The sequence below is a fragment of the Calidris pugnax genome, unplaced genomic scaffold, assembly GCF_001431845.1.
Source record: "Calidris pugnax isolate Ruff unplaced genomic scaffold, ASM143184v1 scaffold39, whole genome shotgun sequence".
NCBI lineage: Eukaryota > Metazoa > Chordata > Aves > Charadriiformes > Scolopacidae > Calidris > Calidris pugnax.
Window position 1 is genome coordinate 681,428 of NW_015090828.1, and position 61,478 is coordinate 742,905.

At 39.9% G+C, this 61,478-nt stretch overlaps 4 protein-coding genes across 5 annotated transcripts; 3 read left to right on the forward strand and 1 right to left on the reverse strand.

The window, feature by feature from the left end:
* The first annotated feature begins 11,771 nt into the window (after nucleotides 1–11,771).
* Nucleotides 11,772–16,639, forward strand: LOC106887006 (mannose-binding protein C-like). Its single transcript, XM_014940345.1, is given in 5 exon segments — nucleotides 11,772–12,051; nucleotides 14,310–14,426; nucleotides 15,387–15,402; nucleotides 16,108–16,172; nucleotides 16,174–16,639. Coding segments are annotated over 5 exon segments (750 nt in total). The 5' UTR covers nucleotides 11,772–11,797; the 3' UTR covers nucleotides 16,472–16,639.
* A 138-nt stretch (nucleotides 16,640–16,777) lies between these two features.
* Nucleotides 16,778–31,905, forward strand: SFTPD (surfactant protein D). The gene is made up of 7 exons (XM_014940526.1): nucleotides 16,778–18,517; nucleotides 22,258–22,383; nucleotides 26,238–26,327; nucleotides 28,784–28,949; nucleotides 29,497–29,562; nucleotides 30,408–30,485; nucleotides 31,232–31,905. Exons 4-7 carry the CDS (start codon nucleotides 28,799–28,801, stop codon nucleotides 31,606–31,608), a joined length of 672 nt encoding a protein of 223 aa, XP_014796012.1. The 5' UTR covers nucleotides 16,778–18,517; nucleotides 22,258–22,383; nucleotides 26,238–26,327; nucleotides 28,784–28,798; the 3' UTR covers nucleotides 31,609–31,905.
* A 4,719-nt stretch (nucleotides 31,906–36,624) lies between these two features.
* LOC106887118 (pulmonary surfactant-associated protein A-like) lies at nucleotides 36,625–55,716 on the forward strand. Of its 2 annotated transcripts, none has more exons than XM_014940525.1 (9): nucleotides 36,625–36,676; nucleotides 37,566–37,748; nucleotides 39,650–39,847; nucleotides 40,471–40,548; nucleotides 41,274–41,635; nucleotides 43,926–44,154; nucleotides 45,548–45,658; nucleotides 51,657–52,418; nucleotides 53,917–55,716. In XM_014940525.1, exons 3-6 carry the CDS (start codon nucleotides 39,700–39,702, stop codon nucleotides 44,061–44,063), a joined length of 726 nt encoding a protein of 241 aa, XP_014796011.1. In that variant the 5' UTR covers nucleotides 36,625–36,676; nucleotides 37,566–37,748; nucleotides 39,650–39,699; the 3' UTR covers nucleotides 44,064–44,154; nucleotides 45,548–45,658; nucleotides 51,657–52,418; nucleotides 53,917–55,716. The 2 variants fall into 2 exon arrangements, with proteins under 2 accessions (XP_014796011.1, XP_014796010.1); XM_014940524.1 differs by having other exon boundaries at nucleotides 51,747–52,418.
* A 138-nt stretch (nucleotides 55,717–55,854) lies between these two features.
* LOC106887117 lies at nucleotides 55,855–60,715 on the reverse strand. The gene is made up of 6 exons (XM_014940523.1): nucleotides 60,523–60,715; nucleotides 60,135–60,214; nucleotides 58,754–58,868; nucleotides 57,945–58,051; nucleotides 57,306–57,420; nucleotides 55,855–56,476 (listed from the first exon to the last, which is right to left on the reverse strand). The coding sequence occupies exons 1-6, from the start codon at nucleotides 60,698–60,700 to the stop codon at nucleotides 56,292–56,294; spliced, it is 780 nt and encodes a 259-aa protein (XP_014796009.1). The 5' UTR covers nucleotides 60,701–60,715; the 3' UTR covers nucleotides 55,855–56,291.
* Between the last annotated feature and the right edge of the window lie 763 nt (nucleotides 60,716–61,478).

A 61,478-nucleotide genomic window follows, 5' to 3' on the forward strand; every position in this document is an offset into this window, starting at 1 on the left:
CAGAGATGGTGAGGAGGATACTAAAGAAGTATAGGCAGACCAAGATAAAACAGCAGCCCTTTTCCAGCTGGAGGAGCCTCCCAGCCTAGCTAGTAATAGAGACTAAAGTCAAGACATGCTTCTAATAAGGCCAGTATTAACTCACCATAATTACTTTGCCTTATGGTAATGCTAATTCATCATCATAGCACTGCTATAAATAGAATATAGTCACTTCACATTTTCCAATAAATTCAGTACATTTTGAAATTAAGTAAGGTAGTAAAATTTGTGATACCACACAGTAACACATAGTAGTTGCTATTTACCACAGAAACCCCTCATAATGACTGCCGTGTTAGGGGGGTTAGAGCTGATTTTAATTTCAGAAGAGAGACTGAATTTTCTCATGAAATGATAATTTATATATTTCCAGTATATCTAGGTCAGAGCAGTTGTTTAGTGTATGTGGAAAATTGACTACTGTGTACATAGTTCTATGATGAAAGAAGAAATCCACTGTGTATCACTGAAGTCTTTCCATTATTGTACCTCCTCCCATCAGGTAACTTTACAAAGCCTGATCGAGCAAACTTGCACAGAAAGCAATGCCTCTATTCCACTCAAATAATTTTACTAAAGCCAAAAGGAAGGCTTAAAAAATCATTACTCAGGCAATTTTAGGAACTTATTTAAGAAGGATATAAATGCAAATATATGAACTTTTTGAGTATTTTCAGTTCTGGAATTCCAGTTAAGGCCCATAAGGATCAAATCTTGTATTTTGCATTTGTAGTAAAAGTTTAGGTTTTCCTTTTAGTTGTTTCAGTTTGTGTCTAGTGGTTTTAAGAGCAATCTGCAAATGTTTACAAAGCTGTGAGACAAAAGTAACGTTTTACTTTATTTGCATTATTTCTCTTCAACTCATTCTCTTCAGCTTCTCTATTCAACTCATTGAATCATGAAGTGTAAAGGATCTTCTTGGAAAAAATGGACTGTGTGGACCAAAAAAGGACAATGTTCTAAGACATTAGAAGAGCTGGGTGGCATAGTTTAGCCTTTTCTTAAAGGAAACAACAGGTGATTTTGGGCACCTGTGGGCTTGCAGGTTTTGTTTTGTCCTCAGCTGAGAGATACAGCCAAGCTGTTGCATGGCTGGTTGTGATACACTGTACACTGATGGCATAAACAGTGGCAAATTAGTGTGTACAAGGTGATATACTGAAGGCATAAACAGTGGCAAATTAGTGTGTACAAGAAATACAATATTCCTCCAAGAAGAAACCCTTCCCAGAGTTACTGCAGCTTCCTTGAGTTCTGACTGAAGTAATTCTCCGGGATCTTAGTAACACCAGTGCAACGTAAAGGCCATCTCAAAGGGTTTCTTGTTCCAGGAACCTTTTGATCCTGAACCCCCTAGATCTTTCAGAAAACTACAGAGCTGGAAACCCATTTAAACTTTTCATTTGGAATAGCAGTATTCAGTTGAACTGACATCAAAGTAAATTGGCAAATTAGCTATGCATTTGTCTGCAGTGTTCTCACACGTGTGTCACTCAGGGAAATAATGTGGCCTTGCTCAGCAGGCTGCTAGAAGCTGCCACTCTGCTATGCTGTGCTGAAAGTAATTTAGATGTATTGTGCTTCTGGGTCCTCCTCATTCTCCTGTTCCCAAAAGGTATGATTGCTGGTGGAAAAATATTCAAAATTGATGCTTTTGAAGGTGACTTGAGACTTCAAAAGCTCTTCATTGCCAAGCTGCTGGCAGCTTGCTTCTCTAAGGAAGTCAGCAGCAAGCGGTGCTGTAGAATAAATAGCAGCTTGGCACAACCATTACCTGAAATAGCTGATATAGAGGCAGGAGAAATGCTTAGGCATGTAAGTAATAAAATCCTACAAGCCAAACTGGAATACAGTAGAAACAGATAAAGTGGTAAAAAGAGAACAATGGACAAATGTGTAAGTGAAAAGATGGATCCTGTTAGTAATTTCTTACTCTTTCATCTACCTGTCCCTGGGTTATTTGTCACCCAGAGAAACGTATAGAGAAGAAATGTAGCTCTAGCATAAACATACAATTGGCTCATGTTGCTGTTGAACCTTAAATACTTCAAGAGTATTTCAGAAACGCTGGTTTCTCTGCCCTTACCTTGCACTGGTCCTGTTTAGCAACAGCTTGATCAGGCCTAAACTCTTTGTCGCTGTCCCAACATTACAGGGCTCAGCTGTTAATAGAAGTGTAGGAACATATACTGCAGGAAGCACATGGCTTTGCAGATCAGGGAGGAATTTATTTAGTAGTAGAATTTTATTTAGAGATTGCTCATTAATTCTTTAAATCAGCTTTTGGTTATAAGTATTTGCTTAAGTTTATGCAACATAAATCGCATACAAGTACAGCTCAAATTATTTCTTATGAATAATGTATTTGAACAAATATAGGCCTTTAATGTGTTTGCAGTTGATTTGTAGTCAGTTCATAATTTTTATGTCTGAGCTCATTTTTTTCAAGTTGTTTACTTGTTTAGGTTAGAAGTGGGATTTTATATATCTCCAAGTATTTACTATGCAATTTTCAGGGTGTTTGATTTATTGCTTGAAGTGGTTTTTTCCTCCCCTTGAAAGTCTCTGGGAGTCTACCTGCCTAATAGCCTCCTGAAACATTTACTGTGTTTGAGTTTCCTATGCAGGTAATGGAAAGAGAAGCGTAAACTGATGAAAAACGTTTCTCTGCTTCTTGTGCAAATATTAATTCATGCAATGGCTGTGCTATCATCTAATAAACACCCTTGCATTCCTCCTATATGGCAACGCATGTGTCCAAATATTCATGACTAAATAAATTTATGCATAGATTGGCATCATTCAGATTAAAGAAACAGAATAAACCATGAAAAATATTCCAGGAGGAAATAATTGTATTGCAAAGTTATGCTTTCTGAAATAAGAATGTTTCTTTCAGATCAGTTTCTGAGAAACTGCTGGAAATTCCGTTGTTTCTGCACCCAGAAGTCCTGGTGCAGCCCTCCTCACCCTCACGCTGGCCCTTTTGAGCTGGGATAGACTCAGGTACTTCTCTTGTTTCTTCTAATTGATCTGTTTCAAATTGTGGTAGCTTAAGTTTCTGCTCACCACCCAATGCCTTGCTGGTTATTCAGTCACCCAGAGTCTCCAGTCACACACACGTCCCTTGAGAGGTCAGGGATAACAAGCCCATGAAAACTAAATGGCTACTTTTTGTTTCGCTGCTTTGCCCGGGCAGCAGGACATCAAGCCAGCACAGGTCTGCAGGTCAGACGGGCACCACCACCAGCTCTGCAGCCAAAAGGCTACTCATCCTCCTCAGGAAGGAGAGTTGCTGTCCCTGCAGCCCCTGCCCTGGTGTGAGAGCCCCGTGACCATGACCCAGTGAAGTTCACCTTGAGGGAGACTTTGGATGTTCCCAGGAGGTGTTGAGGCAAACTGTGCTTGGGCCTTTCAGTGTTGGGGAAAAATGGAACAGCAGGCTTTGGCTGGGAAGCGTGGCTTCACGTGTCGTGCTCTTACACCTGTGTGGGGAAAATGGTGCTGAAAAGGAAGCATTTTTACTTTAGTGTTTCTGTCCATTTCAGTCAAAGAGTGCTAGGCATACAGGGGAAGGAGCAGGGATTAATATAGCATGTGCTTTGTCCCAAAGTGATGTTAACTTGCAGCAATCCCACTATAGCAGAAAGAGCAATCAAGTCATAACAGGCAATCAGGGAGAGCTGAACATGGGAACACTGTCTAAGGCAAAAGACCACCATTTGAGCTCCTTGTTACGAGCCTTAGGCTTCATTTAGGCGCAGGTCTGGGGCTGTGCTGTTATAAACCCACTGCAGCCTCCCTGGAGCAGCGCTAGCCCTGATGACCTGTCACTCTCCACCTAAGATATGAAATCAAAAGCTGTGCAGCTCTTCAAAGCTTTCACACTCTCTTCTGAAAAGCTACTTAGACAGAAATGTGCTTTGCCGTTTTTATCTGTGCTCTGCTTGGTACTGTCATGGCTGTGGTGACTTACATTCTGCTGTGATTTTTTCAGTGCAATTTTCCTCTCCTGGTGGAGAGTTAAGCCAGTCCTCAACGTGACTAGCTAAAAAAAAAAAAAAAAAAATTTGTAAGGATGCTGCCTATTAGAATGCCTTGTAATTAGTACATCCTGGATCTATATTCAAGAGGCAGAATTTCAGTTAACCTCTTTGGTTGGTGGGAGTTGCCCCTCAATGTGAGCAAGAGGGAAGAGCCAAACGGTGGGGCCACTGCAGCTCTATTCCCTAGCCCCTCTAGTCTCTGATAGAAATGACTCATGGATTGGTTTCCATGGATCAGTGGCCATCATCTTCTGTGAAGAGGCTTAGTTGCTAGGACAACTGTTGCCAAGACAGACTGGATTTCCTTGGGAACAATTTCAGTGTGTTATTTCTGTACAGTGAACCATCTCCCATGTCTATTGTTAGACCCACACAAGAAGCTGTTGGAGTTTTAGCTCCAGGTGGAAATTAGGAAAGAGTAGGAAGGGAAAACAAGTCTAATTACCAAAAGGGAGTTTATGGTCCTACATGGATCTGCACAAAGTTCGTGGTCTCTCAGACTGTACATGCACTCTGTAAACATGGGCCCCAAGACCCAGTGTTGGAAGCCTCTTCAAGCCATGAGCTCAAAATGAATTCCCAAGCTTACAATTCTCTTCAGAAATATTTAGTTGGGAATAGGATAAGGTCCTTGGGGATATGCTGTATTGTAGTGCATAGCTATAAAAAAAGTTCTTATGATTGAGTAGAGTGGCCGTGATCAACTGTCTGCATGGCCCGGAAGAAGTAGATTTCACTACCTCACCTCATCTGGGAAATACTGTTGTTTTTTGGTAATGACTGACATACTCTCAAAGGACCACTCTGTTCCCTTTAAATTGCTTGTGAGTTTTATATCACCTGAAAGATTGCCTTAGCTTCACGTTGTTAATGGTATGTACGCAGCAGTCAAGAATCCCTCTTGTTACAGAGGCTTTTAAAGCTTATGATTAAAAAACTTTTCCATTCCTATATTAGTTTCCAATTTTTTGCATGAAATAATGTTGGTTCAAGTGGAAAATATCTGATTATTGTATAATATTAGATAATATTCAACTGAACGGATGTAAGCTGGTTAAATGGATGAACTACTCTCCCGAGAAATACAAAGCAAATTTGACACTGTTCTTGTTGTCCACCAGAGGTCACTTACAGGCTACTTTATTCGTTATTGGCTGGGCTTTCACTTGCTTAGTTAGCATCTGTTGTTTCACATCTTAAGCAGTTCTGGATCAGCTGTGCAAATGCACGTCCTGAAGACCCTACTAATGACTTTGAATCTTTTCTAGAATAATTAAGAAACAGAAAGGCAAAATCCTGCTGAAACATAAGAAAAAGTGTAGCGATTTCATTGATCCCATAATTTCAGTTGATAATCTCAGTAACTACACCTCGCTTCACAAGCTTTGCTGTGCATATTAAAGAATTTTCAGTGTGAACAGACTTAATCTTTCGTTACTAAATCTGTGTGGGATTCTTATCTGGATTCTTATCTGCTCAGTCTTCACAAAACGTTTCTTAATGTGCACTTAAATTGAGAAGCAGAATGTGTTTACAGCTTCTGATACTTCAACTATATGTGAATCTCAGCTGTAGTGTGCTTGCAGAGGCCTTTGCTTCACAAATTTTTGTTACAACATGAATAAAACCCCTGAGAAGTCTTTACTTGACCCATCAGTTGTCAAGTGTGAACAAGTCATCCAATTTAGGTGAAAGATGCCGTTCTGCATCTTCTATTGCAGCTAGAGTGAGTGTTTTATGAGCCCTTAAGCATCAAGAAAAGGCCTGTGTTTGAAGCAGTCTGAACAGAAGGTAACCCCATCCCATTCTTGTTTCAGTTACAGCAGATGAAAGAAAAGCAAAGCGAAAGAGCAAGAAGGGTCCTGTTCCTCCAAGATGAATGAAGGGCAGAAATTCCCCATTAGTCTATAGACCCCATTAGCCCAATAGTTAGATTATGTGCTCTGAACTTTGAATGAATTATTATTATATTATTATGGTTATTATTATATGAATTATTATTATTTCGTTACTTTTTGATGGCAAAATTCAACCACTTCTTGCACAGAGCAATATAACACTGAACAGTCCGGCACCATACACCCATGTAAGAATCAGCATATTTTTATGTTTGTTTCAGTTTAGTAAATACTAAGATGTAAACTGTGGTCTTATTGTGAAGCACTGTAATTTATCTTTGTATATGGGTATGCTGGGGCAGAAAAAAATCCTGTGAAATCCTCTGTATCTCTAGCTCCATAATTTCCCTGTGACAAGGAGACAATTCTGCTGGGACAAATATTGGGACAAGATTGTAGCTGTTCTCAAATAGTAAGGTGTAAATATGTCATATTTGTACACTGTGCTTAGTTTTCCAGTTGCATTAAGCAATGCATTCTTTGCAGAAGTCAAATGGAAAGCTGGGTGAAAAGTGGCCTGGTGGTCTTGAGTGATAGATGGTCCACACACAGATACATTACAATGTATAAGGTAAGTTCCTTTAAATCTCTATGAAGGTAAAGGCAGAAGTTTTTGGACTTCATAATCAAAATTTTACAATGTAGGTAAAGCAGAACAGCTGACTAGGGATGGTAAGAATAGCATCTTGATGTTGTCTTCTTCCTGAATCTCATGCTTTTAAAGCTCAGATCTTTTTTAGCTCAAGTGACAGAAAGTTGAGTCAGCAAATTTTCAAAAGAGAAGGCACGTGGTACGTGTGTTCTAAGTAGTCAGTAGCCCGAGTGTGGGATCCGGTATGAACTTTGTTGGAATCTCAAACAGAACTTCCTCTGAGTTAGGAAGGTTGTTTGGGTTTTTTTGGTTTGGTCTGCTGTCTCAACTGACTTACAGCTTCTGTAAAGTTTATATGCTCAGTCTTGCAGACTCCAAAGGGCAGACTCAGTACCTCTGCAAAGTCTGTTTTTAATAAGAAACAGCAATAGTTTTTACTTATAATCTTGGGTCCAGACTAATATGCAGTCATTTGAAGTTTGAGGGAGGGGAAGGTGGTACAAAATTCCACTTTTTTCCTAGTTTGTTAGCTGTCTGGCCCAGAACAGAAAAATAAATTAAATATCTGACTCTCATTAATGTCCACTGGAATCTTGCTGGAATCTGCTTGTTTAGGTCTTTATTTTTTACATAGACGTGAACTCAGATGTTCATGTTATGCTGTCTAATTTCTACCATGAATGAAGGGTGAAACTCTGTAATAATAATTACAGTATTATTCCTATTCCTACCTATCTATGTTATTAGTATGGCATTGTTCCTAATGTGTCCTGCTGTATAAATCCCCCTCCTCTCTCACAAGCAGTTGATACTTTTACTTTGCTCTTAATATACAGAGTGGACACAGGACATCCAAAGATTGGGGCTGATTCAGTGTACCAGCCTGAGACAGGAAGCAACTGTTGGTCTGCATAGTCTCTGTGGCAGGCTGGCAAGTGAAAAGAAATAGATGAAGAGCTTCAGCTTTGCTTCATCCTTCTTACTGTGCAGAAATTCAGATGCATGGTAGGTTACACAGGCAAGGGATAAAGCACTACTAATTCAGAAGAAAAAGATTCTGCGTAGGACAGCTTCCACTTTATATCTTTCTAAGAGCTCTAATTAAACTCACTGTAAGAGCACCTATTAAGAATGGTGGTCCATAATGCCTGGTCGAAGGTTTTTCTGAAACAAGGTTATTCCTAGGGTTTTGTTCTTCACAAGTCTTTAATCCTGACTGTAGTTGTCTCAATGAAAAGTTTGAAATACTTTGGAAACTCCTGGTTTGGGGATAAGAGCGCTCTGTTGGTCTGACATCAAAGTGAATCAATGAGCTAGCTGTGCATTTCTATCCACTGCTTTAGCCATATATTCTTTTGCAAGTGTCTAGAAGCTGTCACCCTGCTATGCTGTGATGAAAATAATTGGGATATAGTTTCCACTTCTGTTATTCCCAGACGATGTTGCTGCTGGTGAAGAATGCTCAAAACTGATGGCTCCAAAGGCACGTTTCAAACTTCAAAAGCCAAGTGTTCTCACGTGCTGAGCTGCCTGCTTCTCCAAGGAAATCTGCAGAGAGCTGCACCATATATCAAAGAACAGCCAGGCATAAAACCATTCCCCAAAATGAATGATATGCAGAAAGAAGGTACATTCAAGGATCTAAATAGTAAGGAACTCAGTAATCAAACTGGGAATCAGCAGAACCAAATCTGGAGGAAGGGAAGGCTGTATAGAAATAAGGAGATAGAAAATAAAATTACAAATCCAGTGAAGACAGACATTTAATAATTTGTGTATACTAAGTCACCTGTCTTATGATTGTAATTTGTCACTTGATGCAGGAATTTACAATAGTCCTGTAGTTTTGGATACCACATATAAAAATGCTGGGTTTGTCGCTGCTTAGTAAAATTTCTACAGCGTGATAAAATACGTTTCAGCAAGATGGTGTCCTGACCTGGCGAGAACCTAGGGTGGGGAAATTGTTGAGAATCCTGTCTGCTTCATAATTCTGTTTTTGCAGGCAAGCAACCTTCAGGGAAGTTCAACATTCAACAAACATTTTTGTGGGTTACAAGATGAGTCTTGGATGCCATGCACTGACAGCATATAGATGCCATGTTTGGTTCTTATTATGTTGTTAATTTTGCAGAGCTACCTGTGGCAATATCCCACACACTGTTCTTACTACTGTACTTTCCATGTCCACACAATGGACTGTAGCCAGCTGGACAGTGCAAGCTCTGTTGAGAGGTTCGTTCTAATCACTAACTGTATCACTGGCATTATAGGAAGACAAGTAGTAAGTGGTTTACTTTAAAGATAAATTCCTTCACCCCATGTTGTTTTTCCAAATCCCACATCCCATTTTTAAACGTAAATGGGTCAATTTTTTTCCAATTCAGACTACATTACAGGAAAGGCAGTCACTGCAGTTAAGCAAACCTCAAATATCTTTCCCTCTCCTAGGTTACTCAAAAATGAACCCTTTGACTGAATAAAGGGGAAAAACCTTACAGTCAAAATTTTCAGTGCTGGCAGTTGTTCTGATTTTTGGGTTGTTCATTTGTACCATAATACAGCCAATGTCTGTCCAAGGCCAGGCAAAGAGCAAAGGGCTCAGTCCCAGAATGTCATGTGCAGTACCTGTAAATAGGGGTGGTAGGATTGAGGTAGGCAATCATTAGGGTTGTGCAAGACAGAGATAAGTTAGAAGCAACCTCTTTCCAAAATAAAGCACAAAATTACAGCTTTTAGTAGAAATGTACGGGATTTTTTTGTCTCTTGGCAGGCTTGTCCTCATGGTAAAAATCCAGCAAATTTCTGTTCCATTTCTTCTCTACTACATTCCGTTGTGCTGGCTGTCAGGGAAGCCAGTGGTGCGATAAGAGTTTCACTGTGTACTGATCAAGCAAAGGTGTTGGTAAGTAAAGATCTCTTTTGCTCTGATAAGTATTTGACCGTACTGAGGCCATGCAACCTTTGCGGGTGCAGACGTGCTGGTTAGAAAGGACTTTTGTAGGCTTCTCTACTGGAGAGTGGCAAGCTGATGAGGAGGACTGTTAGCAGGATGTAATCTGTCAGTTTAATAGTGTTTTGTCCTTGAGTACTCTTTGTATAAGTGTAATACCTGCTTTTGAGGAGCAGTTCCCCTAGTATTTGGCTTCAATAGGGCTGTCCTGTGCTGTCAGACTCTTGGGTTCTGGGCTAATGACTCAGAGCCGACACCTGTGGTGACAGACTAGGTCTAGAACAGGGACTTCCTGCTCTCTCTTCCAGGATTCTTTCCCTGCTGTACCTGCATTGGGAGAATCATATCCTTAAGCATGTTTTATGGAGAAACAAAAGAATTACCTGAGATCTATGTCTTTAAATAGGACCTGAAGAACTCGCTACCTCCTAAACATAGAAGTTTCATGGCATCTTTCAAGGCCAAATTCTGATCTCTCTGTTGAGAAAGTCTGCAGCTGTGTAAGCCTTGGGACCTGAGGATTGTCATTAAATCCAGACATGGTGGGATTCTCCATGTGGGATCTTCCATCTTCTCTAAATATAAATATGGATTGCAAATCTGGGTTTTTTTCTATGTCTCTAAGATTTACTCTGTTTTTGTGAGAAATATGGAATATTTTGCTTTTGAATCTAAATTGTTGTTGGTGCAAATTATCATTTGTCTCTTTGGGAAGTGATTTCATTGCTAGGAAACCCTGCCACCAATTTGCCAAAGGTAAACAGGCACTTCAGCTCTCCTAGAATGAAGGATTGGGGTGGTCAACTTGAAAAACTTTGGAGGTAAATAGATCTTAGCTCCTCGCAGGCAAAACCAACAAAGGTTTGTGTGAGGTTGAATCTCTGTAGGGAGAGAACTACTCTGACAGCTTCACATTTTCTGTTCAGGTTTTCTTTTATTGTGCCATTATTTCAAGCTTTGTCTTGCTGCCTTCATGGGAGACAATGTCAATCCCCTGGTATTGGATAATCGACATAGTATAAAAATTCAGCAGAAGGAAATCCTTAGAGGGCTGTTAGGAACTGGCTTGAGTCCATGAAGCTGGATAAGAAATATCAATCAGGATTCAAGCTGGGTTGTATTAGTTAGCTAAATACCTTTCCTTATTTTATTTTGGCGTATGCCATTGCCCCAGATTTTGATGAGCCTAATGAAGGAAGCACAAAGGAGTACATAGAAAAGTGGTGCTGCTTAAACTCTACTTTTTATCCTAAGGATAATGTTCTTACAGTAATATGCTAGTGAATATAGTTTATATTGCATTTTATCAGATGAAACATGTCAGGGGAAGCTGCTCTCTGTGGGTAATCTTTTCTGACACTTAAAATAAAGAGAAATAATTGAGGTAAATAGCAAAATTCAGGCTGGATTTTATTTTCTTTCCTTACCCCAACCTGTCAACCAAATGGTGCTTCTTTAGGCTTGCTTTTCATCTTAACTGGGAGAAAATAAGGCCAGTTGACTTTAGTATGAGGCATATTTACTATAAAAGTTTGTCATCTCACGAGTTTGTTTTATTTTCAGTTAAACACGGAATACATGAAACATGATTGCCTCAAATTTGACCTTCATATTAAAATCAAGGACAATTACGGTGGTGCAACGTGTCAGAACATCAGGCAGAGCTTTACCTTATGATGTTACTGCCTGTTACTGTTGTTCTGCTCAGAGAGGGCAGCAAAGTATTGCAGATCTAGGATCCAAGAGGACTTTGTCTCTGGGGTGTAATACTGAGCAAGAAATGTATCTTGTTAATATACAAGCTCTGAAAGGAGAAGTTGGGAGGCGATCAGATCATTACTACTTAGATGCACTTAAGCTTTTTGTCCATTAATCTATGGGTGTTTGCTAGTAGTGGAGATGCTATCAAGAGAAACAGCTTAATCACTCTGAGCTTAGACATACAGCAGTCCTGATGGCTGTGGAAAGAAGAGTCCCAGCAGAAATAAAATTGCTGGAGAGTTCAGGATTCATCCCAAACTGGACTACTGATGACTGTTGCTATATTAGGTTCAGTGAAATTCAGTGAAATTAGGTTGCTATATTGAGATTTTCAGATTCCTATAAGCTTGGTTATTTCTTTTCTGGTTTCCATACATAAAGATACCATCAGGCACTAGATGAAATGGTTCAGACGCTATCCTTTGTTCTTGGTCTTTTGGCTGAAGATTAGAGTGTTTTTCCCAGGCAATGTAGGCAACTCTTTCCTAGACAATCACTTAAAATTATGTTATGCAAGAAATTTATAAAATTACTCTGCTTGATTTGTCACAGATCTGTAAACATAGCAATGACTCTTCTTCAGCTTTTCAATGCTTTGGTACTTTGGTTTTCACTGTAGATGGTAATAAGTTCAGTTAACACAGATAAACCTGAAGAGAAAATTTATTCCTGCCAAGTAATTCAGCACAGTGCTCCTGCAGTCAATGGCTTACTAGGCAGAGATGGAAGAGATGATCCCACAGGTGAAAATGGTGAACCAGGAATAGAGCTATGACCATTTAGCAATAATGCATTTTTGACACTTCTTATCATCCCTTTACTCTTGTTTCATGCCTCCTTCGTTCTTTCCTTTTGTCTTTTTACTTCTCTCTTTTTCTTCTGCCCCATTAACCTCTTGTAGGCTTTGCAGAGTTTCAGGAAGCTGAAAATGCTTTCTACATTTATAATGCTACTCTAGGCACTTGACTTTTAATAAATAAAAAAAATAGAATACATTTTCACAGCAGCCCATAAACCAGAGATACAATGAGATTTTAATCTGATCATACCATTTGTACTCTGAATCACAGAGTTTCCTATGATACTCTACTAAATGATTATTGCTTTTTATTTGCAGGGCTAGCTTTCAAGTCCAGAAATCATGCTTGCTAGAGTTGGCTACTAATCTGATGGCTAGACATACAGCAGTCCTGATGGCTGTGGAAAGAAGAGTCCCAGCAGAAATAAAATTGCTGGAGAGGTCAGGATTCATCCCAAACTGGACTACTGATGACTGTTGCTATATTAGGTTCAGTGAAATTCAGTGAAATTAGGTTGCTATATTGAGATTTTCAGATTCCTATAAGCTTGGTTATTTCTTTTCTGGTTTCCATACATAAAGATACCATCAGGCACTAGATGAAATGGTTCAGACGCTATCCTTTGTTCTTGGTCTTTTGGCTGAAGATTAGAGTGTTTTTCCCAGGCAATGTAGGCAACTCTTTCCTAGACAATCACTTAAAATTATGTTATGCAAGAAATTTATAAAATTACTCTGCTTGATTTGTCACAGATCTGTAAACATAGCAATGACTCTTCTTCAGCTTTTCAATGCTTTGGTACTTTGGTTTTCACTGTAGATGGTAATAAGTTCAGTTAACACAGATAAACCTGAAGAGAAAATTTGTTCCTGCCAAGTAATTCAGCACAGTGCTCCTGCAGTCAATGGCTTACTAGGCAGAGATGGAAGAGATGATCCCACAGGTGAAAATGGTGAACCAGGAATAGAGCTATGACCATTTAGCAACAATGCATTTTTGACACTTCTTATCATCCCTTTACTCTTGTTTCATGCCTCCTTCGTTCTTTCCTTTTGTCTTTTTACTTCTCTCTTTTTCTTCTGCCCCATTAACCTCTTGTAGGCTTTGCAGAGTTTCAGGAAGCTGAAAATGCTTTCTACATTTATAATGCTACTCTAGGCACTTGACTTTTAATAAATAAAAAAAAATAGAATACATTTTCACAGCAGCCCATAAACCAGAGATGCAATGAGATTTTAATCTGATCATACCATTTGTACTCTGAATCACAGAGTTTCCTATGATACTCTACTAAATGATTATTGCTTTTTATTTGCAGGGCTAGCTTTCAAGTCCAGAAATCATGCTTGCTAGAGTTGGCTACTAATCTGATGGCTATAACTCGATTGCTTTGTACTCATGAAGTCCCAACAACAGAACTCCCCCAAGGCATGATTTGTCAGTTAGGTAACATTTTTCATGCACTGCTGCAACCAGCAAATATATCAGCAAGTGCTTTCTGTCATGTGGTAGAAGCATGTCACCTGCTCTCCCAAGTTGCCAAATTTTAGTTTCTGTCCAAAGGCTTAATAAATACGTATGGAATCATATACATTCTTACCGTATCTGGTCTGTATTATCACGTGCATACCACACATCTGGGAATTAGATAATTGCTCTTCAGCTTCTAACCAAACTCCCATCATTATGAATACCACTTGATATAAAATCTCAGTGGCATATATTGATATTCTGTATAAACATTTTCTGGTCCACATACCCTCAGTATGCCTCTCCAATTTTATGGTTGAAAGAAGTAAAACCATCACTATCTGTTTCAACAAACTGCTTCAGAAGTATCCTTAGTCTTATGATTTAGATCATTTTCTAGGTCATATGCTGTGATGTGTGATTGGATTACAGCTGAAATATATTGGCTTTCTGCTTTTAGAGTATGTGTACCTCTGCAATAACATGAGACAGCATTTTTTTCATTGGATTTTTAGTGCCATAATTAGTGAAGAATTTTGCATCAAAGGAATGCATTTCCTAGCAAATGAAGCTTTCCATGGGAACAATTCAATTTTTTGGAGTTGTTTTTATTGTTCTGGGCAGAGGAGGGGGGAAAAGGTGAGGAGGAGACAAAGGAATTTTTGGTACTCTCTCTAAGCACTAAGAAAATTTAGTGGGAGAAAAACTTAGAAAACATTCAAATGATTTTATTTTAAATCAAAATTTAGGAGAAGGATTGAGAGGTCTACGGGGTTTCCCTGGAAAAGCAGAACCTACAGGAATAGAAGGAAATTTAGGACTGCAAGAAGAGAAAAGAGGAAAAGGAGAACATGGAAGTGAGAAGTAAGTTTCTTGTGTTTCCGTGTTTCTTGTTTTCAACCTTTTAATGTATTTTCAAAAAAATATTTGTGTTAATGTCTGGTATTCTTATAACATCATTTGAGGAACAGAGTGATTTCCACCAGTGTGAGGAGCAGAAACATAAACCATCTGTTACGTAGGAGCTGAGGTGACCAGCATAACTAGGGGGCAAAAGTGTCTGGAATGAATCACTACCTTATTGTTTTCTGTGACTATTATCTATCTCGTATTATAAACAGCATTTTTTCTTTCATTCTTTGCCTGTTCATATATTTTTGACTTCAACTTTAATTCATTTTAAAATGTTTACCTGTGTGTTTTGCCTTTGAGAACTGGGCTTTTCCCTCTAAATAAACAATGACTTTGGCAGCCCTGAGAATTCAGAGCCCACCCAAGTATTCATCCCAGTCAGGGACAAGGCTCTCCCAGTGGGACAAACTCCCAGGGAACAAAACTGCAATGTGGCCTGTGGTTTCTGCTCTGGAAACCAAAAAGCTCTCTCCCATGGCATCAGATTACAGGAGAGCTAAGCCTCTCAGAGACAGTTGTGTACTCATTTTAATATATATTACTAAATAACACCCTGTGTTTTCCCTGGAGAAAGCACAACTTTGAAGCCATAGTTGTGTGTAAAGCCTGAAAATAACCTAAAACTGAAGTAAGAAATTGAAGAGCACAGAGTGGCTGAAGAGCTGGTAGCAGTAATCTCTTCAGCCATCTCTCTTTTGTCCTCCTGTGCTCATGCATCAGCAGCCTAGAAAAGGGTGTCTGAAACCATTGTGGAGGATTTACCTGGCACAGGAGCACGGCAGGGGTTCCTTGCCCACAAGGGGATTGTGCTGGTACCATTCCCACAACATCAGGGGAAAATTTAACTGTGTATATGTCCCAGTTTTTGTATCATTGTTATAAGGTGGTAGACTCCCTTCACACTAATCCCAGAAACGTGTTAAAGACAGTAAAATAACCTAACCTGCCCATTAAAGACAGCAGATGTGTTTCAAAAGAATTGCTGCTAGCAGTTTTATCTGCTAAATGAACAAGAGCTTCACTTTCCATTTCCTTTGTCTTCATGAAGGTCTGTCAAGGATATGAGCTATATATTCCTACTTCTCCTAAGATAATTTATATTTTTCTAGAGAAACACTCAGTTTCCTAGGCTCTCAAAAGCTGTCCCTATGTCTCCTCCTTCTGCTCTGTGGCTTTATACCCTGAATTTTGTTACAGTCCCTCAGCTTTGGTTTCTGTGATAAAGCTGGTGGATATAGAAGATCTCCTCATTGCAGCTCAGTTCCTTTGTATTATTTTAATTGATCTGTGATTTTTGCATTGAAACTTGTCATGCTTGCAATTTGAGTGTGAATTCCTGCAGATCCTGGTTCAAGAGCTGTAAAACTATATGAACTGGAAATGGAAAACATTAGAACAAAACTTGGGATCCCATTTCTTATGAAATTCCAATTTTCAAGTGTAGGCTTTGATATATCCAGGTGTCTGTTTTGTTTGACTTCTATTGGATTCTGCCTACTACTTCCACAAATAGTCTGTTTATAGCTGGTACTAGCAACTTCATAATTGTGATATGGATAAATAACGATAGCTTGATCAACTTTTGGTATAATACAATTATGTTTACTTTTGTTTCTAGCTTTGATTTTTAAAGAACATCAAGAGTATTGGTGAAAATATATTTGTCTCAACTGGAAAAGAAGACACTTTTGACAATGGAATCCCTTTGTGAAAAAGCTGGAAGCGCACTTGCCTCTCCTGGGAATAAGGCTGAGAATACAGCTTTAAAAGACTTAATAAGACCTTCAAAGCAGGCTAATATCAGAATATCTGATTAACAGACTGAAGGCAGGTTCATGTATCTGAATTGAGGGGCTGTAACTTACACAAATTGGAATGCTGGAGAACCAAATAATCGAAAAAATGAAGACTGTGCAGTAATACAAGACTCTGGAAAATGGAATTATGTTAATTATTCAAATTCACGTGCCTCAATTATTTATGAATTTTTGAGCTGATGAATCTAAGGAAACACAAAGTTTTTGCTCTCGCTTGCATGGCTGATATAGAGGTCTGATCCCATAAAGGTGGCCTGGAGTAACCAGAACTAGAGTGTATTTGTAATTGTTTTCTCTTTGACATTCAGTTTTCAATCTCCAAATAAAATACAGATTTAATTTTTTCAATTGTTATGAATTAAGTTGTGTTTAGCATAGTGGTAGTAAGGCTAATGAGTTATGGCAAGCTTAGCATGCTGATTGTCGTATATACCTTTCTATGAGTTCCTCATAAATGCAGCATGAGGGAAGCATTTTTTAATAATTTTGAAACTAATGAAAAATTTGTATACATTCTGACCTGAGCTGTAAACTTGGAGAGACTACTCTCCATATTTCTTCTTATACGTCCTTTTACCATGTAAATAATGGATAGTGCATACAGTCCTATGTTATTTCAGCATTTGGTGATGGCTTTGGTCTTAGTGCGCTTTTACTCTAGTTCCAATATTAACTTATTGGCTGCTAGTTATCACTTAGAGCCTAGAGTGGTATTTGTCATATGGGTACAGGGGTCTGTTTTGGCTATTTTTTTTGCTGGTTTTCCCATTTGATAGGAAAATGAAATGTAACTACAAAGAGGAATAAAACAGTAAAATGCCTAGCCAGGTTGCTTTATGTGCAGTAGGACAGCCACAAAGAGAACAAGATGATCTTTTTTGGTAGTTGATAGGCATCATTTGAAGTACAGGAGATTTAGATCAAGATTTAAATGCAGTAGAAAGCAGAAAAATTTTGTCTTAAATGCAAGAGCCTGCTGGTGAAATGTACTCCAAATTGAATTTAACTCATGCAGGAAAATGGCAAAAGGCCTTACTTATGTGAATAGGTCCTTAATGTGAGAGAAGGGATAATCATGATTTTCTTGATGGGAACTTCTTTCACCTCAAGTGAACTACAAAAAGGTCAACTACAGACTGGATTAACTAGGAATAGGTGAATAGCATGACAACAAAGCCCAATACTAGAAGTTCAACAATTAAGAAAGATGTTTACGTACAGGCTGTAAGTTTTCGAACATGAAAGAATAGAAGATTTTTAATTCCTCTTCCACTTAGTTTAAGACATGTAAGCTAAGTACCCCTATGGAAAGGACTGGCAAGTTATGTGGACCCATGGGAAGATATCTGTACAGAGGAACATTTGGTACCCGGCTCATCTGTTTTATAACTGCTACTTTCATTGCCTAATTCCATAATGACATTTCTTTTCTCTGCATCAGGTTATACAGGTGCAGTAAAAAAATAAATTACAGAAATTGGTAAAAGATATGAATTTTCTAGAGTATGATGTATCTGCTGATCTGCATCATGTTCTCCTTGTCCTTACTGGCAAGGTACCTTTGCAGTTCTCAAGTGAACTAAATTCCTTTTCTTCATTAATTGGCATCCTGCAGCTATGAAAACAAGATGTTTTTAAATTTTGCCTGGGAGTTTTTAATTAATATTAATTATATGAAAATGCAGGATATGGGACAATATTTAAAAGACAGATTTGGGTTAATTTAGGACAAGAAAGAGACATTCTAGGGGGTAGGTACAATTCTGTTGTACTTCCAGGTTTAGGGATCAGTGGCAATTCAGTCTCCATTGCATATATTTGGAATGATTATGTAAGTCTACCTTGAGATCATATCCAAAACCCACTGTGGTATGTTCTGTGACCATTTCATTTGGAGCTGGACTAAGAGCAATGATATATTACTCCCCCAGTGCGTTAGCCAGTAGTTGAAAAAGATTTGGAGTAATATTTTGCAGATGTGAATGGTTGTGTTCTTTCAGCTGAATTTTTTTAGAAATACTATTCCTAATTGCCATGTCAGTCACTCTCTCAAGAGTCTAGCTCTGAAATGTAATTTAGATTAATTTTTACATTATTTTGCCCAGAAAATCTCTAATACTGTTGTTAGAAATTTATAAAGCTCTTTATAAACTTATGTTGTTTGTGTTCAGAGACCACTACACGTCATTCAGCTGGGATGTATACAGACCTCAAAACTCTTTGCAGGTAAGTGCAAAAATATTACTATGCTAAAAACACTGGGAGTTCACGAAAGCAGAATGGGAGAACATTCATATTGTATGCTCAGTTTCACGCAGTCCGAAGTTATCAGATAACTAACTTTTTTATCAGGCCATATACTTTTTTATCAGGCCATATACATAAAAGGTGTATTTCTTGAATCTGCTTGAAATAAACACCCAGCAGGCCATCTCTTGGGCCTTTCAGATATCTCAGGCTTCAGTTTGGTATCCCTTCCCCTCTTCCTAGCATTCCCTGCCTTGTAGGTTTCCCCTGGTGTAAACCATCTCAAGGTAGATAGTTTCCCAGCTGAAACGCTTCCTGTGCAGAAGGGAAGCCACTAACTTCCTTTCTAGAGAACCAAACTCTGCTCTGTATTACACTGAGGACAATCCATCCCTGATGGAGTTGCCTAGAAATGCAGCTGTGTAAGTGAAAGTATAGCTCTATTAGTCTGGGCTTACCCGGTAACACGTCCTGTCCTGAGCTGTTGCTTGGAGGAGCAGAGTAGCAGTGCTGAAATCTGTGAGCTTTGGCAGGGCATTGCATGGGAGCAGGCTGATCTTCTCAGACCACAGGGCAGGAACAAGACCTGCAAATAGAAAATCAGCTTTGATTAAGTTGTATTACTTAAAACCTTTAAATTCAATGAGAAGTACTATCAGATGTTCTGACCCTTCTGACATTGCACATTAGGAACATGTTTCTTTAGGGACACCTTTCTTCAGTAGGTGCTGAAAGAGAGAGAAAGTTTGAAATTGTGTTCTATTATCTTCCAAGAGGCTTAAATCAGCATCCCTGATGACCACTTAATTTTGCATTAATTATAAACTAATCTGTATTTGCTGTTATACCCCTGATTAGCACCATCTCATTTGGTGCTAATATGACCTCCGCAGAGCTCCTGAGTAATTCAGGATGAGAGCTGCATTTGTTAATCAGCCGCTGGGTTTATCTTTCTAAAACAGCACAATTTCAGGCTGAGTACAGGCTTAGGAAGAGCTATCCTGTCACATGTGAAAAACACAATCTCTGAAAAGCTCTTTTCCTTCACTTTATTTTTCAAGTGGCAATTTTCAGTGGGAACTACAAGGTGGAAACAGGAAGCTATTTCAATCAGTAGCAACTTAACACTTTGTTTTTTAATTATACCACATAAATACAGGGGAAAGGGTGGTTAACATGCTCAGCGCAGAGGAGAAACACACCCTTTGCTCTGGCTTCTTTCCTGTTAACAGAAGGCGGCAACACCCTCCAGTGTGAAATGTGCAGAGGAGAAGTGTTACGCAGGCAGGTCTGTCGCTTTGGTGCTACTGAAGTGGCTCTAGCACCTGGAGATGGAAGGAAAGAAAAATAATTCCTGGACTGTAGTTTGGCCAATAATGCCCAGGAGAAGAAATAATACAGGAGAGCCTGAAAACCTAGGTACAGTCTTGTACCTAGGTTTGTACCTCTTAAGCTCTCTGCCAAGTCTCTAAGCAGTAGCAGCGTGGCTGGATCCTCTGTGTTATCTCTAGGGGATGAATTTATCCTGAGGCACCTACACTTAACATCTCTTTTTATGGTCTGTGACCCTAGTGATGTTTCAGACATCGGTAGCTTGAGCTGTTTAGATCAGTGCTTCAGGGTAGACAGTTGTGAGAGCTTTTTCCTGGCTGGCTGCGTGCTCTGGGTTGTTTATGCCTTCAACCAGAGGCACAGTTTGTCCCACGGTGCTGAGCTTGTGCGTTAATCCTGCAAGAAGCTTCTGGCAGCTTGGCAGTGGGAGGAAGACTCTGCAGTGTCTAGCTGCTTGGCATCCTCTTCCAGGGTTTTTAAATACAGATAAAACTTCAAAAAGCTGGACTACGTATACAGAATGTGAGAGCAGCAGTCAACCCACATCGATGTGTCTGATTTCAGGGTCTGAGTGTGCTAACGTTGAGCTTGATGGAAATGGGCCTGCATCAGGGCAGCAGACTGAATTCCGGTGTTTCCTTGCAGCCGTAACAGAAAATATTACCACAAAGCTGCAAAAAAATGCATGAATATGAGTACTGTCTCACAACACTCAAAACCCCAAAGCTGCCGTTATTTCCTGGGCTGCTTTGCCTTAATTTGGTCTCTTATTTACCCTGTTCTTTGGATACTTACAGCAAGAGTACCATGATGAGTCCCAGTTGTTTACATCCCTAATTGTCCTAATCCCTCTCACAGCTTGTACTTGAACGCATTTCAGAGATGGTTAACTCTCTTGGTTGTCTACGAACTTGCACTTTATGGATCCAGTGACATCCGTGCAAGGGATGTGGGTATGTCAGAAGTGGGACAATGCTACTTTGCTTACAGATCCCAACCTTTTACCCCCTCTATCCTCTTATGCCCTCTCCACCCTGCTTAAGCAGCTGTGTGAATTCATGGGAGCCAGGTAAAGAGGATAAAGGTAGGAAAGGAGGCAGGAGGAACAAGTTATGCATTTTTAAAACCATTTGCCCCTTTACTTTTTTATTATACGGAGCTACAGCTAAACTGGAAAAAAAGATGGGCTATTAATGTTACTTCCTAAGCCTGCTAAGTAGATCTTTTATTTGTGCATCAAAAACCAGTAAAGCAAATATTACCTTGAAACATCAGATTGCCCTCTACGTGCTCTTTCTAGTACCTGGGATTTAGCTTAAAGCTGCAATTGTCAGCATCCGGAGAATCTCAGCTTTCATTTACAAGACTAAAATGCATTTCTAGCTTTCATGACTAATGGTGAAAAAAGCTTAAAAGCCTTTCAATTGGAAAGTTCTACAAAGTGAAAATGTTTTTTTCCTATTAATCTCATGCTTTAAAATCTATCTTAAAAGCAGAACCTGTATTTTTAACAAATGGGCATTAAGTGTTGCCAACAGTATGACAGGCCTCCGTATGGCAAGAAAAGTTGCGAGCGCAACACACAATAGCAGTTGTAAAAGCTATTTAAGAAATGTTGTCTACAATGCTTAAGTGTACTACATATCACTTCACTGAAAATTGTATACCACACTCTGTCTTCAGTTACTGGGAGCTCTCCAGTGGTTTTGAATGATGCAGCCCTGAAGTTTTATCCTTGTCAAATGCTCTCAGAATAGGTCTGAGTTTGACGTTTATTCTGGCAAATTGTGTGAGTCGTCAGAAAGTATAATAGTTTATATCATTTATCTCTGTTACAGTGGCACAGCACTGTGCCACTGTAACATAACTAAAAGATGGAAGTCATTAGGCAGCTGAGCCCCATTTGTGTGGAAACAAAGCTGGGGAAGTAGATGCTAGAGAAATGCAATGTACCATTTGCGTGGTAACACTGGTAGCTGCAACAGGTGGGAGCACAGTTGTTCTCTGCAGGTTTTGAAAACTAATTTTTAGAAGTTAATGCTTAAAATCCACTTCAGCTTTAGAGGATTGTCCAAGATAACAATGGATGTGGACTGAGCTTGTGAAAGGGGCATTCCCTGTACTCAGCAGGATGGGCTCTGTACGGGGCTCAACACCCCGTTAAGGCAAATTAAGTGCCTTACCAAAGAGATATGAAGTGTTTCCCTATACTTTTGCACTAATTAGAATCTAAAAGTGTGCCGTTACAAAAGAAACTGATTCAGTATGTTAAATACTATATGCTTCAAACAACACAATGAGCTAAAACATGCAGAATTTTGTGGTCAATCTCCTGAAAAGTTCAGTGCAAAATGATATTCTGTAATGCCTATTGTCTTAACTTTCAGCTCATAACAGCAAGAACAACCACAATATGGGGAGTTTCCTGGGAATTCATCTCCAATGGGGGTCCATTCAGTAAGATGCAAAGCAGCTTCATTTTCCTGTGACCATCAGACCTTAACAGCAGCTTGGTGAGTTTATTATTTTCATCTGTAACTTTGCCTTTTTTGCTATGTGTTTTCAAGTTTCTCCCAAGAACTTTGAATTTCAATTGCAAATAAAATGTTGACAATGCTTTTGGATATATATGTTGTAACACTTATCAGTGAGACATGAGATGGACCATTTCCCAGCAATAACAACATAATCACAGTTTAGCAGGATTCTTTTTTGCTATCTGCAGGCTAGATTATCTTTATTTTAAATTGATAACAAGGGCCAGGTGGCTGTTTATAAGGGCAAGATATGAATTACAAGCATATGTTTCCAAGGCAATGTTGGCCAGTGGCTGTTCAAGCATAAATTGCTTCCTATTACCACTTTTGATAGGAGGGACATGGTACAGTTCATCTCCATGGGAACAAAATGTGGCAGGACACCTTGATAATTGCTCTTTGCACTATTTCCAGTAAGAAAAAGGCAGTATTTTCTCCGTCATGACACTACTAATTGATATTGCTGTGGGTAATTTTGTTGTGTTGCTGACCAAGGATTAGGTACTCCCATGCTGTTGTGTAGTATTCCCATATAGGGCTACATGCTTAGTATGGAAGATACAAGGAGGAATTGTAGAGTCAGTTCAGGCCTAGAGGATGGAAAAATGAATAGGTGCTTTGGGAAAAAAAACGGTCTTGCTTGGTGGTCCTAGGGATAGCATCTCTCTAAACTTTAGTTTCCTTAGCTGTGAAACTGGTAAGATACAGGAAATCACTGCCTGATATTAATATTATTTTTTATTATTATTAATTATCCTGAGATTATTTCATGGTTTCTGTTTGTTTCTAAAAGGAGAAGACAGAAGCTGATTACATTACCTTTAGAATTTTACTAAACCAGGAGAGAGAATATGGAAAGGAAAAATGGGAGAGAGTAGTTGCTTCCTGAAGGAAGAAGACTGTGTCTAAAAATCTGCCATGTTATGTCAAACCAGGAGCTGCTTCCTGCCTTTGTTTTAACGTGCTCTGGTTGATTTTATCTCTTTTTTCTTTTTTTTTTTCCCAAGGCATAGAAATAGTGGTCCAGTCAAAATGACTTGCTTACCATATTCATATAATCCAAGAGGCCACTTTTCTGATGTTCTGTAGTATGCTGACTATGAATCTGTAGTTTAAATCAATTGCTTCAAGTATATGAGAAAGAAGGAATCAGATATAATCTGAAAACAAAGGACAAGTAAGTTCTTCTGCTAACATAGCTTTAAGGTTATACATTTTCGGCAGAAGAGAACCAGGACTGTTTTTTTAACAAAAGCTCTGAGAAAACATATTTATTGTTTGGATTTGTCTCAATCAAATTAAACCACAGGTAGGGAGGAAGCAGCAGTTTACCCATTGTATTGTTTCATTACTTAATAGGTGATGTATGTTTAGTTCCCTAGACTTCTGATGAAGGCTTAAGCTGATGCCAATGAGTCTTCTTCAAACTGACTACAGGTACCTAAGTCCGGGTGATTTCAAGATCCGTAGCAGCAGAGCAGATAGATTACAGTGGACAAATATTTTTAAAAAAATGAGTGTTCTTTTGAAAAAGCTAAAGATGGAGAATTGACCACACCTGCTTACCACCCAGATGCTGTGCCAAGGACAAGCTCAGAGAGCTGATATCAGGAACTTGCAGCACAGTGACACATTTAAGATTAATGTCTCACAGATTGCTAAAATAAACTAGCGTGGCTGTACAGCACTGCATTTTATGTGGAAGGGCACGGCACAGCTTTATGTAGATTGGGACATGATAAGATTGTTAGTAATCAGCTCATTTCAAAACAGTGTGCTGAGCAAAATGGAGAGTTCACCTTGTTTTCTGAAAATTAGAGCTTTGAAAGCTATATAAAATTGGTTCTGGTTTTGAAACCACCTTGGCAGTTATTAGTTTTCAAATTACTTTTTTGAGGGCAGCACGCATAGCTGCTGTATAAAGAACCAGTCTTTACAGGTACATGGCATCTTTGAAAATCAGATTCCCTTTTTTCCAAGGGTCCCAAGGCCATTGTGGGGTTTGTGTTTAATTTGCTGGCATTAACAACACAGCATATTTAATGCATTAGGGGACATCAGAAGGAAACTTATTGTTCTGCTTAAAACAGAAAGAAGGATGCAGTACGTGGGGCCCACTGAAACCAGTAGAGTTCCCTGGCTGGGTTTTGTGGGTGTTACCCAGCTAAAGATCTTCAGCCATTACCACACAGGTTTTCCTGTAAATTTCAGAATACCAAGCCTGGTAGCTATTCTACGGGGGTTCCAGGTTGCAGAAAAAATATTTACTTTCTTTCTTCCTTATTCTAGTATATTTGTGTTCCCTAACTCTCTACCACAGAAATAAGGAAAGTAAATCTAATGACTAAGTAATCTCTCGTGTTGGGTTGTTTTAGATTTCTTATCAGCTTCCATTGTGTAAGTAAAATATGACTCATGGGAGAAGAACTGTTATCAAATGTATGTTTCTTTGAAAGTTTTGGAAAATATAGTAATTTATAAAGATTTTATACATCTTAAGCCATTATTAGTCATGTTTTGCTCATGCCATAATTTCCTGAATGGGCAGATAGTGTGTAGCTAGTGGGGCTTTACTAGCTTTCCTGATTAATATTTCCAATTCTTTATTTAATACTTTTTAAGTATAAACTGGTTTTTGTGGAAGAAATAGTACAACTCTGTGAAGATTCATCGTGTTGTTCATGTATTCAAGTTGCATGTATATGTATTTGGAGGATGTATATGGGCAGTAATACCACAGAACAGTATTAACCATTACAACTGTTGCAGAGTGGTCTAGAAACTGGATCTATATAAGAGTATGTTCTGGCAAGTTAGATTCCCAAGAACTTGGGCATCTAATAATTTAAAATATTACTTCCCAAAATCTGGATCCATTAAGTTTCATCTTGCAACTGCAGGAATTTCTTAGAGCTATGGGTACCCCAGAGGTCTGCTGAATTACCCGTGTCTTGATGGTGCTGAATCGCCTGGTATTTTACCTACCAGGCAGTATCTATTCCACATTTTATATACTTAACACCAGTTCTTTTCATCTACCTCATTTGGACAAGGAAATAGTTTCAACTGGTGGGATTAGAGGTTTTGTAAAATGATGAACCTGCACTCAAAGCTTTGCTGCATATCAGGTCGTGAAAGGACTCGAAGACAGATTGTTTATAATACATATTTGTGAGTGTTATTTGATTATTTGCTTAAAAGTACACTGGTATGTCTTCAATTTAGCGTTTAGTTGTGAATTTTTTTGTGAGGGGGGACAGACCATGCTGAGCAGTTTTAACTGCAGGATGAGACTTGCAGTAGTGAATGGAATTGGATTTAAGTGACTAAGTTACTTCTAAAGGGGATCCTAAGTATTTCTCCTCCTTTGGTATTTTCTCTTAGCTAGGTAATACAAAACATCTCTTTCTTTTTTGAACGAGGAGCCTAAAGATGTTAACTTACAGCTGTGAATTCTGCTGGGTAAAAAGACACTATAGTTAGGGATCATGACAAAACTTAGGTAGTTTTAGTAAAATACGAATGAAAAGTAGAAACCGTTCTATCCTCAAGAGACCCCAGTGTAAACTGGCAAAAGAGAAAAGCTGTGAAGCAGAGGTATTTCTTTCCTACAGGTGAGGGACTGATGTGTTGAGTTGCTGAGGTTCATAAAACAAACCCCAGCCAGGATCAAACATAAATGTCCTTATAGTAGTGGGCATCAGAACCAGAAGGAGATCCCAATCTTTATTGTGGGAAATCAGAGGACCAAAACATTTGGTTTCTTTTTCGTATATATTTTCAATATAATCCATTTCAAGATTCCTGTGCATGTATACTGATTTTTCCAGGATCCATCTCTGACCAAGTGAGGATCAGCTGCACTCTACATGCAAAAGAGACCAGATGCTCACACAACTAGAAAACTATATTAACATAAGGTAAATACATCAAATACAGAGATGGGAAACAAAGTTCAGAATTCAGATTATCAGGTCAGACTCTATATGGAAGGTAACGTGCTTCCCTAATTAACAAGAGCACCTTTCCTTCTACAAGGGCCACTGGGGGTCATATGCCATTTTTGCTTTTTTAAAGCAAGAAAAAAAGTGTTACAATATTACTAGAATCACTGAAAGTTTCATTAAGTTTTTATACAGTTTGTATGTGTCTACAAATCTGGAGTTATCTGTTACTTCTAGATTGCTTTTTCTCCAACTTTGGCTTTCTATTCCTATAAAAGAAAAAGAAATTTCCCAACTCTTAAAATTGTTTTCAGTATTTGCATAACAAGTGTGTAATCAAAACCAAAAGGCTCATTCGTGCGCTCATTATTCACTCTCCACTTCAGTGGTGTCATTCAACAAACATGACACTGTATAAAGGGGACTTGTGTGAACTGCTCTTTCATTTCACTTTGAAGCAGAAGGGTAAGTTGAATTTCGTATTAATAAATGACAAGGAACTTCAGCTAGAAGGCAAACCTGCTCCTTTTCATTTCCATGGTCATATTTACATTTTAAAATTAAGTTTTCCTTTATTAGTATTTTTTTTTACTTTGCTTGTATTAGCAATTTTAGTAGATGAGGAGATGCCTGAAGGACACCAGATTGTAATGATTGATGAGGTCATTAAAAGTGGATTAAAACTGAAGAGTGGGGTTTTTTTGCTATATAACTGATCAGGACTCTGACTCTGCATCATAATCCAATTATGAGCTGGATGCAGTAGTCCATTCAAATCTAATTCCCTGAATGATCAGCACTAGACGAAGAGTACCTGTTATAATTGCATTTCCTTATCTCAGGGATGTAAGTGTTCCTAGTCACCTAAGGTAGCTTTCTGTTGGAGACTTTAATAACCTGCTCTCTGAGCCACTGGCCAGAAATGTCAGAGGTGTCTGCTGGCCTTTAATAGAGTAAAGGATAAACAACTTGAGACACCTCAGATTTAACACACGAAACTCAGCAGCGCTTTTAATACAGCACATGTGTTCTCAGGTGGATTTGAAGTTTCCACTTGTTAAAGTGGAAATTCTTGACCATGAGGAATAGACAATGCTATTACTTAAACAGATTCTATACGCAAAATGCTGAAATTTGACATAATTGAATATTCTTATGTTCAAGGGTATGTCCCACTGAATTTATCTTGATGATACGTTCCTCTAGAAAAACAAGGGAACTTTGCCATTAAAAAGAGTCAGTATTGATGCAGATTTAGAATAATATAAAAAGCCTTCTGTGATACAGTCAGTCTGAAAAATGTGAACAATACTTTTTAAAAAAAAACTTCGACTAGTTTTAGTGTATCCATTTAAAAAATGGTAATAATAACAAACTGATATTATTATGTGGCAATTAAATGATCTTGTAAATTATGAATTTTTGTAAGGATGGCATTTTTTAAGAGAGCATAGTGCACGATCCTCTCTCATGCCAAAAGAACAGGGAAGTCACGGGTATTAAGTTACATGTTTTGTATGAGAGCGAACCCATCAGAGTCATCTCATTAGAAAGGGATGCCCCTGGCATCTTGAACTTTTCTTTGTCTCTCTCATTATTTTAACTGAATGATGCTAATAACTGGATATCTCCATCCCATAGGGTCTTACAGTCCATCAGTTAAGGTTTTATAACTGCATGGCATTACCAGAGCTGCCTACCCAAAATATATATCTTCAGAGTGCTTTTTACTCATGATATCTCAGCACTGAGATTATAACCCTACTTATATCTGAAAGGATAAAATAAGATTAATAGGCCTATTGCCAACCAGCAAAAATGCATTTTCTACAAGACTAACTCTGACATTTTCGAGCTTGTGGAATTTTGTTCAAAACAAGACAGGAATGTCAATTGAGCTGTAAAATTTTGCCCGTGTGTAAAACACTCTATCAGTCTGCTTATTTCAAATAAATGTGCTTAAATAGTAGTGCGCTTAAAGAGATTGCTAACTAGCTCCAAACCATCACAACAATCGGTGTAACAGATTGTGCCTTTCAGGTTCGTAGCATATGCATCTACGTTTCATTGAGTGATTATAGCCCTTACAGCAACTAATGGCTTAAGCATGATCAGTTACATCTGAGCCCATCATTTCTCAAGGATTAATCCAACAAATAGTCAGTGATAGCAAAAGGGATGATTTGTCTTCACTACTCCCAAGCATGTAGCTGTCATTCTGTAATGAGCATACCAATCTGTATCAGTCTAAAACCAGTTTTGTGTGTAAGCTATGCAATGGTAGCAAAATAAATCTGGGAAATTTCTCATTTAAACAAGCAAAGGATGTAAATTACAAGAAGAGAAAGAGGGGAAATTGTTCAATTATATACAGCAATGCTTACAATTTCTTACGGAATCACTGCCTGACAAATATGTGGGTTTTCTTACAGCTGGCCTGAGCAATCATGTTGTCTTACTCATCCTACACGCTCACAGCAGTGGCTGCTTTGCTAGTGACTTGCTGTGCACTGCCTGAATGTCCAGGAATACCTGAGCCACCTGGTACCCCTGGACTGCCTGGAAAAGATGGTCTGAAAGGACAGGAACGCCTAACAGGTAAGTGAACTTCCCTTTTTTGCAACAAATCCTTGTTGTGAAGGCTGCATGAATAAAACCAGTTAATACAGATGGAATGTGACCTCAAGGAAGCAGCTGCATTAAGCAGAAAAGGAAAAAATGAATGGAGGAAATGGACAGTTTATTATTTTTTTCTAAAAGATAAGCCTCTCTCAAAGGAAAAGCACTTTTCCTTTGACTTTCCAAAGGGACTTGCTTCTTTCACAGGAGAAGTCTTTTTCTTTTTTTTTTAAGTATGAAGACAATGTTATTCCAGTGTTTACGTGTGTAATTACAAGGCTTCTGGCATGTTTCTCTAGTATTCAAAGATGGTGTGTGCAAAAGTGGTCTGGTAAGGAGCACACTTTGCACCGTGTAATTTTCTTTCTATGTAGACACGCTTTCTCCAGGTCCATTACCAAGGCTGAAGCACTATTAAAATTATTCATAGATGTAACATATTTCAGTTTGAGATTAAGTTCTGTTTTGTCCTGAAGTTCCCAGAATATGCACACATTTGAAAGAAAATTATGCTTCTCTTTTCCAGGTCTCACAAGACCCTCTGGAAACTTCCTGGGGCCTCTTAGAAGAGATCGTCTTCCTTGGTCGCAAGGTGAGAAAAGACAAAGGGGATATTGGACCACCATGTGAAAGATGCTGATGTCCATGTAATGTTCTGTCATTCAAATGGACTCTCTTTATTGGGTCAAATAGGCTGGATTTTACTGACTGTGAAGTGCAGTAAGAGCTCCAACATTGCCTCTTGGAGAGAGGGAGTTATAGCAATATTTTGTGCTTATACGCTGCCATCTGTTTTAGTTGTTAATAACGGGAACACGATTATGGGAGCACACTAGTAACTTTATTCTACAAGTAGGGCCTCTGTTACCCATGGAAATTTGTATGAAAAAAACCACATCTACCTTTACAGTGAGTTCCCATCTTTAGCAAGCAGTGTGGGCTGGAGAGACTCTCCTATACCAGTGTTTATGGTTTCCATTAAAATAAGAACCTACTGTAAAAACATAAAGTATCCCCCCGGCAGATAAAAAAGATGGTATGGTGCCAGAGAACTGTTCCCTCTCAAAAATCTCCCTTGCGCCTGTACTAATGATTATTAGAATAAAACAAATTCTCTTTGGCAAAGCCACTTTCACAAAAATGACAAGCATAAGGCTGAAGACTAGAAAAAATAATTTTCTACTTTTCAGAGGGGAATTAACCAGAATTTCAGAGGGTTGGAGGGTTTTGTTTGTTTGCTTTAATATAGGTTAACAACACTGTGAAACTGTGTGAAAAAATACCAGGAAAATATTTATTTTGCACCAGATGATGTTAAAAAAAAATACACTGCATGCTACTTAGTTTCAGTAAATGATTAGTTTTATCCAAGGAATTGTTCCTATCAGCACAGTCTAGTTTTGCTTGATTGTATAACTTCTATTTTTATCTCTGTAGGTGTACCTGTTTCGCTGGATTCTGAACTCCACAATGTTCTAGTAAATTTGAAACCCCGACTTTGCAGACTTGAAGGCGGTAATTTTTCCAATTTTTACTTTTTCAGCTCACAATCATTTTTAAGTGCAATAGGAAAAATTAATTATAGAATCATGAGTTGCAGGAAAGAAATCACACTTGAAAATGGTACTACATCACAAAACTCCATTTTCTCATGCAAAGTAGGGGAGATCAGGGCTCATTTTTCCCAGAGAAACAAATTTCTCACAGGAACACTAAGGTGCACTGATTCAAGTCTGATTTATTTAAAAAATACTCTAACTGATGTTGCACTTTCCACATGGATTCATGGGAACTCCTCAGCTTTGTACCACATTGCTAGCATTTTTATCAGCAGCCAAATTGTTAAAGGTGGTAATTTTTTTTTGTACTGAGAAGGAATTCACAGAAGTTATCATTCTCAATTTCACTTGCTCAAATTTGGATCAGGCTGATCCTCTTTAGAGACTACATACAATATATAAGAAGGGCTGATAGTGTATGCAGCAAGTGTTAGTGGGGCATCCTTGTCTTGGAGAAGACAATAACAAATGGTCGCAAACAGCATAACAATGTACTTAGTGAACAACTAGTGAATTGCAAATATTTTGAAGATATTAATTCCTCTTCATCCTTTACTCTCATTCTTCCCATCTATTCCCTCCTCTGTTCCCCTTACAACTTTTCTTTCTCTCTTCATCTCCTGATTTCTCTTTTTTTGCTTCCTCATCAATGCCATAGGAAATTTAAAAAGCTAACCAGGTTTTTTTCTTTTCATGTTTTAGTGCTTGCTTTGAATGAGAAAATAAAAGTAGGAGGAGAGAAAATATTTGCCAGCAATGGGAAGGAAGTGGATTTTGCATCTGCACTAAAATCCTGTGAAGAGGCTGGAGGAACTCTTGCAACTCCCATGAATGAGGAGGAGAATAAAGCTATTATGGGTATTGTGAAACAGTATAACCGATATGCTTACTTGGGCTTTACAGAGAGTCGGGTTTCAGGTCAATTTCAGTATCTAAATGGCGTGCCTCTGAATTACACCAAGTGGCACAATTATGAGCCTAATGGCAAAGGGACAGAAAAATGTGTGGAGATGTACACTGATGGGAGCTGGAATGACAAAAAATGCAACATGCGTCGCCTCACAATCTGTGAATTTTAAAGAGTGGCCTTTCAGCCACCTGAGAGTATGGAGGCAATGAAATATCCTATGTCTCAGGTTTATGCAATATCTGCAATTATTCTATGTCGGGAAATCTAAAATTAATCATAGTACGGTATTTTTTATCCATAAGAAAATGCCAAATATAGTAAGTGATTAACTTAAATAAAATTTGCCTAATCTGATGTGTTTGTTTCTTCTGGGGAGTTAGGAACTGCTCAATTAATTTTTTGTGGCAGATTGTCTCTCTGCTTTTGTGAAAATTAGAAGACAATTCCAAGGTTTGACTTAGGTTGTTGGAAAAACCTGAAGATAAAATTGCCCATGGCTTCATATTGGAAGCATTTTCAAGCCTTTAATAGTTTCTGCCTTAAAAGAGGTGCACTGAGGCTGACTTCACTGGAGCAATTATAGTCTCAGGTTCTGTATGTCTCTTTGAACTATCGGGGTGGTATTTCATATTGAAGCATGCACTGATTTGTTCAGCATTCATATTTAACTTTTATTTTATAAAAATATTAACAGTACCAGTTAATTAATTTTCTTAGATTCAGAAGCTACTCTCTATAAAACACTAGGATAAATATTGCATTAGATCCATGTAGGCATAGAAATGTGTGTATAAAATACTAAAGATTGTGGGGTTTTGCTAGAACACTGCATTGTCTCATAAAACTATGACCATTGTAGTGTCAGAAAGCCACCTGTCTTATCCCAAACCACTGAGCCATCACGTGTTATTTTGGGGGAACAGGTAAGATTGGAAGTTCAGTCAGTTCAAACACAAGCTGTTTCTCTGCTAATGTCACACCAAGCAAGCACACAGTCAAACCATGATTCAAATTTGCTAGGATCAAGAAACACCTTTTCACAAAAATCTTTTTACCATCACTCCATTTGGGTAGCTGGTGAGCAGTGGGTGCTCAGTAAAATACCTAAGTAGCAAATTCTTACACACTAACCTTGCACTGAGAAAGTCCTGGGCCCATCCATTATCGTTTTCACACCACCTGATGAAAAAAATAAAAAGGAAGCACTGGAGTTAAAAGACATGCATAAATTACATGAGGGGAGACCTCATCACTCTCTACAACTACTTGAAAGGACACTGTAGAGAGGTTGGGGCTGGTCTCTTCTCACAGGTAATTAACAATAGAACGAGAGGGAACGGCTTCAAGCTCCAACAGGGTAGGTTTAGATTGAACATTAGGAAGGAATTCTTCACAGAGAGAGTGGTCGGGCATTGGAACAGGCTGCCCAGGGAGATGGTTGAGTCACCGTCCCTGGCTGTGTTTAAGGGACGTTTAGATGCGGTACTGAGGGACATGGTGTAGGGGAGGACTTTGTAGAGTAGGGTAGATGGTTGGACTCGATGATCCCAAGAGTCTCTTCCAACCTCAATGATTCTATGATTCTATGATTCTATTCTATTCTATTCTACTTCATCTTCTCCTCCTCCCCTACGCTTGGCTCTGTGCAGAGAGCCCATAGGAACCTGGGTTTGACTCTGGGTGGTGGTGTCCCTTGTCCATGGCCTGCACTGAGGAAGAGATGTGATCTCTTCAAAGGGTCATCTCAAGCCCTGACAAGTAGGAAAGCTTTAGTGTCTCCAGACGCAGGAGGTAAGGGGCTACTTTTAGCAGCGGAGGGATCCACGTCCAGCGTTGCATCCAGCGCTCCAGCTGACAAGGACTTTGAATTGAGAAAAATACACCCGGTACCATGTTGGACAGATTTCAAAGTGTCATCCCACTTTACAAAATAGCTTCCTTGGAGACCTATGACCACGATACCATTTTGGCCAAAATTTTCAAATGGGAAGGGAACAGATCACACCATGGACAAAAATTCTAACTCTCAGGTTACTTTGAGAAAAGATAAGGCTAAATTGATAACTTTTAATTTTCCTAGGCCTAGCTCTGACCAGCTGCACTAAATCTGCTAGAAGGAGCTGAAGGTTTACCTAAAACTACCTCTACCTTCTGTGTTTTAACTATTAGTATTTTAATGAGTAAACCTTTTTAGCCATTTTTGAGTCTTTCATCCATACAGCTTTTTTGTTACAGCAAGATGATTACCTGGCAAAAGAAGGCATCATGTTGGAGAAAGACCAAAAAAACCAACAAATAATAAAAGTTCACATCAGTAGAGTGATTATCTATACCAAATTCACATATTCATTTACATAAATCTCCACCTAGGCTTGGAGTATCCTATTTCTTTAGTTAATCAACCATTTCTTTCCACTGCATTTGTGTTTAGAAAATAAAAACCTCTTGTTAAAATCCTGAATGTGTAAAATCTTACAAATGGCTTAACACAACATATCACCTATCTCTAAACAGATTCAAGACAGTTGGCTACTTTTTATCCAGTTAAGGGAAATAAGATAATTTTCTCAGTCAAAAGCTAATTTTTATTACATAATAAGCAAAACATCTAGGCTAGGTCTCAGAGTCCAATTTCTTTCTGCTTAAGTCATTACTATTAGGAAAAAACCAAAAACAAAACAAACAAATAAAGCACCTATGTTGTTTAAAAATAAAAATACCTTGGATGCAGTCAAAGAACTGCTAGGCAGCACTTTCCCCTTTACAGTTCGCACTCAGATCTGTAATATTTCAGGTAATTGAATGAAACTCATCAGTTATTTTCACAAAATATCCTCATATAACAGCATACTCAGCTCTTCTCTTGCTATGCTCTAGCCTTCCCCTTAATTCCACTCTGAAGCAGCTCTCCTTGTTCTGTGTCATCATCTTGACTATGCCTCATATAAAACTGAAGATATCAAGGTGACATCTGCCAGTTTCCCACCGTCTTTATAAAAAATTGCGTCCAGTATCATATATACGGAAGAAATAAAATTCCCTAGTAAATGCAGTGTTCTACAGACAGGCTTGGAATGCATTTGTACTTCATGGGATTCATACGTGGTAATAAAAATCCTGGTGAAGGTACGTACTCAGTAGAATGTTATTTGATTATTCTTTGCAGTTCCCCAGAGGAACAGAAAAGCCTCCAGAAATCATTATGTTGTTCTTTTAGATGTTTGTTGTTATTTTTTTCTGTCTATTTAAACCCTCAAATGCAGTTTAAAATGCTTAAAAGCATTTCAGTCTATTTTTTTTGTTAAAGATTCAAATTCTGCATTTAGGTATTAATGGACTTACATTGTTTTTTAATGGACACAGAGATCAGGCTCAAGAAGAAAGAGAATAAATTGCTTCTCTGTTCTATTATTATAGGATAAATAATTTTTGATAAAATATATTTCCTTAGAAATGAACTGAGTAAAAATAATCCCTAGTGCATAATGACCACACCAGGAAAAATCCAGGTTTGTCTTTTTTTCTTAATTTATAATAATTTCCTGCAGAAAAGCAATCTAACAGTAAGATGTTTAATTCAGAAAATAACTTATTCACTTCTCGAATGCTATAAAAGCAAATTTTGAGAATTAACATCTTAGTACGAGTTAAAAGGTCACAAAACTTCAGTCCCTCCTGAAGCAAATGGATTGTGTATCACATAAGAGAAATTTAATGCAATTGTTATTACAGTATATTTAGCAGTGAGAGTTTATATGGCCATAGAAATGATTTCAGAGAAAATTTTCTGTAGAGTGATATCCTCTTTTATAACTGTATAATTTAATTAGGTGTTCTATCTTAGAAATACTATTAGCAATTTTGAGCACTCAAAACCTTCTCCCCCACCCCATCAATGCCTACTACATAGAAACTAATTCACCTTCAATTACAGCAACTAAGTATTTTGCTGTGGCTTCCAGATTTTTGTAGAATTTTAATTTAAAAACCCAAGTCCCATGGTTCTTGGGAAAGTTGAGTTCAAATGCAACCTTATGTGAACATAGTCACTGCTAGGATGTGACACAGGCTGGCAGGGCCACCTTATCATGTACAAATTGTGACCAGTGCCTCCTTTATTTATTTTTAATTTTGAACCTAAGAAGAATTACATTATTCTTCTGTTCTTTTTGAGAGAAAAGAACAAATACATGGAAAAATACCAGTACTTGCTGCCAAGATACCCTACTAGTGCTGCAAATACAAAGCAGGGTAAAGGTTAACCGTACATTTTACATTTATTTGCAGCTTTCCTTCAGAAGAAAGAGTAAGTGCAAATAGGAGAAGAAATATTTGCCACCAGGACATTTGTTAGCTGGTTTTGAAACCACAGTGAGAAGTGGCAGAAAGAATAATGACCCTATTACTACACTTATGAACAAGAGGAAAACAATGTTCTTGGGAGCGTTGTGTAATGGTATAACGGGCATGTTTGTCTGGACCTCAAAGAGCTTCAGATTGCAATGATTTTCATTATCAGAAGTTGAAAAGTACTGTTATAAAATCATATTAACCTACAGTTATACAAACATGCCTGGGTTTAAAGCACAATCAATACAGGATGCTTGGAAATTAGAGTCGCACCTTTAATAATGATAAGGGGACTTGGATTTGGTTTGAAGTCCCTGTCAGGAAAGCAGGGTTTGGCAGAACTGGCTCAAGGGTGATAAACCAGGTGTGATGCCAAGTAAAATCTGGAATGAAACATTCACCCATCTCTGCCCTTGTGGCTCAGGAGGGTACAGCAAGGGTACCTTAACCCTTGAGGAGGCTGCAGCAATGGTAATTATAGTAGTAAAGACCATAGTGAACAATTTAACCTTCCTCTGCAGGTAATGGAGAATAACTACAGAATACATGGAATAATAGTTTCATCTGGTTCATATGAGGCTGTTTTTCTCTCTCCCATTACAAGCCTATTTTGCTACTAACAACTATTAAAGAGACAAGCTATTGTCTTGCTTTCTATTTGTTATAAACACAAAACTATTTCTTTCCATGTTTTTCAGCTGAGCTGCACCAAGTGACAAATCAGAGAAATCTAGTGACCTCTACTTGGATCCTTCACAAATAACTTCTCAGTGGTTCAAGATGGCAACAATATTTACAAGTATCGATCACACGGTCTACAGGCAAAATTGAGACTTTCTGCTCTAAAAAAAAAAAAAAAAAAGCCAGGTTGAAGTTTGCCATTACAGGTATCCATATCTTTCTGAATTCTTTGCTTCCTGTTTTTGAAGCTCAGCAAAAATAGCCTTAACCTCCTCTGAGAAGGGGAGACACCAGGTCCTTTATGCTCTGTGCTCGTCCTGGTATTCTGAGGCATAAGGGAGCTGCTGGGGACAGTCTGAAAGTTATTTGGAAGAGAAAAACAAATGTAAAAAGCACAGGACAAGGCAATAGTAAGGTAGGATGGAAACAATAGCAGAATAGCACAAAATCAATGTAAAAAAATATAACTTGAGTTGGGGCCACTGAAATACAAACTGAGAGAATAAGAAAAGAATTTTCAAGGTTATCTGCGGTGTAACTAGCACTGTGAAGGAAACAAAAATAACTTTCAGGAGGCTAAGTATACAAAGGAAGGGCTAACAAACAGGCTTATGGACAGAACACACACCTCCTTTCATAAACTAAAATTCAGCTTTTATGCCTATATTTCTATATTGACCAACTTTTGTCCTTAGTATGTTTTGCATTTACCTACCTACATTGTGTAACACATACTACTGTCAGAATATCCATTTGCTTCACTACCACTGAAATTATAATATCTCTTAATGTGGAAACACAGAAGAAAAGTTGCCTCAATAATAATAAATTGTTTTTTCTTTATCAAATCTGTATCCTTGAATCCTGCTGAGCTTCTGTGATACATGTCACAAAGCAAGATCAGAAAATAGTTTACAAGTTAGAGTATTCTATAAAACTGTCATATTTGGTAATCAATCAACTGCAGAAAAAAATGTAAGTATTTTTAAATATCTATTTTAGCTTAGTTTCTAGCCTCTTCGTTTAGAAGTTATCAAATCTACATTAATTCTTCTCAAGAGTCTGTCACACAAGAAAATTTCTGTCTCCCTCCAGGTTTCCCAGGCCATCAGTCAGCACATGAAACCCACTAATGGAGGCCAAACCTCATCCTCTTCTCACTCTTGCCTAACCTGTGGATTTTTCCAGATGCAGCTGAAGTGCTAGTTGTTCTCACCAGGGATTCAAAGGCCCAGGTTCTGGCAATGACCTTTTCTAGGACTCATCTGGACCGCCCAGGTAATGGCTTGTCTCATGTTCTCTGTTGGTTTGGTTTTTTTCCCATAAAACAATTAGAAAACCTCAGCCAGGAGAATGTTAAAAGCATTAAGTCAAACACTCGAAAGCTGAGAAACTTGACATTTAACAAGAAACTTTAAACAAAGGTTACTTATGAAAATTCAAAACAGCCCTCTTCTGTCAAGGTACATGCACCTGGGTACTGCTTATTTATTTTTCACAGGACTGGTGCCTTTTCCAGGGCACTCAATAAACATGCTGCAGGAATTAGTCAGGCTTCTGTGGGCCCAGTGCCAATGACAAAGGACTCTACATCAGATGTTGAGGTAAGTATGAAGGTGCAGGGTCCAGGTGTGGAGTACCTATGGAGGTAATCTAGGCTTACTTAGATCCAGCAGCACCTTAGACTAATAGGGATATTGCTGATGTTCCCTATGTAATCTAAAAGCACCTATTTCTCAACTAACTCAGTTGTTAGCATTTCTGCAACATCACGATGCTGGCCTGACACCACAAAGATGATGTGACAGCACCATATCTGTTTGAACTGGAGCACAGCTTCAGACTCCTTTCCTAAAAGGCTTCATTAGAGAGAAACAACTCTCAACTGAGACTAACTTAAAAGTGCATGGCAAAGCATTTCTATTTTGGTGATGATGCTCTGCATATTGAGGCCTCTGTGCTTACAGGACTGGTTTGGAGCAGCTTTCTCCTTCACTAACAGGCCATTGTTCTGTTGGATAAAACTGGTGGTTTTTTTGATTTATAAACTTTTCCTGGAGTATTCTGTGAGTTATTGAAGTATGTTCTTCTGTGGCTTCTGTGGCTGTTACATATGCTGGAGATGTACCATTGTCTTTTGGCTTCGCTGCTACAATTATGAGATTCTATGTAGTTATAAGACTTCACATAATTATCACTGATAAGTCCTCAATCTGTAATGAAAATGATGTTGGTGTTCCTGGTGCATATTATATTTCAGGTGAACTCCTTGTTTTGGCTTATCTTCAGTGACATTTGCGATTTAACATTTACACAGCCGTTCTGTGGAAACATTGGGTATTTCAAATATGTATTGAGAAATTGCTTTGTTCTGCTCCAGGGGTGGGTTTTTTAAAACGTGTGAAAATGTTTCTACAAATCAGGAAAGTACCCTTAAATATTTTTCTCACATTTTAAGTGTTTACCTCTTGAAGAAAACACATCCCTATCAGTCAAGTTAAATTTCATTAAATTTCTAGTCATATGCAAATCCGTATTATATTACATGCTATTTGTATTTCCTGTACATAACAAGATGAATCTCAAGTTACATACCCTATAAATTAGACAGTTTAATGAGTCTTCCTTATTTCATATTGGAGCTGCTAGGTAAGTTGAACATCTTAAAATAGGTTTCCACTTAAATTATGTTGAATCCTCTTAGACTGTATCACAAACCTTTCCATTTTAGGTTTTTTTTGTCTCTCAACATTTTTATTACAGCTTTTACCTACTTTTACAGAGGTGGTGAAGATACTTTAAAAGATAGATGCCATGGTAGAATAAGCCTCAACAATTATTTTCCTCTTAAGCCAATTGGTAAAGTCAACATGTTCCACTTTTTCTTAACCAGGCTTTCTCTTACTGAAGTGTATATTGTGCGCCTGTAAAAATTATGACTGAAACTATAGCTTTTTGCATGGGAAAAATGGCATGTAATGGTATCTGGTGTACAAAAAATAGCTTTGATATTTTGATTTTTGACTCGATAGCTTAAACTCTTGTAGACTATCAGAGTAAGACTTTTGGAAAATACTTTAACTATTTGAAATAACTTTGCTACTACATCAATGACATCCATATCTCAGACCAAAGACAGCAAAATTCTGAAACACTGCTTTTTTTTTTTTTAAATGCAGGATTCTATGCTGGAGAGTAAAACAGTCTGTTTTACATTTGGCTTTATATAATGCTGTCTCCACGGTTGTTCCACAAAATCTTGGGAGTAGCTCTTTTCCTGTCCCCATGCTGTGCTGAAGGTAAACCAGCAGGAAATTGGCTACTGCCCGGTTTGGGGCACTTGTTTGGCAATGGGAGAGATGAAGGATTTGTACCAGGTATGCAGTTACCACCTCCATTTCTATCTAAATGTACTGTTGTGTTCCATTTTTATGCTTTGTAAACTCAGTGCTATGCTGTATAATCTGATGCAGGTTCTACTTGATAGAAAATTAACAGATCTTTATTAATTCTCTGTATTAAGTAAGATGCTTAAATGTCTCCTACTTAATGATGCAATGGTTCAATTCACAGAAAAAAGGATATCATTTCGCATAACACAAGAAACTTGTTGCTAGGTGTTAGGTTGGACCTGCAAGCAAGTACTTGAACAGCCTAAAAGATTCTGTCAACAATTCCTAAGCACAGTTAAAAATTGACTAAACCTACTGCACAAGTGCTAGTGTTTTGCCTGGTCTGGCTCAGTCACTTTTAGAAGACTAGCTCAAGTTGCTAATCCCAGTTTTCCATAAATATCACTGCCCTACAGGTAGTTTCCAGGAATGTATCAGGAAAGATCAATGTCTGAAAAGATCCCCTATTTAAAATTCAGCAGTAAACTAAAACAGGTCAAATAAACAATTTTAAAATTCATATTAATTTCATGATGACTTCTGCTTTATCATTAAAGCCAATATTCAAACTGTAACACAAAGTGCATAATAGCTGTTTCTGTTCATAGTTTCCCAACCGCTGGCTGATAATGAAGTGGGAGATGTTATCCGTCAGTTAGAACATCGGATTTCCAGACTCGAAGGAGGTAATTTACTTGCCTTTACTTTCTGCTGTAGCTGGATCAGTGGGCATCAACAAGATGAGCAATAAAATGGCTTCTTAGGAAAAAGGCAGAATTATCTGCCATTTTATTGCATTTAATTTATATTTTGGTCATTGGTAGATTGGAGAGTGATAACTCTCAAATGGGAGGGGGGGATTAGTTTTTCATACCGGTGGGACACACCTAGGTAACAGCTCTGAAGCTGGCAAGCAAGACAGAAATTTATCAGATTAAAATCCCTGCCTATGCAGAAGTGCTCCATGGGCACCTCAAACAAACAAACCTAATACTAAAAACATACCAAAACACAATCACAACCAGATCACATCTAAGATTCTACTCACTCAAGGACTGACATGCGACCTAGTATGCTGCAAACCTTCTCAGAGAAGTTTCAAAGAAAATAATACGCTTTTTCCAAATGTAGAATTCCTCATTTCCTTCACTCTTCCAACCTCTTTTGTGCTTCTCCTATTCCATTGTCTGTATATTTATGTTTCTTCCCTTTTTACCCTCTCCTCATCTTTTCAGATTTCTTCTAGCTTCTGGTGGTTGTCTTTATTCTTTTATCTTTAAGTTGTCCTCTCCTTTATTTTTTCCTGGGTTTAATCTAAAGTTAAGGAGGAAAATAGCAGGAATTGCAATTGGCAGCAAGGTGACCACAAAACAATTCATAAAATATTAACAGCTTTCACCTCATCTTGCAGTCCTCCGTTTACAAAAGATGATAACGGAATCTGGAGGGAAAATATTTGCTACCAATGGGAAAAAAGATAATTTCGACGCTACGATTCAAAAATGCAAAGAGGTTGGAGGGTCTATTGCCACTCCAAGGAACCCAGGCGAGAATGATGCCATTCTGTACTTTGTGAAAAAAGCTAATACCTACGCCTACCTGGGGATGAAAGAATCTCTAATTCCAAGAAAATTCCAGTTCCTGGATGGTACAGAGCTGAGCTATACTAATTGGTATTCAAATGAACCTGCTGGCAACGGGGAAGAGGAATGCGTGGAGATGTACACTGATGGCACTTGGAATGACAGAAAGTGCAACCAGTATCACCTTATTGTCTGTCAGTTTTAGTGCTTCCCCCGCTGTGGTCTGGCAGCTCCCTGGAATTTGCCTACCTATCCCTTGTCTCTGCAGCTGTAGCTAGTGAACTCAGATAAAGCAGCATGAAAAATAGAAGTCTGTCTTTCCTAGCCTGATTTGTCTTTTAAGCAAATGCTAGCCATAAAGAGGAAACGAATTATAATGAAAGCAGAGGCCATTTTGTCTGTTCTGTTATTCGTTGCCCACTGAGTTTCTGATACTCCTGTCCAAGGGTTCCTAGGGCTCTGTCAGCCTGCTGACTTATCACCAGAGCAAAAAAGATTTCTTGGGCACGTATCTGAGGTCACTTACAACCATGAGATCTTTCAGCTCCCCTTTGCCCACAAGCCTCTTAAGTTGTGTGTATTTTGATCCCTTTCTGTAAGTTTTCTTCACCAAACCTACCCATACAGACACTCCTAGTACTACTGCTGTTGCCCAGCCTGTATTTTTTTTGGCCATCTTCACCCATAACAGGTCCCCTGAAAGAAGAAATAAAGAGTGCTGCTAGGGTGATGCAGAGCTATGAGCAAAAGGGGGGACTCACCCATCTTACATTTCCCATGGGAAAGGATTAGAGTCAGCAGGTCTTCAACCTTCATGTACCTGAAAAATGGTGGCCAGAAGCCACCTGCCCTGAGCCCCTCCAGCAACTCCTGCCTCAAAGTGGTAGCAGCACAAGAAGCCCAAGGTCCCATGCCATGTGGGATGTATGTGGAAAAAAACCGCAGAAGCCAACAGGAGTTACAGTGCTCATGTGGTTCAGAGAGATCAGCAGAGCCATGACAAGGCCAATTTTTTACATGAAATAGTAGAGGAATTCAGATACAGCTGACTTGTGGGCACCACAGAGGTTCTGGCAAATCCTCATTGGGATTGCTATGGGACCAAGCTTGGTGAATGTCTATGTTTCTGAAGCAGCCTACATTCTACACTCACTGCAGAAGCTGCTCAGAGCCTGCACCTTCCTGCTCAAGCTAAAGGATCGAGACAAAGTTTTCTGAACTTTCTTACTGAAGTCCAATCACCCACTGAAGTTCTGTATTCCCAGAGTTAGACCCAGAATTGTGCAGTATAACAACAGGCACATCCAGAGATGTCTTTCTTTTTTTTTTCCCCCCTCACTCTGGGAGCCATTGACTTCAATGTAGCTCAGGCAGTGAAGGCTCTGCACAGGCTCCACGATACAGTAGAAAAGCTGGTTGAACATCTGGACATGCCTCCATATACATAAATCCGAATTCCTGGCTATCAGTCACACTCGTATGTGCAACGTTAGTTCCAGCTTGGTTGCTGAGAGCTGAGCAAGGTAGTACCTGCTGCTACGGCCAGACCAGCTCCTCTCACCCTCCGTGCGACAGGGAGACAGAACAGCCAAAGTATGACAGTAACTGGGGAGTGAAGGGGAGCTCACAGTTGGGGTGATGCAGGGGCCAGCAAAGGGGCTGCCTTGTAGCTGTGCACGTTGCTGTAATTCCAGAGCAGCAACTGGCCATGCGCAGCATTCCTGCACCGGCTTAAATTCAATTACTCAAATATTTTGAGTATACATTCTCACCCCCTGCTCTGTGACAAGGTATGGATCTTTCTGGCTTCCATTCAGCCCTCTGCTTGATGTCATGGCCTGTGAATCATTCTTGCTGTTATTCTCTGCAAACTAAGCAATCTATCTTATAGGTATCTACTTAGGATGATTAATGCAACAGGGCTAACGTCAAACCAAGACACCTTTCTGCTTGAACAGTTTGGTGCCTGCAGGCGGTCTACCTCCACAGGTTACTTAATTATTCACTCCAGGAATATTCAAATCCTTCATCACAACAGAATCATAGAATGGTTAGAATTGGAAGGGACCTTAAAGACCATCTAGTTCCTACCTTCCTCCCCCGGGTTAAGGACACTTCCCACTAGACCAGGTTGCTCAAAGCTCCATCTAACCTGGCCTTGATAATAATGCATAGAACCACGTTTCCCTATTCCAGGATCTGTAGTTATCCCAACAGATGCAAAGGGAAAACTTTTGTGAGCAAAGTCCTGAGTTTGTCCACTGCATCTCTTTGGCACAAAGGGAGAGCTACAAGCTGTTAATGAACACCCTATTTCTGGGTAACATAGCCAAAATATAACCTGCTGAATCCTATATTATGTAAGATCTAGGCAGACTGTTATGTTGCTGTGTTAAACCAGTTGAAACAGATATGTAGAGTGGAAGTGGGGACTCAGGAGTCCACAAGCACTGTTTCACTTTCAAACTCTTCTTATAAAGGTTTGCAGCTCACCAATAACTGCCTGCACCCATCAGCTCACCCGCCCACAGGCTTCAGCCTTGCGTGACTCCTCTTGTGAAACAAACTCTGCCATGAGCACAAGGAAACAAGACCACAGGCATGGCCTCGTACAGTAGTTTTCCACTCATTGTATTCCAATCAAGTTTAGGAAGTTTACAATGATTAACATCAGCCTGAGAATGAAGTTGGACCCCTTCAACAGCCATGGTAAGTTTTTTTTATTTTATCTTGCTTATCTCCAGGGGCTTAGACAGTCATCTCAAAAGTAGAGCTAATTGCAGGTATGAGAGAGAAATGGGCTGTTTTTAGTGTCAGTCTAAATACGTGCCACAGCAGAAATGTTCCCCCACCACCTTGTGTTTAGACTTTTCCCCCTGTGGCTCTCTCAGGAAGGAGGGCAATGTGCTACTCCACAGCTACAGATGCTGGCCCCCTTAGGACACTCTAGCTACTTGTGGTAATACATGAGCCTCTAAAATCTCAAAGCAAGCAAATATTGCTCACTCTCCATGAAGTGTTCCCTGAAATGGGAAAAAGAGTTACTGATGCTGCCTTGCACAGTGGAAAATTTTTTTGCCCCAAAACAAATGTTCAGAATTTTTTTTTTTAATTCTAGAAAAATTATCACAAAAATGATTCTTAGTAATCATTATTTCCTGTATAAATATCCTAGTTCATGTTTTCTGTGTTTTGTAAGAATTTAAAAAAAAAAAAAGTAATCTATTGCCAGTTAGGTGACTGAGATCCAAAGGAACATGCTTGAAGCCTGAACTTTGGTTTCAGCAGGTACAAACTTGCACCCCTTTGGCTATCTCCATTACAAGACACATAGTTGCCCAGATTTCAGTGTCCCCACCAAAAGGTTTTTAACCCAGGCCAAAGTTTGACCTTCACATCTTTCCTTGCCATCATACAAGTGCAGTACTGTGCACTGATAAGAGGGTCATTTCCCAGGAGCTGTTTAGTGCCACCTCCACAGCAGTAAGGAGCAGAGCCAGAGCTGGCTTTGCAAAGCCCTGAAAGGGCTTCTATGTGTTTTTTACCCCATGTAATAGACACTGCAGCAGCCTGACTGTAGTTGTGATTTTTCAAATTTTTAAATAAATTTAAGCTTGTAAGTAGCAAGTGCGTTGTTGAACGTTGGTTGGATGAGAGCTGGGTGTAGGAACCCCTTGGATCTGCAATAACCTTAGGAGCATCAGCCCTCATGCTCTGAAGGCTGCATGTGCTACTCAGATTCTGACTGGTTATTATTATCAGATTACTCACTTCTGGGTAAATAAGATGATGTACAAGGAAAGCCCAACTCGTTTCCTGGCAAGAAAAGGGCCATTATTTTTCACTACAAGTGACTGTCTCCTAAAGCAGCTTGTGCACGTGTGAACAGCCAGCTATTGTTCTGCTGAGCCTGAGCAAACTGTGGTCAAGGCAGTACCGCTTCATCCTTTCTTTGGAAAGGATTGTGCCACTTTAAGAGCACCAAGTGGGAGGTGATAGAGGCACCGCTGTACAAACAAGTACCTGTGCAGGCTGCTGCACTCACCTGAGCCTCGCAGAGCCGAGGGGACACTGCCCTCACCTTCCCTGGTTTGTCTGGCAGGTTGAACACCACCTCCTCTAAGACGGGCTCTGGCTCCCTGACAGCAGAGGATGGACACCCAGACAAAGCCACTTCATTTTACCTGCAGGACACCTTGAGGACGCCGAGCAGGTAAGAGTGGAACGAAAAGAACTGAACGACTGCAGGGCTGTATGAGCTTTTAGAGAAAGCCAGAATTTGTTTCAGGTAGTCAAGCTGAGAGCGATGCAAACGTTCAACTCATATTCAACCCCTTGCTGGCCTTTCTGCAAGAATAAGGGGGATAGCTAATTTAGTTCTAATTTGGTTACAAGGTTGTCAGCAGCAAAGGGATGAAGAGGAAAATACAGAGTTGCTTGTCATGTAATTTAAGTTCACTAGTATCAAGCTAGTTTGCTAAATGGTTATAGGACTATGTCTGCAAGAGCACCACATGAAGCAATCCCTCATTTATTTTTAAATTTAGCAGGCCACCAGCTTGTATAAGTTTATTCAAAAGTCTAAATATGTCAGAACAGGAAAAGTCTATTTGACTCAGAGGCATATAACATCCCTCTCCGCAATACATTCAAGAGTCAGAAAACTTAAGACATATGCCAGGAACTCTAAGGTAACACAAAAACACCTTATTAGATGAAATAGAAAAATCAGACTGTACATGTCTAGAAAAAGTGATTTATGCATACTTTAATAGTAGCAGAGAAACGCTTCTGTTGCATTTTAACTTTTATGGTAGTCACCTCCTTACTTTAGAAGTGAAGTGAAATATACTGCCACTAAACCAGCAAAGTCCCAGCAGTGTGTTCTACTGCTTTTGCATTATTAAGTATGCTGTCTTCATACTTTTCTTTTTAACATCTCCCAAATTTTATACATCTGATTCCTGCACCCAAACTTCATTATTTTTTAAATTATTTAAGCAACATTTGTGTCCTAGATTTGCAGCTAAGTTAGATTTGCAGCTAGAAATGCATGTGCAGACTTGATTCCCAGAAAGCTAAATGTACACAGGTTTTACTTAAAAGTAATCAGACTAAACTACAGAATGCTTTATAAATGCTGAAATCCTTTTACAAATAAATACTGAAATATTTATAATTAGCACTGTATCCAGTTGTTACTTGTAGAGGAGACATTTATAATACAAATTCAGTGATATTTCTTTTAATATTTTATGATTCTGAACATTTTCATAACACTATTTTGGTTTGAAAGGTTTGGCCCTCTAGGGATCAAAGCAGTGTTATTAGATCTTTCTGAGGTTTTACAAAGTTGAAATACAGCCTTTTCTGTAAGGTACTAAACTCATTAATTTCATTTTTGGTTTTTATAGGAGTTTTAAGTGACACTTTCAACTTGCAGTAATAGTTACCTCTATCATCACCCTCATTTTGAGTCAATCACTGTGCAAGAAATCCAGGTCTCAGAACTTTTCACATTCCTACTGCTTTCTACCTCTGCTTACAAAACACAGTCGCAGAAGCAGCACAGGAATTCACCTTTCTGCAGCCACACGCTGTTACAAGGCACACTGCGGGCATTGCAGCAGTGATGACCTCTTCAGAAAACTAGTCTATACATGTGTAATTATCTTTAAATATTAATAGGAAGTTGGCAGTTATGTTAGAGAGCATGTACACAGTTAACACTCACTTTCCCTACTTGGAAAGCTAAAGAATGAAATCACTGACTGAGCAGAACAGGAGGCAGAACAAGTTCATCGCTGTTCCCAGTTTAGCCCTTTTGACTTGTTCTTCCATTAAAATTAGTATATTTTTGGGAGAAGACGTGTTCACACCTCTGCAAAACACCAACTGTTCTGCAGTTCCAGTTGTGCTAAAGCAACTGAGTAGATCTGTGTACCTAACTGGACAGCTCTCGCATCTAGATAATAAAACCCCTCCCCACATAAAGAGCTATAAGCCCTGTTTGTACAAGATGCCAGAACCTCAGTATCACATACCTAGTTTCATCTGTTATACTAAATTGGCATATGGAAGTGGAATTGCTGACCCGCTAAACTATCAAAAATGATTGTGTAAAGAGGTAACTAATATTCAGTCTTTAACATTTCAGATATATGGTTTTCTTTAGTACTATTAATTGTGTTTTTTCACCCAATCCAAATGTATTCATCTTCATCAGGCAAACTAGTGATTGATCACTGTCGCTTGATTCTGAAATGATAAGTCTGTGAGCAAGATGTTCCCAAAAGTCCCAATACAACTATGATTTGTAGAAGTTCTTTTGTACTGCCTGCTCCAGCTTCAGTCTGTTTCAGTGATAATGAAAATCCAAGCTTATGCTGAATAGGAGCCCTGCCTTTAGGGATGGAGGAGGAAAAAGGAAGGACTTGATCTCAAATATGACAGAGATATATATATAGTACATATACAAAAGTATATCTATAGTACAATGGATGGCCTAGAGCTCTTGTAGAAAATTTGTCCTGGGTGATTGGTCTTTCTTAAAGCCACGATCATTTTCTTTGATGTAGGAACCATTTTCCTGTTTCCTCCTCCCCCCCACCCCAAGTAGAATGTGGAAGAGCCCATCAAACAAATTTGGATTCCTTCACAAGACACATGATAAACACCCGCTATCTGCTTCAAGGACAGCAGCAAAACCAAGCCTCCCCATATGTGTTTCCAGGCAGGTATTTGCAAGTGATACTTACTGCTGAGATCCATATGCCTACATTTGTCAGTATTTTCTTGCCTATGAGAACATCTGGGGTAGGAACCAATGCTGTTGCCAAGAGTTTCAAGTAACACTCGAAACAAAAATCTTAAAGCAGGCCACCCAGCACAAAATTAAACACTGAATTCACCTGTTTGGACATTAGTCAAGGGTCTAATTTCCTTGATGTGTTTCCATAAATACTCAGTCACACAAGCCTATAAGCAAGTGTCAGCCTGAGGCATGTTTATGCTTGCTTTACAAATATTTAGCAGCAGGGCTTTTACTCAGTAAGAACACTGAGTAATTCACCAGTGAGGAATTTGTTCTGTTGCGGGTGCTGAGGTCCTTACCTGCCTGAAGTCATCCAACTCCAGAAATCAGTGAAAAGTCACACAAAATCAGTTCTTTTCAAAAGCATGTAAATATGGGTGTAAACCTGAAACACTATGTTGAGCGAGACGAAGGAATTACAGATTTTCTGTTGGAACTGAAGATGAAAAAAGGCAAACAGTCTTTGCCCAGATTGATTGTTTGCTTCCAACTGAGTGTCTTTTGCTCTCAGGTACTTTTTGATTGACATTAAATGCTGCAGTTACTAATTTGAGTATCCTGATAGAAACAAGAGAAAATATAACTCAATTCACTGATATGAAACAGGCCTTGCAGACTTTGATCCGTTCTGCCTTTTGGTGGCTGCACTTCGGAATTTACTAGGGTAATATTTTAAAACTTGTTTTTCTGTTCCCTGAGTGGTACTAGATCTGTGACCTTTCCAAGTAGGCATTAAAAATTACTACATGATAATCAGTTATTTTGAAGTTTGGAGGAGGACAAATTATATAGACAGGTGCTAATTCAGATACCAGATTTTCTTTCTGCCCTGTGCTAAACATCTTCAGAGGAACCACAACTGAGACCAAGTAACAAGCTGGGTGGCCACCACCTCCCATAAGCATCCTGCTGGGGGACCTTCTAATGTTACAATGACCCCTCTGAGCTTCAGAAAGATGTCCTAAAGTTTACACTGCTTCTGTAGGCTGCAAACCAATTTTCTTGGCATAACAGTATCGCTACCTTCAGCATTTGGCCTCATGAGACGCTGAGGAAGTATAGCTTTCCCCCAGTTAAGACAGGGGGATAAATATATCTGGCTTGTCATAAGTTTTTCTCTATTGTTAGTTCTCTAAAATCAAAATATATTAATGAGTAACTTGGAGAAAAACACCTCAGGATTAGCAGAGAAAAATAACTGACTTTTTAGCGTAGGCTCATTACAGCTAGAATCAAAGATTGCATTCAATACAGCAATGCCTGCAGCAGGCAGGATGAGCACTCAGTTTCAGCTGGTGGGGGAGGATTGGGGTAGATTCCTTACAGGGCAGAAGCCACAAGGCAGCTGTCTCAGCTGCATCCCATCCATGCGGTGCACTGGAAGAGAGCAGCCCATGCCAAAGGGTAAATCACCCTGTCTGCCTATACGTGGTTTGCTTTTTCCTAATAATCAAAAGTTAAGACTTCAAACCAAGTGGTTAAGCAATATTTTCCAGCTTTTCTTTATTTCAGCAGACTGTAAGCTGGCAGACAAGTACATCAGCTAAAGATACTATACTGCTAGTCTTTTGTTTCCTGCTTATAGGCCTCTGAAGCAGTTGTGTGCCATGATCTTAAAGATATTACGATTCATAAATAGATCTGTGCTACAATAAGGGGAGCAGTGAAGCAATCCACAATCTAAGGCATACAGTTTTACAAGGCCTACTTTAGATATCATTAAACACACACAGTTAATGAAGAATACTAGCCCCATTTCCAGAGTTATGTAACAAGGTTATAATTTTGTTCTCTGTAGGATGTAAGGATTTAATTGTGATTTTTTTTTTCCTACAAAAGGGTCCTCTGTGATAAGACGATCCCTTCTTTAGGGCCCAAAAAGATACTCTATCAACTATAGTTCAGGAAAAAGAAACAACACAACTTTAATTTGTGTAGATTCACTCAAATCATAGAATGGTTTGGGTTGGAAGGGACCTTAAAGAGTTCCAGCCCTCCTGCTGGGACACCTCCCACTAGACCAGGTCACTCAAAGCCCCATCAGCCTGGACTTGAACACTTCCAGGGATGGGGCAGTCACAGCTTCTCTGAACAACCTGTTCCAGTGCCTCACCACCCTCACAGTAAAGAATTTCTTCCTAATTCCCTCTTTCAGTTTAAAACCATTACCCCTCATCCTATCACTCCCCTCCCTAACAAAGAGTCCCTCCCCATCTCTCTATAGACCCCCTTAAGGCTGTTGTAATGTCTCCCTGGAGCCTTTTCTTCTCCAGCTGAACAAGCCCAGCTCCCTCAGACTGTCCTCATAGGAGAGGTACTCCAGCTTTCTCATTATCTATGTGATCCTTAATCTTAAATGGAACTGGAAATGGAAGGTACAACCAGAAATCACACTTCTCTTTGCCTTTTTCCCCCTCCTCAACTGCCTTCATTATTGTATACATCTCTAAAGTTATTTAATGTATTTCACTTATTGCCTTCAGCTGCAACCCTTGCGGAGGCTTTACTCTTCTAGCCAGTTGTTAAATTTACAGGACTGATATAGAGCATCCTTCACTGCAAAATATTTTGCGGTTTAGAGACCAGATTTTATATGCTCACACATTCACTGATGAAGATTTTAGTTGAGATAGTTGAGATAAAGAACTTGCAGATCTCCAGTGTTTATTTATGCTGAAAGAAACACCACAGCTTTTGTAGTTCTAGAGCCATGTTTTGCTCACTGCTGTTTTGATTCATTCATACCCTCCCATAATCAAACCTTGGAGGTTTAGAAAGTTGGCAGGGACACTGGCTCTTTGGAAAGATTATTCAATTGCACCACCTGTGTGTATCAAACACCATCAATGTGAGAAACACCTCGTTAACTGAGCAGCAGTCCCAGGTCTTTCACAGCTGTGCTGCATGAAACCCAGGCACACAACACTGAGAAGGGCCATTTGAATCATGGCCTCCAGCCTCTGTACTGCAGTTGCACAGCACCACAGTTTAGCAGGCTCACTTGTCAGTGCCCCTATTTCTATTCAGGATGGATTCCACTGTCACAAATCTACCTGATTTATGATGTATCTTACTGAAAATGATGTAATATAGTAATACTGGTGTGTGACATGACCCTCTCATCATACAAGCATAGTTAAGAGTTGCTGATGCATTCAGTCCCCAAAAGACAAAACAAGCTGCATTCACACCATGGGCTAAGCAGCACTCAAGCTGAGAGCCCAAAGCCTTAAAAAACAAGAACATAAGCTCAGTGAAAGCACAGAATAGGTAGGTGAAGGACAATTAAGATCACTGGGAGTTCATTTTGTGGAAGTCTAACTGGTGCAACCTTCCCTCACAGCCAGGGTTTAAGGAAAGGGGCAATGCTCTGCTCTCATTGGATTTTTCCCCTTAGCCAGGTCCTGGTGAGAGACCACTAGAGCAGAAAATGAGGACAGGGGATTTCCCACGCAAACTATGGCTGAATAACTGCTTGTCTAAACAGGAGAGTTGCAGCAAACTGAAAGAGGAGAATGAGGAAGAGAATGAAATAACAGCCAGCAAGAATTGAAACAAAAGCTGAAGAAGGAAGCAAACATAGTTGAAGCAAGAAGTTAACAGAAAATGCCTGACAGAGAAAAATGCAGAAACAAGAGTCCACAAATTAAGTCAGAAGTTAAGGTATTTAAAGGAATTCATTAATGGACAAAGAAAACTGAATTAGAGGACAGGAGGCCCACCTCTGAGGTTCCCAGTGCAGCATCTATGTGCAGCAATGAAGCAGCACAAGGCAGCTCCCTGAGCACAAACATCCCTTCTCCCACAGCTGCCTCCCCTGGTTGTGAACAGCCTCACACTTACCTGCATCCACCAGCAAAGGAGCAAGAAGGAAAAAAATATCAAAAGTGCCACAAGAAAGGTCAGAATAGGACATAGCCTAACACGCTCCAGAGCACAGCCCCACCAGTCAGAGCTGCAGACCTGACAAGATGAAAACCAAACCCAAACAAAACCAAGCAGCTCTTTTGTAGCTCAGGTGACACCAGAGGCAGAGCACAGCTGGCTTCGGGGAACGAACCTGGTGGGCAGCATTCCAGCATCAACGACCATCCTGCCACAGGTATGTGGCTTAGCTGGCAGAGACACAGCCCTGAGCACACCCCAGGCTCTCAGCAAGGTGAGCTTCACCCCTGATCTCCGTACTTTTCCCCCGTTTGCAAGACTTGACATTAATTTGAACTGTAAAACCTGACACAACCTTTTGAGAGCTGAGGTCTCTCAAAAGGTCTTGGTCCTGTTGCAAGGCAGACACTGACCCTGCCTGGGCAGGCACAACTGAGCCTGGAGAGAGAAACTGTTTTCCACTGTCATTCTGTGTTTCCCTCTCTAAAACAAGGCTTAACTGGTTCTAGCAAGAGGAGAAGGTGCATGCACAAGAAAGGTAAGCACCAGAGAGCCCAAGTTTGACTGAGTAGCAGAGTCCAGTTCTTTTAGCAGCCAAGAGAAACTCCATCTAGAGTCTGCCTAACAGATTGCTAGCCTTCATTAATGAATATTGTTACCTAAATCCTCCAGGATTTGTTATCAGACATCTGCTGCCTCTTCTCACAGACCACAGCAAAAAACTTTGAGCTGAGGGCAATTTTAGCACTGTTAAGCCAGGTACAAAATTGCTGGTAGCTCACTAGCTTCCCATTTATACTCATGTTCTTTTACTCTCTCCAAATAAGCATATTCTGTCAACCCTGTTTTCAGTCTTCTCCTTCTCATAAAGGTCAGAATTTAGTGACAGAAACCCAGCATACCACCCAGTTTAAAAAGTAATGGACAAACCTGAGATCTCCTCTGGTGCCATCTATGCCAAGTTTCTAGGCCGAAGGCAGCACTGCAGCCCCTCAGAACACGTCCTTACTGCCAGGGCAAAGAGGCAAGAGGTTGTGGAGGAACAAAAACTTGCTCAGCCCCTGGCTACCACCTTTTATTCACCCTCATTATGGTTTCATTATGGGTATCAGGTGTGTGGCTGAAGGAATTGCATTGAGCCCTTGACTAACTAGGACAGACCTGTTAACAGTCCTGGCTCCATGTCCCAAAGCCAACATGATTTAATTCCTTCCTAACTGGTCTACTCTTTCTATTTTGCAAAACTAAAGACTTGAGACTTACTAGCTCTGCTTCTGCTCTGCACATATGCCCCAGTGCCTGGCTGCTGAACCTCTCTGCATCTTAAGCTCGTATTTTATCCTTTTATTCTCAGCTTTATCTTTGGTACATGTCAGTGTAATGATCATTTTGTGATATGATGCCCTAAGTGGGAGGGGAGGGCCTTAAATGTCAAAATTTTAAAGAGAAGGTTACAAAAGGTGTCCCAAGAGTCAGGAACAGTGTTTCAGCATGGATGTAGTGTCGTACACCAGAATCGGTGTCTGCAACCCAGCCAAAAGGGAAAGGCAGGCTGTTGCTCCAAGGAGGCTCTCAAGGGGACAGAGAAAGAGAGAGAGAAAGACTAGGAACTCTTTTGGGGCCTGCAGCCAGGAAAAACATGTTTGTCCTTCAGAATGAAAAATAATAAGTGAAAGAGGCTGGCAGTCCTATAATGGGTAAACCAAACACATCTATACAGCCATAATGCTTATTTGCAAGAAAGTAATGCCGTGTATTTTTTTGCTTTACAGCTTCAGACTCTTGACATGGAGGAAATCATGGTGGAAACGATCCTGGCCCCATGGGAAATACTGCTGGTGATTTTGGCCACAGTGCTGATAATGAGTTTCCTCATGTTTCTGCCCCCCGCCGCAGTGGTGATCTGGAGGATGAAGCGTGTGCCGCAGATCTCCCTGCAGGGCTCGGTGTGAGCCAACCCCAGCACAGGCTGTCTCGCCCCCCAGCCCTGGGAAGGATGGCTCAGGACGATAACATCGCCCAGGAGGGCTGTTACTGCCTAGGATCCATCCAAAAACCATGGGTTTCCAAGTCTATTGCTGCTAAGTTCCTGTGAAAAGACATTGTGTATAATTTTGTCTTCATGTACTACCCTTCTCAGCACTTTGCCTTCCATTTTTTCTCTACATTGTAATTACTGTTGTTGGCTTAGTTCCTAGACCGACTTCTTCTCTTGCTTTATAATGGTCTGCAAAGAAGACTGAAAGAGAAGCAAGTATAATACAGCATTGTATTCTCTTAACTAGTGTCAGGAAAGCCTTTCTGTAGTTACTCTGTAAGGAGTACCTAGGCCTTCAGCTGAGGTGACCACAGTTATGCAGGTGGACATACCAGCAGCCAGAGGTGTGCTCTGGGGAGGCAACACAGTGAGTTAAGGTACTGGCTCACAGCTTATAAACAGCCAACTCATCCCTTCGTTGGTGTGTCTGCTACGCTCACGGTCAGATGACTGACTGGTTCTGGGCTCAAAAGCAAGCCATGTTTTTTTTTGCTTGTAATGACTGGATTCTGAGTCAGAAAGATAGTATGTAATTTTCTATAGCTGAATCGTTTAACTGATTAATGAGGTAAAGGTCAATTAGACAAAATGTATCACATAACCATGCTGTCTGTGTCTGAGACATTCACAGGAACAGGGAAAAGGTGAAGTAGAGAAAGCAAAGACAAACAGATGATGCGGCTGTCTTCAGATCTGTGGCGTCAGTGTTTGCTCAACAGAAGAAAATTAAAACAAAAGCCCAAGCCTGGGTTCCACCGAAAACCAAGCAAGTAGTAACTAAGCTTTTTGTTTAGATTTCGTAATAATGCATATACTTGTCTGTTCTGTAGCTGCAGCTGTACAAATAAACTGGGTCTCTAGTGCTATGGTGTCTTTGGTCTTCACTTGTACCCAGTGCCAGGTGGCCAGTGGCCTGGGCTTTCTGCTCTTTACACTTCCTACTGTGGCTTTGGTTTTCCAGAGTACGTATGTGTGCAGGAGGGGTATAAAGGCCCTAAATATGGCCTGTCCCAACTCTATCACCAACCAGACCTCGGTTCCTTTTGTACTTTCCCACCAAAGCTAAGCCACAACTTGTGGTAACCACAATCTCTGGCTAAGGGAGGCCCCAGAGCTGTGTGTGCCACATACACCCAGGGAGCACGAGGACGTGTGAGTGCAGAAGCACACTTTAGCCCAGGATCCCGCAGAGTGGACACCATAGCTGTTAGAGCAAATCAAGGGTCAATAGGACTTTTTTCCAGAGCCCCACAGGGGCTGAACAGAGGACATTGAAACTGATCTCTAGCAGGCTAACCAGAGAGCTTCTCAGGCAGGTCCCTCAACACCCACCTCCACCTTTTTGGCAGAGAAGACACATATCTGCTAGTTTAGGGCAATCCTAGTTCTCACATTTTGTACTGGATGGGGATGTTGCATTTTTTCTGTCATTTTGCCTGGTTACAGCAAGCATACGGGGCACTTTTTGACTCCTAAAGGCTATATCTTTCTGTGGGATGTCCTCAAGCTGCTAAATACAGGCAAACCCTTTCGGTTGTCCCACCAACAAACTACAAGTCTGTAGCTCATGAAAATCACATGCAAGCAGCTTGAACAGCTGTATGTGCAGCCTGATTTAACTCCCAATCAAGCAGGTGTGTGAATAAAGAATTATACCCCTACAGACAGTAACTGTTGTGACTTGTGTTGCTTTAATGGTCATCAGAGCAACAATCGTGATTAGTTGGCAACTGTAAAAGCAACTAAAAGCACGGCCTTTTCTCAGTAAAGATGATCCCTGACAGGAGACGATTTCTGATAACAATTATTGTGTTTAACTAATAACTGCATCCATTAAACAACTCTAATGCTTATATAATTCCAGCTAGACAAATTTAAGCCATAAAAGTGATCTTTCTTTGAAACACCTCTGCCATGGCCTATGTGATTAGGTTTAGCCTATACTCCAGAGCTGAGGCCAGATTATGACTGTGATCTCTAGTCATTTAATGAAATAAAAGCTGTATGTTTACATGTCTTAACAAAGATATCAATGTTTAGCTCCTCTTGTCAAAATACCCACGTCAAATTACAGAGAGCTGGTTGGTGGCACAAGCTTTTTGGTGCTGGTTAACCGCAGATGATACAATCAGCCTCCTTGTCACGGTTGGAGCCGTTGATGCCTTGCTCACCAAGCTCTTTGAGGAAGATGTTTAGCTGCTCTGTCTGAGTTTCAGTGAAGGCTAGTGTATGCAGACAGGTGGTGTTGGTGGGGAAATAGGCAGATTCAGCTCCACTGATGGCAATGTCAGAGGCTGGAAAGATCAAAAATGACAAAAAAAAAGCAGCAGAATTAGCCTAGATTTGTCCTGATCTTTAAACAAGCATTGGCATTCTCATTTTCCAGACTAAAGACTTTAAGTTGGAATAAAAGTGCCTAGATGATTGCTTTTGGTAAGCCTTGGGAAACAACTGCTCTAGCAACAAGGCACTGTCAACAGTAAAATATTTTCCATTAACCATAGGAGAGATAGGTTGACTCTTTTGTGTATGTATACATACACTTATTTTTAAATTAAGGCACTAACAACGGAGACAGACAGCCTACTGCAGGTCACGGATTGCCCTATGGACGCAATACGAGCAGTCTTAAAACCTTTGGGCTGCCACATGAAAGAAGCAGCCCTGCTGGCTGGGGGCCAGCAGCTGGGTTTTGTTGTACACACACAGCCAATACTGCAGGTGGTGGCCAATTTTGCTGTGGTTCTTCAAGTACTATTGCAAGATAAACAGCATTTATATGTCCTACTGCTGGCTGCCCAGCAGGTCACACAGCCCTTGTGCAATGTAGGGTTGTGGCAAGGTGATACCTATTTACTGTTTGTTTTTTTTTTTATTAAAAAAAAGTGCATTTTCCCACAAACATTGCATACATGTCATATTTGCTATCCCGAGTTGAAAGAGTGATGCTCACCAGCCCAGGCCTTTGTGGTAATTATAAAAATAACACAATTTCTCGTTCAGCAGTTTGTCCACTCTCACAATATCCCACATACCAAAAGAGGAGAAACTTTTCTCCTTTTTCTAAACAAAACAGACTGAGCCTCCTGTCCCTGTGACCAGGTGTGTCTGAGAAATACTCACGGTTACAAACAGCCAGTTCCTTTCCCCCACCAAGCTCCGTTGTCCAGGAAAACCTGGTGGCGTTGCCACATACTTCATACAGCCTACTTCTTCTGAGGAATTGAAAGTCATAACCCTTGGGAAACAAACATAGGGAAAAAAACCAAACAAACAGTGTCTTATGCTGCTTCATGGTAACTGTAAGATGACAAAACATTCAGCCAGTGAAGGTGAATACAAACACTACAACCTCTCCCTACCCTAAAGAAAGAAGGAAAAAAAAAAAAAAAGAAAAAAAAGAAAAACTATGCTTTCCACTTGTACATAGGATATGGGAAGAAATAGTGAAGGGGGGGGAATGGAGTGAGGCTAAAAGAGAGTATTTTTAAAAAGTATAAAGGTCTTCAAATGACAAATGCCTACCACAATATTCTGAACACATAGATCCAACCTTGAAACCGGTGACAAATCTGAAAGTTGACGTCCTCTGGGATGACGTTAAACCTACTGATTAAGTGAGAGAAGAGACTTCTCTCGTCCCAAAAGAAAGAAAGAAGGAAAAAAAAAAAAAAAGTATAAGAAGGAAAACTATGCATTACACAGTAAAGACTTGTAAATTAATGGTCAGCAATATACCAGCAGGAAACCATGACTATTTACCTTGTTGCACATGGGTTTGCAGTACTGAGTATTGTCAATGGTGACACACACCAGCCCACCATTGCTAGGTGCTAGTGGGAGCGGGCACGGAGGGAGCTGCTTGCAAACTTTCCAGTGGGTTAGGGCAAAAAAAAAAAAAAAGAGAGAGAAAAACAACACATCAGAGTGAAAATGAATATAGAAGCCTCCCCTTCCCAAGCAAAGCCTAGGCATACCCATTGACCTGGGCATGGTTGATAAGTGCCCCCACTAGCTGACTTGATCAAAGTAAGCATTTTTCCTTGTTTAAAAAAAAATTATGTTTTTCTTGGCAACACCCAATTTTTCCATCACCTGTCACTGTGGCAGCAAAGTCTCTGTTACACTTTAAGTGGCATTTGCCTTCACAGCGCTGCCAGTCAGTACTACCGTGGCCAAAATTATCCAAATAGTTACTGGAAAAATATAACTGAAGTGTCTCTTCCCAGCCACGGGAGAGGCAGTTCTGGAGGGCAGAGCAGGCCCTGCTGCCTCCGTGACCCTGGGCTGCTGCTCAGCATCGGTGGCTGGGCTGCGGGGACGGTGACACCCCGTGCGTTGGTGCTGCCCTGCTTCCCACACGCCTGCCTGCACAGTGGGTAAGCACCTTGCCTTTCTACCTTGTGGCTGAGGTGTCTTTTATCTTATTTTCTTCCTCCCCCCCCCAAGAAATGCAGACACTTAGCTCGCTCTGGCTATAGATAAAAAATATTTCCTTAGTGCTTCTCCACTGGCACTTTGTCCAACGCCCAGCAAAGAGGAGCATGGGGTCGGTTCAGGAGGGGCCTCACATTTCTCCTGAGCAGCCCGCAGGCGATCCAGGGATTCTTGCAGTGTCCAGATGAGGAAATTGATTGAAGCTTTCTCACCCTTGGCAATCATGTCATTAAAGCATTTTGAATATTTCTATGGAGTCAGGGGAAAAAAAGGCTAAGTTGAAGAGGAAAAGGCCTTGGAATTAATTTAGGAAAGTAGTCAAATATTTTTTCTTTTTTCTTTTTTTTTTTTTTAAATGCAGAGCAAGAACGAGCTTGAATATTATATAGCTTAATTAACCCTGATTTCCCCATAATCTTTTTGAAAACAGTGACTAGGTAGGATTTTTCCATTATAGTGAGTTCAAGATAAAGAACTGGTATGGGTTGGTTTGGGGGTTTTTTTCTAGATATGAAAAGATGCCTTTATAAACAAATATGTGCATTGTCTTTCTATACAAAACACTGGTTTGTTATTCTTATCTTCTAACTGCTGGCATCTTGTAGACTTTCTGTCTTTTTTTGTGTATGTAAAAATATATGTTTGTGAATGTGTGTAAAGAATAAAGTTCCTGTATTTTTATCTGGCTATTGCTCTATATCCATATAAATAGCTTTCAGTCCATATGTGTGTGCCTATGAACATACATGGACTATGCAGAGCCGTGGTAAACTCCACAGCCAAACACAACATCATAATGGACACCAGTTACTTTGAGCTTACACAAATGCAAGAAAAAGTGCAAGTCCAATTTTCAGTGGTGGCTACTGAAGCCAGCAATGGATAACTCTGCTTCTCTGGCTGCAGCTTGCAGAAACATTGTTGAAAGCAATGGGCATCAGTCATACAAAGAAAATAATGTAATTCAAATGTCTGGGGGAGGAAAAAGCCTCAACCACTGGGAGAATATCTCCTCTGCAAGTGCTGCCCTCGGCCTTTTTTCTGCCCTGTGTGATGAGAGCAATACTCCAGGCAGAAGCTGATGGTCTGTACTGATATGTGGACCCCAACTCCAGCTATTAGCTCCGTGTTGCTGTTTTACAGAAAAATGTCTCAATCACGTGTGACATGTATTTTTTTATAGGCCGTGCCCTGGCAGTGCTTTACCATTTCTGCCATGTTCAAGGGTCACTGTCTGGTCACTCACTCCCTTATGAAATGCCGGGCCCCGAGGAGACAGGGCCACTAATCCATAAAACACAAGCTTTCAGCTGACTGGCTTTACTTGCATTTAACATACTTAGCACTTTATGTTTGAAAGTAGGATTTAAAAAGACATTATGCATGTAAAGCAAAAGACATAAAAGCAATACACAGGTTGTGCCCTGCGGAGGCGGCAGGGCCCTGCTCCTCCTGCCACCACAGAAGGTGTGGGTGAGGCAGGTCCTGTCTTGGCCGAGGCAGCCAACCTCTTACCTCCAGGCTCTCATTCACATCATCTATGGTCGCACTTTCACATTCTTTTGGGCTGGCAAAGGCTCCGGCTTCAGTAAAACCTAAAAGGCAAACAGAGCTGGTTAATAACCCCTTCTGACACAAGCAAACCCCAAATACCACATAACACTCCTTGTTTATGGAAATTGTGGCACTATGCTGCAGCCCTAGTGCTACCTTGTATACCTGAGGCAATCAGGTCTCAAACATGAATAAACTGTGCAAATATTGATTTATTCTAAACACTCAGCCATCTGATTCCCCGTCTGGGGGCACCCAGGGCTGGGCTCCCAAGTGGGATGCTTCATTTCTCTACGACAGCCACTATTTAAATAATTGTTAGTCATAGTCAAGAATGGCAATATCTTACCTGCAAGAAGCACTGCCGAACTTATAAAAAACAGTGTTTTCCAGTACAAGCAGGAGCCGAACAGCATTTTGTGTGCGGGAGACCAGGGGCTAGTTACTTGTTGCTTGCGGAGCCGTAAGGGCTGAGGCATGGAGTCAGGCACCAAACGGCATGTCTGTGGGTCACTGGCTGCTGACATCGTGCCTGGCTCCCACCCAGCACTGCGATAAGGGGATGCACATATTGCCCAACTTGCTGGGAAGCCAGCGGGCAGTTTGCCAGCAGGGCTTAGGGAGGGCAAGGGGAGGTTTCTCCTTACCCTACTGAGGCAGTCTGGCTTCCCTGCTGCTGCCAACCCCACCGGGACTTTTTCAGATTAACTGGTTTACTGTAAACATGTTTAGTGTATGCACACCCTGGCACGCTCTTGCTCTCCCCCCCTCCCCGCATCTGCTTGTGTTTGTCTGTCTCCCTCTCACACACATATATACAATCATATAGAAAACATAAGTACACCTTACCTGCAGGGCTCAAATCTGTATATCACACTCCAACAGAAAGCTTGGAACATCAAATGATGGTTTAACAGATTTGGATCAGGGGGAATGTGTTCTACATCCTGCAGCATCCAGAGTTTTGCTACCTGGTAGAGAGAGCAAGTTACGGTTTCCAATTTCCAGCTTCAGAGCTATTAAAGACAGATTAAACAAAGAAGCAACAGCAGTAGAAAAGGGGGAAAAAGAACAGAAAAAAAAAAATAATCAACAGAAAAAAGTCCCTAGAATGTGAACCTGTTTTCGGTGTGTATATCACCAACTGCACACTGGCTCTCTGTGGGTATATTATATCAGGAACTGCATGGTATTTCTATTTGTAGTTTGTGTTGTTTTTTTTTTTTCATGGAGCCACAAACCTCACAGGCTTATATCCATTTATAGCAAAAGCTGAATAGCTGGCAAAATTGCCACAAAAGTTCA

Bases quoted from the DNA above. Each gene is read 5' to 3' on its own strand.
- LOC106887118 (XM_014940525.1), top strand. From the start codon at position 39,700: ATGCTGTCTCCACGGTTGTTCCACAAAATCTTGGGAGTAGCTCTTTTC. The intron at 39,848-40,470 runs GTATGCAGTTAC...TTCTGTTCATAG, and splicing joins AGATGAAGGATTTGTACCAG to TTTCCCAACCGCTGGCTGAT. The intron at 40,549-41,273 runs GTAATTTACTTG...CTCATCTTGCAG, and splicing joins GATTTCCAGACTCGAAGGAG to TCCTCCGTTTACAAAAGATG.
- LOC106887117 (XM_014940523.1), bottom strand. From the start codon at position 60,700: ATGTCAGCAGCCAGTGACCCACAGACATGCCGTTTGGTGCCTGACTCC. The intron at 60,215-60,522 runs GTAAGATATTGC...TTTGCCTTTTAG, and splicing joins TTCGGCAGTGCTTCTTGCAG to GTTTTACTGAAGCCGGAGCC. The intron at 56,477-57,305 runs GTGAGTATTTCT...TGATCTTTCCAG, and splicing joins GGAACTGGCTGTTTGTAACC to CCTCTGACATTGCCATCAGT.
- SFTPD (XM_014940526.1), top strand. From the start codon at position 28,799: ATGTTGTCTTACTCATCCTACACGCTCACAGCAGTGGCTGCTTTGCTA. The intron at 28,950-29,496 runs GTAAGTGAACTT...TCTCTTTTCCAG, and splicing joins AGGACAGGAACGCCTAACAG to GTCTCACAAGACCCTCTGGA. The intron at 30,486-31,231 runs GTAATTTTTCCA...TTCATGTTTTAG, and splicing joins ACTTTGCAGACTTGAAGGCG to TGCTTGCTTTGAATGAGAAA.